Source organism: Lathyrus oleraceus, chromosome 7, assembly GCF_024323335.1.
Source record: "Lathyrus oleraceus cultivar Zhongwan6 chromosome 7, CAAS_Psat_ZW6_1.0, whole genome shotgun sequence".
Taxonomy (NCBI): Eukaryota; Viridiplantae; Streptophyta; class Magnoliopsida; order Fabales; family Fabaceae; genus Lathyrus; species Lathyrus oleraceus.
This window is the reverse complement of record NC_066585.1, coordinates 323,887,549-323,959,637: the sequence shown is the minus strand read 5'-3', so window position 1 is coordinate 323,959,637 and position 72,089 is coordinate 323,887,549. Positions and strand designations below refer to the sequence as shown.

Here is a 72,089-nt window from a genome sequence, read left to right as displayed (position 1 = left end):
TCAAAATGCAAACCAGGCAATTACATGGACTAATACATGGCAAACCCTAGGACACGCATGCAAAAATCAGAGAACCGTAGCTAATCATGAAAACCATAGCTAATTCATAGCAGGTTCGTAGCAAATCTGGAAATGCATATGATCTTCATCTTCTTCCTCGCGAAGAAGATGAACAGTACATGAAGTTCATGCACTTTTCAGAAAAAATTCCAGAAATCAAAACCAAATACATTCAAGATAAGCATGAATCGAGCATGAATCATCATAATTTAGGAGAATCGAGCAAGATAACATTCATACATGAAACTTGAATTAACCCTAACTCAAACAATAAGGCACCAAATCACACGATTCAAAGCTCAGAATTACCAGGAGAACAAGATCTACAATAATATAGCAATGAATTTCAAAATTAAAAGGTTCGAATTATGACCTCTTGAAGTGTAGAACCTTTGAAATTCCACGATCCACAGCTTGTACTGGTTCAAATCTACTCCACAATGCTTGAAATGAAGTTTGATGAAGCAATTGAAGCTTGAATGGTGCTAGATCTAGCTCAAAACAGAAATGCCATTTCCAACTTCATGAACTTCCACCACTTGATTCATGCACGAATTCACTAATTCAACACTTGATCTGCACAGAATCAAAGCTAGGCAACAAGTATATGAAGTAAAATTGCAAGGTTCTTCGGAAAATATTTGAATTAAGAATGAGAGAAAATTTTTGAGTGAGAGAGAAATTGGATCTTGAAATGTGAAAAAATGATTAACCTCCCTCAATTCTGTTAGGGTTTAGGTATTTATATGAAGCCCTAATCACTTTGTTAATCCATAATTAGCTTGGTTAATGATAATAAGGTGTTTTGACAAAAATCAAAATTTACATGGTGCATGTACCATTTACATGTGAACAGTTCCAATTGCTTCATCATTTTCACTTAAAATCATTTTTTAAACTCAATGGCAATGGTAGAAAGTCCATACAATGCACCATTTTTGAATTTTGCAATTTCCCTCCAAAAAAGCCATGGATTAACTAGTGATTATGTGATGATATAACATGTAATGTGATGCATGTTTTGGAAATTAGAGGTTAAGAGGAGAATATTGCAAAAAGAACCACTTATTTTGGAGCTTTGAATCAAAAGATATGGCCATTTGAAGTCCCATGCATACTTGGCAATGATTTGATCATATCTCCTCAACCACACATCATAAATCCATGATCTTGGACATTTTGGGAATGGGAGAGAAAGATCTACAACTTTCATGTTCAACAAAATTTCATTTGAAGCTTTTTTGATGATGTAAGATTGAGTTGAAGTTGGTCCAAAACCCTTCCATTTTTGGAAATTTCAAATTATGGGTCACTTTCTATTTTGGGAAATTTTTGACTGGACCTCAAATTCTTCAATGTGAGTATTTGAAATGTCAAGTGAGACTTGTTTGAACATGAATGAAGTATTCCCAATCACTTCCCACCTCCAAATCCACAGTTGACTTTGCAGTTGACTTTCTAGGTCTTCAGATGACCTGAAAATGTTATGATGAGATTCAAGCCTCTACCACTTGGGATTTTGGTTCAAAATGACATCATAGCTCATATGAACTCTTGATAATGATCATGGGGTCCAAATCTCAAGAATAACCACCATTTATTGCTCAATGAATGCCTTTCATTGCTTTGACCTGTTATGGCTTCATCTGCAAGACAAAGGTTAGATGACATATTTTTGTACTTTTTGGTTAGTGATTAAAAGAAAAGCAATGACATACAAATGCAAGCAATTCTTGGTGACCAAAAATCACTCTCAAAAAGACAACCCACCCACAGGGAAGGAAGCAAGGTGTCCAATGATCCTTGAGGCAATGCAATGTTATGATATGATGCCATGAGGGATCTTAGGGACAAAATTGGGGTCTTATAGATGCCCCTATTTAAGGTCATTCTAGCCGGAGAAGTGAAGGTTAAAATCTTCATCTTGACGCGGTAGAATGGGCTTAAATAACAGTAATGAGACAAATTTTGGTCCCTAAGAGACCTCATGATGCAAATGTATGCATGTAAAACAAACAAAACTTTGTGGGGAATATGGGTCCACAAAGAAAAGACGATCCATCGGAGTAATACACTCACCAGGAAGAGAGACTCTAACAAGACTCTCATGGGGATAAGAAAAAGAAAAGAATGCGTGAGCAGGACACGATTCTAAGTTAGGGGAAACAAGAACTAGCACTACGCCAAAAACTGGAATAGACAGCGCCCCTTAGAGGGCGCTTTATTACAAAAGCGCCCTCTAAAGTGAAGCGAAAAATAATGGGCAATAGACAACGCACTTTAGAGGGCACTTTTGTAACAAAGCGCCCTCTAAGGTGAAGCGAAAAAATAAGGAGGAGATAGAGGGACAACAATACATGGCGCTTTTTAGAAAGCGCCCTCTAAGGTTACCCTTAGAGGGCGCTTTTAATAAAGCGCTGTTATAAGTCCATGTGCATTTCCAGCTTATAAAGCGCTTCTGGAAAGCCTTAGAGAGCGCTTTCATTAGCGCCCTCTTAGGCCCCCTTTAGAGGGCGCTTTTTTTCCACAAGCGCCCTCTAAGGTGAAACGAAAAAATAAGGAGGAGATAGAGGGACAACAATACATGGCGCTTTTTAGAAAGCCCCCTCTAAGGTTACCCTTAGAGGGCGCTTTTAATAAAGCGCTGTTATAAGTCCACGTGTATTTCCAACTTATAAAGCGCTTCTGGAAAGCCTTAGAGAGCGCTTTCATAAGCGCCCTCTTAGGCCCCCTTTAGAGGGCACTTTTTTTTCCACAAGCGCCCTCTAATGTCCCCTTTAGTAAACATTAAAATTATAACATACTGCGCATTTTGTTATTTCACTATCTGTTATTAGCGTTCTTTTTCACGTTAGGGTTCTGAGGCGTTTTCCTTCCACCTCTGTTAGATCTACATGCGCGTTTCCTCCTTCTACCAATCAAAGGTACACGCTTTTCCCAATTACTGTTTTATGTTATTGCTTTGACTGTGCTTTGCCCAATTTCTGTTTTACCTTATTACTGCGCGTTTCCTCCTTCTACGTTTGTTTCGACCATGATAGCGGATGCAATAGGAAATTGACGGTTGGTTTTTAGTGACCATGATAGCGGATGCAATGGGTTATACGACCTATGAACATATTATTTTCTGTCAACACCAGTATCATTAGAAACCTAGGTCCGAATGTGTTTGAACTCTTCTGAAATTGTTTTTTGTTTATTCTAATTAGTCATCGATAATACATGGATGTCTTCCAATCGATTGTCGAGAGAGTACGAGAATGGGGTATCAGAATTCGTTAAGTTTGCCGTTGCGCACACCGAAGACCCCAGTAGAATGATATGTCCTTGCTTGGGTTGTTGTTATGGGAAACGGGTTGACGCAGTTCAGTTGACATCGCATCTAATGAGGCATGGAATTGATCGAAGTTATACATGTTGGAATTTGCATGGTGAGAAAAGTAACGATAATGTTGAACCGGGGGATAGTACGACCTATGCCTCAAACTATAGTGGCACAGATACATACGATTGTGATCGAGTTGAAGAGATTGCAGAAGCACTTGAAGGAGATCTTAAGGATTGTCCCGAAATGTTTGAGAGGTTGGTAAGTGATGCAGAGAAACCTTTGTATGATGGTTGCACTAAATTCACAAGATTGTCTGCGGTATTAAAGTTGTACAACTTAAAGGCGGGCAATGGGTGGTCGGATAAAAGTTTCACAGAGTTATTAGACCTTTTGAAAGATATGCTTCCTGAGGATAATGTTCTTCCCAATCGAACATATGAGACCAAAAAGATGTTGTGCTCTATTGGCATGAGCTATGATAGATACATGCATGTCCAAACGATTGCGTTTTGTTTCGAAATGAGTATGCATCGTTAAATGAGTGTCCTAAATGCGGTGTCTCGCGATATAAGAACAAGTTGTCTCCAGCAAAAGTCTTATGGTATTTTCCTGTTATTCCGAGATTTAGACGCATGTTTCGTAGTGAAACCGATTCAAGACACTTGACCTGGCATGCAGATGAAAGACTTAAAGATGGAAAGTATCGACATCCGGCAGATTCACCACAGTGGTTGAAAATTGATAATGATTATCCTAAATTTGGAGAAGAATCAAGAAACCTTCGCTTGGCATTATCTACTGATGGAATGAACCCACACGGTATCCAGAGTATCTCACACAGTACATGGCCTGTGATTATTATGATTTATAACCTACCTCCATGGCTATGTATGAAGCGTAAGTACATGATGTTGTCTATGTTGATTTCTGGACCTAAACAACCAGGGAATGACATAGACGTGTACTTGAAGCCCTTAATCGAAGATTTAAAGATTTTGTGGGAGACAAGTGTGGAGGTTTATGATGGATATAGGAAAGAAAGTTTCAACTTGAGGGCGATGTTGTTTGGCACAATTAATGATTTTCCAGCATACGGAAATCTATCAGGGTATAGCATAAAAGGTCAATGTGCGTGTCCTATTTGTGAAGATAAAACAGATTGGAAGCGCTTGGAGTTTGGTCAGAAGAATGTCTTTCTCGGTCATCGGAGATTCTTAAATTCAAATCATCACTACCGTGGATGGAGAAAGGCGTTCAATGGAGAGACAGAACAAGGCAGAGCTCCACCTATATTGACGGGTGATCAAATTTTTGAAAAGGTGAAAGATTTGGATACTCAGTTTGGCAAGCCTTTTGCCCACACACTTGTCAAAAGTGGGTGGAAGAAGAGGTCAGTTTTTTTTGAATTGCCGTATTGGAAGTCCTTGTATGTGAGACATTTTCTTGATGTTATGCATATTGAAAAAAATGTATTTGAAAGTGTTATTGGCACGTTACTCAATATACAAGGAAAGTCTAAGGATGGCCTTAAGGCATGAAAGGACTTGATAGCGATGGGAATAAGAACTGAATTAGGACCCTTGAAGAAAGGAAAACGAACATATCTACCTCCTGCTGCTTATACTCTATCTAGAAAGGAGAAAAAAACATTGTGTAAGTTTCTAAGTGAAGTTAAAGTTCCAGAAGGGTACTCTTCAGATATTAGAAGACTTGTGTCTATGAAAGACCTCAAGTTAAAGAGTTTAAAGACCCATGATTGCCATGTTATAATGGAACATTTTCTCCCAATAGGTATACGTTCTATTCTTCTAGAAAAAGTAAGAAGCTCTATAACTAAGTTGTGTTCTTTCTTCAAGTCAATTTGCAGTAAGGTGATCAATCCTGCGATCTTACCAATGTTGCAAAAAGAAATCGTTATTACTTTGTGTGAGCTTGAAATGTTTTTTCCTCCATCATTTTTTGACATAATGGTACATCTAGTTGTTCATCTTGTGAAAGAGACACAATTGTGTGGACCAGCTTATATGAGATGGATGTACCCTGTTGAACGTTATATGAAAATATTAAAAGGGTACGTGAAGAACCGAAGTCGACCAGAAGGTTGTATGGTTGAAAGATACATTGTTGAAGAAGCGATTGAGTTTTGTACTGAATATTTGTCTAATGTTCAGTCAATCGGACTCCCCAAGTCTCAGCTTGTCGAAAAGAAAGAAGGAAAAAATCTAATTGGAAATAAAATCGTGGCAGTATCAAGGGTCGAACGGGATCAAGTGCATTTGTATGTTCTGCACAATGAGAATGAGGTTGAGCCGTATGTTGAAATTCACAAGGATGTTCTCCGAGGTTTAAATTCCAATAGAAATGAAAATTGGATAGTACGAGAGCACAATCGATGTTTTATACCTTGGTTTAAGGATCATACTTATTCAAAGTATTATTCAGATCCCGCTTCAATAACAGAAAGGTTGAGATGCTTAGCATATGGTCCAAGTTTCCATGTTTTTTCTTATAGCGCATACGCGATTAATGGATACACATTTTATACCAAAGAACAAGATGATAAAAGTACCATGCAGAATAGTGGTGTCACCGTGGTAGCTGAATCAATGCACATATCAAGTGTGAAGGACTTAAACCCCAAATTTGCAAATCTGTCGTATTTTGGTGTTATCGAGCGCATTTGGGTGTTTGATTATGAGAAGTTTCAGATTCCTATATTTGGTTGCAAGTGGGTTGAAAATAATAACGGCATTCGAATGGATAAGTCAGGATTTTTGCAAGTGGATCTTAATAGGGTGGGATACAAAGATGAGTCTTTTATTCTAGCCTCTCAAGCTAGACAAGTGTTCTATGTCAATGATCCGAAAAGTACGAAATGGTCTATAGTTCTTTTTTCCAACAAAGTAATTGATGAAAACACTGGAGATCAAGGTGATATTGATGTTGAGATTGAATCGTTTACCATAAATGATCAAGATGAGAATATTATATCAAATGATTCATATATTAGAAATGATCATAATGAGGGTATTTGGATCAATCCAACCGTCCGTGTTGTTAAGAGACATGTAGAACATATTCCAACCAAGAAAAGAAAGAGAACTTAGTGAAAAAGGTACAGGTCAAATGATTTTAATTGTTTTCTTTATTACAGGTAAAATGACTTTGATGATTTTAATTGTTTTTACATTTGTCATCTGATTTTAATTGTTTTCTTTATTACAGGTAAATCAAACGAGGATTGACTGTTATGAAGTCAATCATTCGTGCAAGAGACAAGGGTGTAAAATTTGAAGTACATTGGAGTGCTGAAGACCAACTAATTGAGGGTGGGTATCTACCTAAAGTTACTTTAGTAGTGGTCCAAAAGAGACATCACACCCGTCTCTTTCCTGTCAACCCCAAAGAGACCGATAGAAGTGGAAATATTATGCCAGGTTTTTTCAATATATTTCTCAACTCAGCTGGTATATATTATCATTTGAATTGATCACTTTTTGCTGATTTTGTTGTTCTAAATTGTCAAAGGAACCGTGGTAGACACCAGCATTTGTCACCCTAGGGAATTTGATTTTTACCTTAACAGCCATGCAGGAATTTAGGTAATATTAGCTATGTCATTTAACTTTATGCCATTGTTTACTATTTGTTGCTCAATCGCCTTTTGACAGTTCTGTGTTATTTGCATTTGGACGTGTTCTTTTTGCACGGGACTACTTATGCTGCCATCTGTTGTTTTGGTTGAGCCTTATTTTGTATGGATGTGCGATAGAACTACTAGACAGCTTTTGGATATACAGAACATGTTTGCCACCATGGGTGGATGAGCGTTTTTGTTTAGTATTGGTTAGAACTACTAGACAGCTTTTGGATACAGTGGTCACTGGGTGTTGGTTGCTATGTTTTATTCTCTTAATTGTAGTACTTTGAGAATATGTTGTTGTATATTGTTGATCAAAGAATCATTTATTAATGTTGTATATATGGAGGATTAATGTTGTATATAAATGGATTCATGTTGTATATATCAATGGATTAATGGTGTATAACATTGGATTAAAGGATGAAATCAATATGAATTTTACACTTTTGCAGCACGCGAACAGGTTACCAATTAAATATATATCCACTGTTTTTCAAACAAATTTTTTTAAAATAACTAACACTTTAGAGGGCGCTTTGTCCGGAAAGCGCCCTCTAAACACTTTACATTGACAACTTTAGAGGGCGCTTTTTCCTGAAAGCGCCCTCTAAACACTTTACGTTGACAACTTTAGAGGGCGCTTTTTCCTGAAAGCGCCCTCTAAACACTTTACACTGACAACTTTAGAGGGCGCTTTTTCCAGAAAGCGCCCTCTAAACACTTTACACTGACAACTTTAGAGGGCGCTTTTTCCAGAAAGCGCCCTCTAAGGTGTCCCTTTATGGACCACTCCAAAGGGCGCTTTTTTCTTAAAGCGCACTATAATGGGGCCACTTTAGACAGCGCTTTCTCCAGGAGAACAAAGCGCTGTCTTTACCTATGCCAGCGCCAGATTAGAGGGCGCTTGAAAGCGTTGTTATAGGCCAAAATAAGCGCCCTCTTTTCCCTTATTTGGCGTAGTGTAGACACAGCGTGAGCAGGAAACTACTGGACTGGAGACCTCAATGGGGAGTAAAGGACTCAAACTGGGGAAAAAAGGATTCCAAAGAAAGACACATCAATTGGAAAGACTCAAGCTGACTCAAACTATCCACACAGGATACCTCGGATGAAAATCCGGACTCGGAATGGGGAAAAGATTCACACAGAACCTCCCTGCCGGGGAAACTGCATATATTGGGGAAAACACCAATACAGCAAAAGGGTAAAATCACAACAGAAACTTCGCCGGGGAATGTCTAACAAAAGACTCTCCTAGGGAAGCAACAAAGAATGAGGTGTTACCGGTTACTGGGTAACAAGCTCAGGAAGAATGAATATCTAAGACCGGTATAAGGGTGAGAGATATCAATCAACCAAACATCTGAGAAAGACCTGAAAAAGGTACATCAACTCAGGAATATCTGACTCCACAGGGGACCAAGGTCATAATAGGGAGCAGAAAGGAAGGAACACCAGGGATACCGGTTACTGGGTATATAATAGGTGACCGACCAAAGCGTGAATTGGTATATATGCCAAAACACTCATCATCCGAAAGGAGGGCCTGAAAAAGAAAATCGACTTACAGGATGGACATTCGACTCCGCCATGGGAAAACGAATCTTACTCAGCTGGGGAGAAAACCCAAAGAGCGCATGAGATATAATATCCATTACCGTCAGAACGTGGATAGTATACCTGCATGGAAGGAACACCAGGGATACCGGTTACTGGGTATATAATAGGTGACCGACCGAAAAGAGAGACAATCGTTACCAACAACAACAGGGTAAACGAAAGATAACTCACAAGGGATAAATTGCAAGCATCCGGCAATTATCCAAGAGACATACCACCGATTACTGGGAGATACGTTCAAAAAAACAGGAGAAATGAATATTCGATTCCACAAAAGAATACGAATCTTACTCGATTGGGGAAACACAACAGGCTTCGACTGAAGAGTGCATGAGATATATTATCCATTACCATCAAAACATGGATAACATACTCACATGGAAGATTATCCACAACCGGCTACTGGGTCAATAAAGGATAAATCAACCGAAAAGAAAGGCATCGGGATACCAAAACTAGGTATATAAAGATGACCAATCAAAGGGAGCAACAATCATTACCAATCAAACGGGTAAATGAAAGAGGACTCACTGGGGACGAATTGAAAAAAAATCAATGATCCGGGGAACAAATCACTGGCAAACGGTGAAAGGACCCGCTGAGGATAAAATTGCTAGCATACGGCAATTATCCATAAAAGACTTGCTGGGAAATACAAGTGCTTACTCAAGAGCAACTACCCAGAACAGAGGGAATATCAACATCGAATACTGGATGAAGATAACCACAAAGAGTAACCACCATCGGTTAGGATGAACAACAAGGTTAACTCTGCAAAGGGGAGAACAAAGGGTTTACGACTACCGAATACGGGGTAGAAGACCAAAGACTCTGGCTGAGGAAACAAGAGGTTTACCGCTACCGACTACTGGGTAGAAAACCAAAGACTCAGCTGAGGATAAGGTGAAAAAATTTCCGAATACTGAGCAATTATCCAACTATTCCCCAAGGAAGCACAGACTCCGCTAGGGAGACAACAACAACATAGGATTTACAACTACCGAATACTGGGTAGAAGACCGCAAAATCCTCCATCAACCAGAATGAACCACAAAGGTTACCTCTGCTAGTGGATAAAAGTAGGATTTATAACTATCGAATACATGGTAGAAAACCAACAACTCTATTGAGGAACAAAAGGTATATAACCACAAATTCCGCCAAGAGGAAAAAAGGAACATATGACTTACAACTACCGGTTACTAGGTAGAGGCCCAAACTCCGCTGGGGATAAAAAGAACTATTGCCGGTTACTGGGCAATTCATCCAATTATTCCACAGGGAAGCGCAAGAGACAGTTGAAAAATGCCAATTCAGGATCAAACTAAAAAGGCAAACTGAATCAAGACTCGTCCTAATGAGGATATAACTCAATAGGAAGATCCATCCCAATATATGTGTTGGGAGGAAAAGGAAACAACCGTCATCCACGAGGATATATCTCAGTGGGGAATTGCAGAAGGAAAGACAACCACTTTCTGCTTATGGGGCTGACTCTATATTGAGAGATTAAACACCCGACATCTGCTTTGGGAGATCTACTGGAGAGATCTATATCACCAATAGCAGGGAACAACAAACAAAAGATATATGGCAAAAAATGCAATATGAATATCTAAATGTTGAAAAATATGCATGAATATGCGTGATTTATGCTTGATGAATGCTGACAAAACAGACATTTCTAACACAAACAGGGTCCAGGAATCAAACGCCCGGTACTACACTTCTAGAGGAAAATCCAAGAAAACCAACTGGACAGCCAATCTGCTGGAGATCTGAATGCTAAAAAGCAAAGATTTGCTGGGAAAAAAATCAGAGATATCAACGAAATCACAAAATCTCCGAGTGATGGATCATCAGTCTCAACTAGGAGCAAAGGGGCTCATTGCACAGGAGAAAACTGCCACAAAAGCAACTCCAAACAAAATTCCACTGGGAGAGAAAGGATCACACAAGTAGATTCTGCTACACAAGCCACTCTACTAGGGATCAACACATCAGGAAATCACCAAGTCTAAGGATGATAGATCACCAACCAATCCAACTAGGGAACAGAAGTTCACAACAAGCAGAAACTGCCACAAAGCAACTCTGTTGATGATACCAACTCTGTTGGGGATACTGTAGGGAAATCACGAAACTTCTGCAGGGAAACATCACAGACACAATCCACCATACCACAAATCTACTGGGGAATTATCTGAGGAAGAGAAGGAGAACTGGGGATCAACCACCAAATGTTGAACCTTCCAAGAGGAAACCACCAACTGCTGAGGAGGAAATAATCACTGCTCTGCTGATCCACAGCTTGTACTGGTTCAAATCTACTCCACAATGCTTGAAATGAAGTTTGATGAAGCAATTGAAGCTTGAATGGTGCTAGATCTAGCTCAAAACAGAAATGCCATTTCCAACTTCATGAACTTCCACCACTTGATTCATGCACGAATTCACCAATTCAACACTTGATCTGCACAGAATCAAAGCTAGGCAACAAGTATATGAAGTAAAATTGCAAGGTTCTTTGGAAAAGATTTGAATTAAGAATGAGAGAAAAAATTTGAGTGAGAGAGAAATTGGATCTTGAAATGTGAAAAAATGATTAACCTCCCTCAATTCTGTTAGGGTTTAGGTATTTATATGAAGCCCTAATCACTTTGTTAATCCATAATTAGCTTGGTTAATGATAATAAGGTGTTTTGCCAAAAATCAAAATTTACATGGTGCATGTACCATTTACACGTGAACAGTACCAATTGCTTCATTATTTTCACTTAAAATCATTTTTTAAACTCAATGGCAATGGTAGAAAGTCCATACAATGCACCATTTTTGAATTTTGCAATTTCCCTCCAAAAAAGCCATGGATTAACAAGTGATTATGTGATGAGATAACATGTAATGTGATGCATGATTTGGAAATTAGAGGTCAAGAGGATAATATTGCAAAAAGAACCACTTATTTTGGTGCTTTGAATCAAAAGATATGGCCATTTGAAGTCCCATGCATACTTGGCAATGATTTGATCATATCTCCTCAACCATACATCACAAATGAGACTTGTTTGAACATGAATGAAGTATTCCCAATCACTTCCCACCTCCAAATCCACAGTTGACTTTGCAGTTGACCTTCTAGGTCTTTAGATGACCTGAAAATGTTATGATGGGATTCAAGCCTCTACCACTTGGGATTTTGCTTCAAAATGACATCATAGCTCATATGAACTCTTGATAATGATAATGGGGTCCAAATCTCAAGAATAACCACCATCTATTGCTCAATGAATGCCTTTCATTGCTTTGACCTGTTATGGCTTCATCTGCAAGACAAAGGTTAGATGACATATTTTTGTACTTTTTGGTAAGTGATTAAAAGAAAATCAATGACATACAAATGCAAGCAATGCTTGGTGACCAAGAATCACTCTCAAAAAGACAACCCACCCACAGGGAAGGAAGCAAGGTGTCCAATGATCCTTGAGGCAATGCAATGTTATGATATGATGCCATGAGGGATCTTAGGGACAAAATTGGGGTCTTACAACGGTTTCCTTATTAGTCTCTTCCTTTTCCTTAGGTTTACTTTCTTCCTCAATTGACTTTTTAGAGTTTTGGTTTTCAATTCTTGGATCTATTGGTCCTTCCACTTCCGTTCCACTTCTTAATATGATTGCATGAGCGTGGCTTTTCAGGTTAGGTTGGGGTTGTCCAAGAAATGTACCAGTTGGGGCAGCAGTAGGCGTTTGTTGTTGAGCTACTTGTGATATTTGTGTTTCCAGCATTTTGTTATGGGTAGCCAGGGCATCTACTTTACTTGCTAGTTGTTTAATTTGTTCGTTAGTGTGTACATTCTGGTTTAAGAAGTCCTTATTGGTTTGCTGTTGAGAAGTTATGAAGTTCTCCATCATGATTTCCAAGTTGGATTTCCTAGGAACGTGATTGTTAGGTGTAGATGGGGTCGGCTTTTGATATCCCGGAGGTATAGCTGGGGCTTGATTGGGAGCTTGTCCTGGTGCGTATAAAGCATTATTACTCTTATATGAAAAATTAGGATGGTTCTTCCAGTTAGAGTTATAGGTATGCGAGTAGGAATTTCCTTGAGCATAATTCACTTGTTCTGCTTGGATTCCTATTAGGAGTTGACAATCAGCAGGAGTGTGACCTTGGATTCCACAAACTTTGCAATTTTGAGTTGCGGCAACCACGATGGCTGGAGGTGATACATTTAAACTTTCAATTTTCTGGGCCAGAGCATCCACTTTTGCATTAACATGATCAAGGCTACTTATCTCGTACATGCCACTTTTCGTGTGAGGTTTCTCTACCATTGTTCGGTCGCTTCCCCACTGATAATGGTTTTGGGCCATACTTTTGATAAGTTGATAAGCATCGGCATAAGGTTTATCCATAAGTGCACCACCTACGGCGGCGTCTATTGTTAACCTTGTGTTGTACAAGAGACCATTATAGAAGGTATGAATTACTAACTAGTCCTCTAAACCATGGTGTGGACAAAGTCTCATCATGTCTTTGTATCTTTCCCATGCTTCGAAAAGAGACTCGTTATCTTTCTGTTTAAATCCATTAATCTGGGCTCTCAACATAGATGTTTTGCTTGGAGGAAAATATCGGGCAAGAAAGACTTTCTTCAACTCGTTCCCTGTGGTGACTGAGTTGGAAGGAAGAGATTGAAGCCATATTTTAACTTTATCTCTTAGCGAGAAAGGAAAAAGACGAAGTCGAATTGCCTCTGAAGTGACACCATTAGCTTTAACAGTATCAGCGTATTGGATAAATACTGATAAATGAAGGTTTGGATCCTCGGTGGGATTTCCAGAGAATTGATTTTAGTGCACTGCTTGTAGCAGCGAAGGTTTAAGTTCGAAGTTGTTTGCTTCGATTGCGGGTGGAGCAATACTCGAATGCGACACATTTTGAGGTCGGGCACTTCGATAGGAGGGAGATTGTTTGCAGCACGATATTCTCGAATTCGTCGTAAGACTCGGAGATATAGTTCAACATCGTTGATTCGTAAGTAAAATGGCTCGCCTTGTGAGCGAGTGTGTGGCATACAAATCAACGAAAGAAAAGAAAGAAAAATAAAAATTGCCTTAGTCTCTACAGCGTAACAGAAGAGTTACAATATCGACTAAATAAAAGTCCCTGGCAACGGCGCCAAAAACTTGATCACGACTTTATGAGTCGATTTGGGGTACTAACTGCAAGTGCACAGTTCTATCGCGTAGTTTTAAAAGATATCGATCCCACAGGGACTTATGAATCGATATACCGTTTTCTAAGGTTACTTCGTAAAGCTAAGGCGGATGATACTTAGATTGTTTGGGGAAAGGTAAAGCTAAAATAAGATCTAGGTTAAATATTAAATAAGCGGATATCGGTATGTAGTTCGTCTTAATTAGGGAATCAAATCTTCGTTGGTTTCTTGGTTTTAAAATAAATCTTTTCAGTAGACACTATTGATTAAAAGTCTTATCTCAAACTCTTGCTCTGTTGAATAGACCATGACTTTATATTAACGTAGCTGTCACTTATTAGTAAAGTCCAAAATCACTTTTTGAAAACAACAGAATCTATAGAAACTCTTTTTAAGAAAATACTAACCATTTAAACACCCTCGTCTCAAACTCTCGCTCTATTGACTTAGATTATATAATTAAACTTAAATGCTTAACTCTCGTCCTCACATTTAACCTTTAAAAATAATTTTTGAAAAAGATTAGAATTTAATTAACTCTAAAAATTTCTTTCGCCCTGATTTAGATATAATGTCCAATTTACACTGTCCAGTTAAAAACTCAAACTTTCGTTCTATTGATTTTAACTTATTTATGTCTTTTACTCTCGTACAAAAACTTTGGGATTAATGCTGTAAATTGAGGCCATAAAAAGAGTGACTTTATTTTTAAATAAAATTAAACCAACTTAGTTTTGATTCCTTCATTCCGCTTACTTTACATAGCGATATCTAATTTAATTAGCCGGACATGCTAAATAGGTCTAAACAATCATCATGCTTAAATAAAAACATCTCAGGCAAACAATATAAATAAATAGCAAAGCAGAGCATATATAAATTAAAACAATAAATTAAAGAACCTGAATAATTAATAGCAATCTTGAACACTCCACCACAGACCGGTTGGATTTGTTCTTGAACTCTTCAATCGGACAGGAAAATAAAAGCGAAGGAATCCAATACTATGATCTAACATAAGGTTAGATCCAGTAAAAGATACACAATAGTTTCCGGTGTAGAAACTATTGTGTGAAAAATTAATTAAGTGCTTGAAAGATTGACTGGAAAATAAAATAAAAATTGCAAATAAAAATGGAAAGCTGTAGAAAAGTAATACTGTAAAATATGCTTGCACGGCGGAAAGAGACGGAGAGCTTCAGGGTTGGCTAAAAACAACTATTTATATTAGTCTACTTTGTAACGGTTTCCAAAAATGCCTTCCGTAAGTAGTCTTCACGTTCCAAGAGTCAAGCGGAAGAAAAGGCTTCAACGTGCCTCTGTTGCGCTTCAGAAGCCAAAAATATAGGAGATGGGTGTGACGTTCTTCACACCATGTGTGACGCTCGTAACACAAGGTAGTACGGCGTGACGCTCGTCACACCTTGTGTGGCGGTCGTCACAGCTTCAGCTCTCATGGCTTGTGATTGTGGGCTGGGCTTTAGTGGAATTTGCTTCTCATTATCTTTTTGCACCCACTTTTCTTCCTTTTTCACTTATGCTTCAAATAAATTACCTGAGACAAATAGAGGGAAAAATACCAAGTAATATCGAATAAAATGGAATAAATTGAAACAAATAATAATATAATTTAATTAAATCGAGTCCAAAAATGTGATATTATTTCATGTTATCAACGATGGTCTCTCTGATCCATCCTCGCCTGCAAGGCATCCTGAGCGGTCCTCGCCTCTCGAAGGTTACCCAAAATGGAACCCTGAGTGTTTTCTATGAGTGCAATATGTTGCTGGTGGTATTGTTGCTGACGGGCTTGCGTATTTGTAATCATTTGCAGGGACTGTAAAACAGTGTCATAGGACCTGTCTGTCCTCCGCTGCGATTCTTGCATGAAGCTCATGTTATTCGCCAACTGTTGTTGGATGGTAGAGAGTAGGTCGTCACGCCTTTGCTCTCTAGCCATGTGGTCACGCCACATCTCCTCTGCAATATAAAAGCCAGGAGTGGTACCTGCAGAAGAAGAAGATGGTGCGGTGTGTAGTGGTGAAGGATGATGGGGGGACACATGAGGTACGGGAGATCTCTCTCTCCGATCATATTCATCATCAGTGTCATGTCCCGCCTCATCAAAAATGTTAGGAGGAAGAGGACCCAAAATGGGTGGAGCATCTAAAGCGTAGGTCCAGTTCCTTTCATCTCGTACATCTGTACGTCTAGTGCATGGTAAAACAACGGATGGGATAGCTACGCCATGCACCATAAGCCCATAGCCTCCTTCTCTCCTCAACCGACACTATTTCATGCCTCTCAGAAATTTTAGGTTAATTGTGCGAGGAGGTAAGGGGTCTAGGGTAGCTATCTCATTGTTCAGGTTAAGCGCCCGAGCAATATACGTAATCAATCCTCCAAAAGAAATCGGTCCCACTTTATTTAAAGTTAAAGTCATATGAGCAAGCATGAACATGACCGAATTAATTCGTCTATTTGTGAAGCTTCCTTGCAAAAATAGAAGCTCTCTAGCATTAACCTTATTTGGATTCTCCCGGCCAAAAATAGTACATGCCAACAGATATCTAAAAACTCTGATGGCCGAGTTATGGATAGTCGAGGCAAGAACTCCTTCAAAAGAGTTTATGGAAGTGTTTGATAATCGCTCCCAGAAGGAAAATACCTTGACTGACCAATCCGAATCCAAAGGTGCCTCACAAATAGCACCGTCCCCATGAGGGATTCCTAACAAGCCTGCTAGTTCGTTGGTACTGAATTCATATTCAACAGCAAACATTCTAAATCTGACAGTACCAACTGTGCTAGCAGTGTTAGGATTGACAATATAGATTAAAGAACTCAAAAATTCGATTGTCAATCTCTCATAGTGTAGTGGTGTATTCGTCGTATATGATCTATTGATTAAATCATAAGCAAAGCATACAATGAATTTGAGTCGCCACCGCACTTTTATTTATCCAAAGGACTGGCTAAAAAGCGAACAAAAGCCTAAGAAGTTTTACGCGTAGAAAACTAATAAAAAGATCAGAGAGTCTGGGTAAGGGGTAAATTACGCAATGGGAAGGTGTTAGGCACCCACTACGTCCTAGGTACTCCTAGGGAGCCCTTTTCACACTTGTTGTACTAAATTGTTATTTGTTATGACATAAGTATTGTGCAAACATGATTGGGATGATGAGAAAAGAATGTACAATTTTTATTGTTTTTGTGTTCGAACGGATGAACCCGTTGCCTACGTACCTTCCATCAAAGGTAAGGATCAAAACGCCGTAGTTCGGCTAAAAGATTTCAAAAAGTTTGTGAGTTCAATTTTAAACAATAGCACTGAGGCTTTTCATTATCAATGGAAGAAAACTCGACCAAGACCAACATCCACCATGCGAGGATAGCTTCGACGTACTAGAGGGGTTAACCCTGTTTTCAGTACGGAAGTCTTATAGTCGAATCACTAAGGATAGGGTGAGGTCTACATCAACCACAATGATAATTGAAACCTATGGCTAATGTGGGAAAACTTAGCAAGAATGGACAAAGCCACAAAACAATTGAACGGGTGAAGTTAATTGATTATGAGTATTCATGAAAGAAGGGTCAAAGTATGATTAAGATTGATTCAAAAGAAGTATTATGAAATGGAGTTTGAAAAAAGTCAAGGACTTGGGTCCAGGTTTTTAATTTGAAAGCATGAAGACGTTTGCATAATATTTATCTCAAGTTTTGAAAGTAATGTGTGAAAAGGTTTAGGACCAAATGGGATGAATGGATGAGGATGGAATGTAAAACTTCCTAGAAGGTTCACCTCTTGAAATCATATAGAAGATGACTCAAGTGTGTCCTTTGGAATAGGCAATGAGCAATAACAAAATAAGCAAACAAGTGATACCGGATGCCACTCAATGGTCTTACTCCAATCTCACAAACAAAAGCGGATACCGGATACCAATAGATGGATTTACACCAATCTTCTAAACAAAGAAACAAGGATATCGGAAGCCAATAGATGGACTTATTCCAATATCCAACATATGATCATAGGAAAACAAATGCCAACTTGCAGGGACTTACAATTGCATTCTCACATACAACAAACAAATGCATCAAGCAAAGAGAAGATGAGTGGCCAATGAGATGGTCTTATACTCACTTCCATATCATAAGAACAAATGACCAATGAATGGTCTTACAATTGTCCTCAATGGGAAAACAACAAAGATATGTCACAGAGACAAATGAAATGATCATGCACTAATGAGCAATTAATGATGATAAATGCATAAAGCATACAAGCAAACATGTGTATATGAAGTAAGCATTCAATCAATTAAAGTCATTCAGCACACACTATAACCAAGCATTAGGCTCACACAAAAGGGTTAGGCATTGAAGCCAACTGGAATAGGGTTAATGGTGCTCTTAACCTTGACATTGAGAGCCAAGGTGAAGCAAATGAAAGGATATGAGGGGTGTGCCTCATTGCTCTTATCCCTGGTCAGGGAGAGCATTTGAATATCAGAAGGTGTGGGAGTTCAGAAGGTAGGAACTCTCTCCACAGATTATTGACTCGATAGATCTTGGGCTTTTACTCACTATGCATCAACACATGTGGTGTGAGCAAGGTGAGTGACACACAGAATAGTAGGAGATAGGTTGCATATCTCTTTGGTTCTACCAATTTCCTTATTCAAAGGACTTTTCCTGCTTGGGACAAATGTAAACACACACAAACATTGCCTCTTAAGGAGGACTTCAGACAGTTGCCTGGCCAAATAACAGGCCGGGTCTTCCAGACTACATGAAGATAAGAAATTATACCTCAATGCAAATTGCTATTAAGCAAAGCAAAGCAAGTTCTTAAAGAACTAAGCAACTAATGGTACCTGAAACCAGTCAAACAGAATCAGTACACAACTAAAAGTCAAACCAAATAAGATAGGGATCAATAGTCAACACAATCAGTTAAATGTGCAATGCACGAAACTCAAAGCATGTGATCCAAGCAACCTACAAAAACAAACAAGTTAGTTTATGATAATCAATCAAGCTCAATCAATTTGTATTGATCTCTTTGAAGCATTTGTTGCTTAACCTGAAACAACAAACTTAAACATGAGCAACATGACCACTAGGACAAGCCTAGGGTCAAAAAGAGATAAGAAAATCAAAACAGCAAGTGAAATCCATCCAAAATCAAGTTCAAACAATTAAGAGACAAACTCAATTGGTTTCATGTTCATATCATTCATCATTATCATTTCATAAGCAAAATAGGTCAAAGCATGGCATATAGAAGCTCAAAGAAGTCAACAGAATGATTCAAGTCAAATCCAATCACAAACATTTCAATAAAATTCTCAAATAATTCATGATCAAACATCATCCATAATATGATAAGCATACCAAATTTCAGCTTATTTGTATCAAAGGAAGTAGGTCAATGAAAATCAGAAAGTCAAAGCAAGTTCAAGCAAGCTCAAAGAAGTCAACCAAACATGCACCAACTTCAATAAATCATAAAACAGTGACAACATATGAGAAATGAATGGGATCAAAACCATGACAAACTTTAAGATGTCTACAATTGACATGTCAAATTCCAAGTCCATCCAATTAAGCATGAGAATTTCACAAATCAAATAAGAATATGTGTCACAAAAAAGTCAACAAATGACCAAACAGGGGAAAAAATTCCAATCAAATAGGAAATGCCATCAATAATTCTAGAAAAAATCACATATAAACTAGACATCCATAAGTACATTCATGTAAACATTCAAACCAATTTGAGTTCATTAAGCATGGTAATTAAAATCATGAAGTTGGACATGAATGGTGTGACACAAATTGTCACACCCCTATTCAAAAAATCATAACTCACCAACCAGCAATGATAAATTTACAAACTCTACACCAAAATCACCATGAACATGTCTAGTTTAAGCACAAAAAATTTGGGAAGCATTGGATTAAGTATCACCATTTCACAAGCAATTTGGCAAGGCATACATAAAATGGACACATATGACAAACCCTAGCATATTTTAAAATCCACACATGCAAAAAATCTGGAAAAATCATCATAAAACACTAGAGATCAAGAGAAGCAATCCACAAAATATCCCATCAAAATTGGATTAAAATTGAAGAACTTATGATTTTTCTAAGTTGGCCATGCAAAATGAAATAAATAATGAAATAAGAAATGATTTAAATAAATATTAAACACGGCAGTGGCATTATTGTAATATCCCGGTCCCTTAAGTGAAACGATGCGTTTCACTTAAGGATGTGTCCACACCTGATTCACGCATGGCAATGGAACAGTGAATCTCATGCAAAAACAAAAATCCAGCAACCAAACACGAGTTTATCGGATCAAAACAGATTCTCGGTTTTCAGAACTAGGGTTTATATGCTACAGTGATACGTTCATCAGCATGAAGAACAAATCTCCCAGAATTTGGCAATGAACATACCATTCAAACCAGCAAATAATGTACATCAACATTCCAACAATCATTTTCACTAAATCATGCTGAAATAAAAGAATCGAGCAAAGTAAAGTTTAAACATCAAATTTCATTTCAACACAACTCTCTTAATACTCAACCATTTGCCACGATTTAAAGCTCAAAATAATCAGCATGGTAAGATCTTTCTAAAGCATAGCATGATTTTGAAAATGGTGTGATTCGAAATCTTACCTAGCTTGAAGAACAGTGATGATTTGGTGGTTCTTTGGCTGTCTATGCACGAAACAGATGTTCAATAATGCTCCAGATGATGAATGAATGAGTTTTGAAAGTTCAGTTGTCTTGATTCTAGCTCCAAATTCGAGCTGCCGTGGAAATGGTTCAATGGAACAGTAGCGGATTCCTTGCTTACAGTTGTGATATGATACTTGTTAAAGCTTCCAAAAGGATGGCATATGATGAAACAATCAACCCAAGCTCGAGCTCTTTGAAGATTTTCAGCAAAAAGTTCAAATGAAGAAATGAGTGTTTTGAGAGCAAATGAATTTTTGATCTGTTTTGCAAAGTGTGGCTAAGGTTTTCTATCAGAAAATGAACAATATATACTCTGTTTAGTGTGGCATGACCTTGGTTAGTGGAGTGGTAATCCAAATTTGGTTAATGGAGTGTTTTGGTTAATTGATGAATTTCACTTAAGTTGCATGTGCATGGAACTACAGTGCGAAATATGGGCCTAAACCATCTCCAAACTTGATTTCTGAACATTTCCAATTGGTAAAATGCATTGGCAATGGTTAATTTGAAAATCACTTTTTCCACCTCCCTCATTTTTAATTCAAGCCACTTGAAAAAGGCCATTTTGATTGGTTGATTTTTGGTGAATTGTGATGAAGGATTTGGATAGAGCACATCAAATATAACTTGTAGCAAAAAACCTCACTCAATTTGGCCAAATGGTTTGGAAGATATACCACTTTGAAGTTCAAAAATTCTTGAGAATGATTTGATCATAACTTGCCAACCATACATGAGAAATGAGTGTTCTTGGACTTTTTGGAAATGGGAGAACAAGATCTTAAACTTTCATGTTGGGAAAAAATTCATTTGAAGCTTGTATTATGATGTAATTTTGGGGAGCAAGACTTTCCATTTTTGGCAAATTCCATTTACAGGTCAACTTACTATTTTTGGAAATTTCTTGTCTGACTTCAAATTCTTCAATGATGATGTTTGACATGTTATATGAGGCTTATTTGGACATGAATGAGACCTCTCAAACCAATTCCCACCATCAAATCACTGATTAAATGCACAGTTGACCACAGTTGACTTTGCTAGGGTTTTGGTTGACTGAACCATGTTCTGATGAATTCCAAACCCTAATCACTTGAGATCTTGATTCCAAATGATGTCACAACTCATATGAACTCTTGATGAATGATCATGGTGCCCAAATTCTTCAAGAATGGCCACCATCCATTGCTCAATGAATGATTTTGACTGTTTGACTGTTGATTGCTTCAGCTGCAAGTAACAAGGTTAGATGATAATATTTTTATACTTTTGGTTAGTAAACAAATGAAAAGCAATGATATACAAATTCAATACATGCTTGGTGATCAAGAACCACACTCACAAGATAACCCACCCACTAGGAGGGAAGCAAAGGCATGCAATGATCCTTGAGGCCATGGTATGATATGATATGGGCCATGAGGGATCTTAGGGCCAAAATTGGGGTCTTACACATAGGTAGGTTCTTTGTTTGAAAAGAAATTATGCAAACCTAAATTATCTAATAAATGAAATATGCTATGATAGATACCTAAAGTGTAGAGACAGTTTTTGTCAACATACCTTGTCGGGAGGATCTCCCGATTTTGCAATCGTTCGATGATTTCCCTTTGCCTATCTCCCGGTTTCCCTCCTCGAAGAGTGAATCCATTAAACTCCATTGTGTAGCTCTGGAAACGTGACGAAGAAGATGAAATGGAATGTGAAAAGGTTGGATTTTTACGAAATCCGATGGATGAAAATGAAAATGGAAATCGGGATAATGATTTGTATGGTGTGGGATTAGAAAGGTGTGAACTTTTTGTGGGTTCAAGGACGTTTTTGTAAGGTGAAAAAAATGGGTTTGGAAGGTTGTAAGGTGTGAAAATGGTGAAGAAAGGGAGTCTGCCCCGACCTTTTACAGACGTTGTGGCGGGCGCCACAGGGTCTATGGCGGGCGCCACAAGGCAAAATCTGGTTGGGCCGGATTTTGGTCCTTTGGCTTGGGTTTCTCTTTGTCTTTTGGCTTAAGGGGTCCGGATAGCATTTGTCTTGTAATTTTCCTAGTATCATTGGCTTGCATAATTTTATAAAAGTAAAAATAAAAATAAAAATAAAAATAAAACAAAATTTAAATATTAGATATAACAAATAAATAAACAACTAAAATAAAAAAATAAAAATAAAACAAACATAAGACATATATAAATAAAAGTAGAAATATCAATGTATAGACATAATTTATATAATATTCCAAATGTGATGATATAAAATGAGTTATGTAAATACGAGAAATATAAAAAAGAGATAAAATAAGATGAAATGGTGAGATCATATAGTAGGGATGTCGTCTTCCTGAGTGGATCCACGGAGCATGGCTACCTCCTGCCTGAGCTCTGCACTCTCCTGATATAAATAGTCGACTTCAGTAGCATGGGTGAGATCAGACACTCCCATCTGTAAAGTGAGGTTAGCCACTTCCTGTCTAAGCTCTGCAATCTCTCTACGACACTCTACAATCTTGGTGCGGATGTCTGAGGTCTGCAATGATAGATTGTTAGAGAAAACAGTGATCCTTGGAGAAGGTGGTGTAGGCGTGTACTCAACAATGGGTGGTGATCTCGGCTCCTCGACGGTCTCTCCCTGGACCTCCAGAGCATAACTCCAATTCGCTGGGTCATGCACACTAGTCATCATAGGATCTGACAGTGTGAAATAATGAATAGCCTCGCTGTCGACTAGCAGTCGGAACTGACATGGGTGGAAAGAGGCTTTCCTCATCAACCCTCTGGTCAAACAGAAGTCGACGTCCATGGTAATGTACCCACAGTAGGTCCGAAGATGTAACAGCTTGCGAGATAGACCTAAAGCGACATCAATCTGTGTAATGATCTCTCCCACATGGATGACTCCTTCGGTAGATCTGGAGACACCGCTAAGACCACATAACAAAAAGTTCCCACACGCTACTGGGCGAGACTAGGATGCACAAAATAGTACGAAGATCTCCTCTTCACTCAGTAATGTCTCAGCATCCGGTCTTCCTAGGAAGGAATGTGCCAATATCATCTAGAAGTATCTAAAGGAGGGGTTATGTATAACATGAGATAGCGGCGTAGACGGATCCTAGCTTGCGCCACCTAATATATCACTACAAAACTTCTCCACCTCCTTACCCAGAAAATATCCCATAGGTGTCTCCGGGATAGCATCAGGAGTGGTCTGGAAACCCAAAAAGTCGCCGAACTCTTTCTGGATGAAAGAGTACTCAACTCCAAAGAGCCTGAAATACGCATACCCATCTGGTCCAGAGTATGGGTCATAGTCGAATGAACTCAGGAACTCCAATGTCAGGTTCCTGTAGGTGTTACTCAAGTCGTCAGCAAACTCGTCCCAGTGGAGCTGGTGGCTAAGGAATCGGATACTCGGCTCGATACCCAGTGCTTCCATACAGTGCTGATCAGGATAACGTGTGGGTGCCATAGGGCGCTGATACAGAGCGATGTAGCACTCTTTCTAAGAATTATCTCTATAGGCCACGTGCATATCATCGAAATCCTGTATCCTGTAAAAGTTAGGAAATTGATCCTGAAAATGCAAACCATTCAAATTTTTAGTCTCGGCGAAAAATAAAAATAAAATAAAATAAAATAAAATAAATGAGAAAAAGTAAAATGAAAAAAACCATGGGTTGCCTCCCACGCAGCGCTTGTTTAACGTCATTAGCTTGACGATTAGAATTTATACCCCTGTAGTAGTAGGAATTGGTGGATCAATCAGAGTGTGGCTTGAGTAGTATGCTGGAATGTCTCCTCCTTCGTAGAGCTTCAGTCTTTGTCCATTTACAACGAATGGACTACAGCTTTCGTTCTTGATTTCTACGGCTCCGGATCTCAGAATCTTGGATACTTCGAAAGGACCAGTCCATCTTGAACGTAGCTTTCCAGGTAAGAGTCGTAACCTAGAGTTGAAAAGGAGAACAGGATCGCCTATGTTGAAGTTTTTCTTTACTATTCTTTTGTCGTGATAGGCTTTTGTTCTCTCTTTGTATATTTTTGCATTCTCGTAGGCAGATTGCCTAAGTTCTTCTAGTTTATGAATGTCAAGGGTACGCTTTTCTCTAGCGGCTAGGTAGTCTAAATTCAAAGTTTTAATGGCTCAATAGGCCTTGTGCTCTAATTCGAACGGTAAGTGACAGGATTTTCCATAAACTAGTTGGTAAGGAGTTGTTCCTATAGGGGTTTTGAAAGCGGTTATATAGGACCATAATGCTTCTTGAAGCTTCTGAGACCAGTCTCTCCTAAAAATAGAAACAGTTTTCTCTAGGATTTGTTTTATCTCCCTATTAGATACTTCTACTTGGCCACTAGTTTGTGGATGGTATGGTGTTGCTACTCTATGCCTAACTCCATATTTTCTTAAAAGTTTGTCAAATATTCTCGATATAAAGTGTGATCCTCCATCGCTTATGACTAAACGTGGTGTTCCAAATCTAGGGAATATATAGTTTTTAAATAGTTCGATTACTACCCTAGTGTCGTTTGTGGGTGCAGCTATAGCTTCAATCCACTTAGACACATAGTCCACAGCTACTAAGATATACCTGTTTCCTAAGGATGGTGGGAAAGGTCCCATGAAATCTATACCCCATACGTCGAAGAGTTCTACTTCCTGAATGTTTCTTAGAGGCATTTCATCGCGCCTTGAAGTGTTTCCAGTGCGTTGGCATCTATCACATTTGACAATGCAAGCATAAGCATCACGCCACATGGTAGGCCATAATAGGCCATCTTGAAGAATCTTGGCGTATGTCTTAGAGGTGCTCGTATGTCCACCATAGGGTGCGGAATGACAATGCTCGATAATACTATTTACCTCTTCTTCCGGAATGCAACAGAGAAAAATGCCATCTTTACCCCTTTTGAAAAGGAGCGGTTCGTCCCAATAAAAGTTTCTCACATCGTGGAAGAATTTCTTCTTGTGGTGGTAGTCAAGATCAGGGGGTACTATATCAGCAGCTAGAGAATTAATGAAGTCTGCATACCAGAGTACGTTACTTATTGCTAAGGAATTTTGGAAGTGCTCATCAGGGCTTAGGTTATCATCTTCAATGGTTTCTAGTTTAGCTATCAGTCTATCATAGGCGAAATCATCATTTATTGGTACTAAATCAGGTTTTAGATGTTCTAGCCTAGAAAGATGATCGGCTACAACATTTTCAGTGCCTTTTTTATCTCTTATATCCAAATCAAACTCTTGTAGTAATAGAATACATCGGAGTAACCTGGGCTTGGCATCTTTTTTACTTAATAGGTAACGAATGGCAGCATGATCGGTGTAAACTATATTTTTTGCTCCTACTATATAAGATCTAAATTTGTCTATAGAGAAGACTACAGCGAGTAATTCTTTTTTAGTTGTTGCGTACTTAAGTTGGGCAGCATCTAGGGTCCTACTGGAATAATAAATGGCATGTAACTTTTTATCTTTCCTTTGTCCTAGAACGGCTCCAACTGCATAATCACTAGCATCGCACATTATCTCAAAAGGTTCTGACCAATCAGGTGGTTTCATGATAGGTGCGGATACTAACGCTTGCTTTAAAAGATTAAATGCGTCATTACATTTTTCATCGAAAATGAATTCAGCATCTTTCATTAAAAGTCCAGTTAAAGGTTTAGTTATTTCGGAGAAGTCCTTAATAAAACGCCGGTAGAATCTAGCGTGTCCAAGAAAGCTTCGGACTTCTCTGATGGTTTTTGGTGGTTTTAGGTTTTCTATAACTTCTATTTTAGCTCTATCTACCTCTATACCTTTTTCGGAAACTATATGTCCTAAAACTATTCCTTCGGTCACCATGAAGTGACACTTTTCCCAATTTAGCACGAGGTTCACCTCCACGCATCTCTCCAGGATTTTCTCAAGGTTAGCAAGACAATTGTGGAAATCAAATCTGCAAACCGAGAAATCATCCATAAACACTTCCATGATACCATCTAGGTAATCTGCAATGATGGACATTGTCGTTATCCGAACAATACGGTGTGCGAAAAGACAACCGGCGAGAAAGAAATGACAGAAGAGTCGCCACCGTGCGTTATTTATCCCAAAGGAGGGAAAGGAAACGCTCGAAGTAAACCTGAAGAGAGGAAAGGAAAAGACAAGGTCTCGCAACCAAATCTTGGGTTCGGGAGTCGATTATGCGAAGGGAAGGTATTAGCACCCCTACGCATCCGTAGTACTCTACGGGATCCACTCTTGTTGTTCTTGTCTAAAGGGTGTATGTTTATCTAATGTACTATTTACTAAAAGAAAGGGTCAAAGAAAATGACTCGCACAGATATCGCATCCATTGCATACGTATCTCATCTGAATATGAGAATCAGAGTCTTCGTAGCTCGGCTACCTAGGGGTTCAGGATAAGTGTGCTCGCTAAGACATCGCGTCTTAGGCCTACGTATCTCTTCGGGAATGAGAATCAGAGCAAAACGTAGTTCAAACTAACTACGGGAACAAGGGTCTCGATTGCAACTAGGGCAAGAGAAAGGGAATGTCTCGATCGCAACGAGGGCGAGAGAAAGGATCGCAACGAGGGCGAAAGCAATCAGGGATTAGTTGTTAGTTGTCAGTCAAACTCGGCAAGACATCGCATCTTGTGCCTACGTATCTCATCTGAACATGAGAATCAGAGTTGTCGTAGTTTGGCTACACGCACACCAAACAACAAACACACAAGCAGGCAAATATGGAACCCGAACGCCACTCGATGGTCTTACATCGGCTTCCGAACCAAACACACCCACACTGGAACCCAGATGCCACTCAATGGACTTACACCGGCTTCCAAGCACACAACAAGAACAAACAAACAACAAACAAATTGCTAAGGAGTCGGGAACTCGAGCCTAGCAATCGTCTGACAAACACACACAAAAAAGAAAAAAGTGCCCGGAGAGGTCTCGCACGACCACCTGCCTACGTACCTCGTCTGGAACGAGGATCAGGGCGACGTAGTTACCCTACATAGGGGTTGCCATCTGAACATGGACTTACAAAGGAGGACACCAGTTGTGTCAAAGGAGAGTGGGCGATGTGTTCACGTCCTAGCAGTAGGTGTCGCAGCTCGCTGAATCGAGTCTTAGGCAGTTACCTCTTTGCAATAGAACAGACTACATGCCACAAGATCGGAGACGCACGGAAGGTCTAAAAGTGGGGAAGCTCTGCCCTAGATTTGTCATGCAATGTGTACTTAAGTGTTTAGGATTTACAAATGGGGATATCTACCTAATGTTAGCAAGCAAAGAATATGGGAATCTCACCTATGTTATCATACAAAGGGTTCCATCAAATAGGTGCTACCTAATCGGAACAAGAATTGACGAGTGGAGCAAGGAGAAATGTTAGGGATAAAGGTTTGATTGGTTGGATGTGCTTTGAGTGATGGCAAGAACCAGGATTGGCGAGATATACATCTCGAATCCTAGCCTCAGGAGTGCATGGTATACACCATGTTCCATTTCCATCTTTATTTGCAAAAGTGTTTAATAGATAATTAAGTGTTTTGAATTTGATCGAGAAATGGTTTGGAGAAACCGCATTGACAATTTTAGGCGATGGCGAGAGTTAAGATTGGCGAGGCATACGTCTCGAATCTTAACCTCAGGAGTGCATGGTATACACCATGTTCCATTTCCACCTTTATTGAAAAAAAAGTGTTAAATAAGAGTTAGGTATTTTGAGTTTTTGTTGTGAAAATGACTTGACCTAGATCAAGTATTGATGGATGTTTGAGAAAGATTTGGATGAGTGCGAGAGCTAGGATTGGCGAGATATACATCTCGAATCCTAGTCTCAGGAGTGCGTGGTATACACCACGTTCCACTTCCATCTTTATTAAAAAAAAGTCTTGACTATGAATTAAGTTTTTTTGGATTTTTGATTATGAAAAATGGCTTGACATTGGATCAAGCATTTGATGAATGTTTGAAAGAACTGGAATAGAATAGGATAGGAGAAATGAATTGATTTGTTTATTGAGAAGACACTCGACGTTGGATCGAGTCATTATTTTTGATCTTTTGGAAATGATTGATTTTATTCTTGTGTTAGTAGCTAACTAAACAGTCAAGCAATAAAGAAATGAAAAGCAGTAAAATTATTACACATCGGGGGAGTGGGGTACATTCTGTCAAATGGGGATTCAAAGTATTGGAATGATTAAATCGGGTCCAAACAATAAATAATGCAATGTATGAGTGTAAGTGCAAAGGAACTGTCTCATTGTAAGAAGGCCCAAGAGTAAGCCATGTGAAGAAAATAACACAACAAATCATATCTACAACACACTTAAAAATTAAATCGAAAAAAAGGTAAAATCGGGATTTGTACGGATGAAAATTGAGGGACACATAAAACCTAAATAATGTGCTCAAAGCCGGTATGCGCATGTTGACAATAATTGAAATGTCATATGCGATTAACCGAAACGCGGCGAAATACTATCAATATATCGATAAAAATAATCATGGATGAACAACATGGAAATCGTTGAATCCATAGATTAAAATCGATGTTTAACATTAAAATCAACAAGTGTTTTTAAAAAAGAGAAAAAATAAAAATAAAAGGTTTAAAATAATAAAAAGTGGTAAAATGAAAAAAAATGTTGCAAACCAAGAATCGAACCCAGAACCTAATATTTACCAAAGCACCTCTTTACCAACTCAACCAGACAGACATCCTTGTTATGAAATCTCATGCGCTAATAGATAACATAAAAATGAACCAAACTCTTAAATAAAGCACAAAGTTGAAAAACAGTAGCAAGTTCTTATAAACATTTTCATCTTCATCCAGCGACATTTTCTTTCCATTTTGAAACAGCATTTTTAACAGCAAGATAACATCACAATCAAACATGGTGACGGTATTGCTAAATCAAACATGGAGTTCAAGGCATAATCGAAACATGGAAATAAAGCTCGGAAAGGATACTAACCGGTTGCGGCGAGCTCGACCGACGAATGTGAGTAAGCGTTGCCTTCAATTCTCTCCTTTTCTTTTCTGAATGGTAGCCGCCAATCCTCTCCAAAACTAGGGTTTTTCAGCTCCCCCCCCCCCTATGAACAGTGGCATCTCTTTTATAGTCACACTACAAGGGTCTTTTGAATTGGCCGCTGAGACCAAAGGGATGTCAAACTTGGAAGTGCTTTTGGTGTCGCCAGTTTGTCTACCCTGTTTTGGTGCTTATTCTGAAAAAGGTACATGTACCTTGTACTTTCCCTTGAAAATATTTTGATTCCCTTTTATTGATGCATATTTTCACTGCCGGTAAAAAGCTATTCACTGCTGCGAATTCACTTGAACATAATATGTGTTGTTTGATGCTTGCAGGAAGGAGGTGGGGAAGTATGATGAGCTTGGTCTACCCAAAAATGATGAGGATAGCTTACTAGTCCCAAGAAGCCGAAACCAATATAACACCAACCTGTAAGTTACCAGAACAAACACAAATGGTCCTACTTCGGTAGCTTACCTGCTGCCACAGCTTTCCTGATGCCATAATGTTCCTGATTGGAGCCTCCCTAATGTGTTACTCGATAGTGGCATATTTCTTGTGCATAGAAACTGTTGGCGCGACATATTTGATGCTGTCAGTCAAACTCGCCGCTTGGTTTATATCACGGGATGGTCAGCATAAAAGGTTGATAAGAGATGCAGGTTATGCAACAGATTATACACTGGGTGATCTTCTGAGACCGAAGACATCGTCCATGTACATAGCACAGAAGATCTTGAATGGTTATCCAAGTAGAAGCAAAATGTCGGCATATGCTTCTGAGTTGAATTGCCTCCATTCCTACTCGTTGGATATCTTCCTCATTCTCATCATAAAATCCTCATTTATATTGATCTTCTGTTTCATATGCTCAAAGCCATGCTGGATTCTTCAAGGGAGTAACAACAGCTTTCACATTCAAGTAGTTCTTAATACTGTATTCTCCTTTTTCTCTGCCTTGTCCACTCATCTTATATCCACCAAAAGGAATTGCAGCATCATATGTATTAAAGCAGTTTACCCAAACTGTTCCAATTTTCAGTGCTCTTGTCAAAGTATTAGCAGTGTTTAAGTTTTCTGTGAAGATCCCTGCTGCAAGACCATAGTTTGAATTATTTGCTCTTTGAATTACCTCTTCAGTGTTCTTGAATTTCAATATGGATTGTACTGGACCAAATATCTCTTCCTTTGCAATCAGCATGTCATCCTGAACATTTGAGAAGACAGTAGGCTGAACATAGAAGCCCTTGCTGCCATGCCTTTCTCCTCCAGTTTCAAGTGTAGCCCCAGTTTCAACACCAGATCTAATATTACCTCAATATTTTCTCAAATTGCTTTGCATCAATCTGAGGACCTTGTTCTATTCCTGACTTGAATGGATCTCCAACAGAACGGTACAAAGCGTGGATCTTAGCTTTCTCGACAAACTCGTCATACACACGTTCATGTACAAATGTACGAGACCCAGCACAACAACATTGTCCTTGATTGAAGAATAGGGAAAAATGTGCTAGCTCAAACAGCCTTATCTACGTCAGCATCTTCGCATACAATAAACGGAGATTTCCCACCAAGCTCCAAAGTTACTTGTTTAAGATTGCTTTGAGCTGCCAGTTGAAGGATAACCTTTCCAGTAGCAGTCGAACCAGTGAATGCAACCTTATCGACATCCATGTGACTAGCAAGAGCAGCACCTGCAGTTGGACCAAAACCAGATACTATATTCAACACACCAGGAGGAAGTCCAGCCTCATGAAATAGTCTCGTTGTATACAACGTAGACAGTGGTGTCTACTCAGCCGTTTTCAGAACGACAGTGTTACCGCATGCCAATGCCGGTCCTACCTTCCAACCAAACATGAGAAGAGGGAAGTTCCATGGAATGATCTGACCAGCAACACCAATCGGTTCATGCAAGGTCTGCACGTGATAGGAACCGTCAGCTGGAACTGTGAGACCATGAATCTTATCTGCCCAACCAGCATAATACCGAATTAGGCGAACCAACATTGGAATTTCCACTTGACGAGACTGTTCATATGGCTTCCCATTATCCTAAGTCTCAAGTGCTGCAATATCATCGTTATGCTTTTCAATCAGATCAGCAGCTCACAACATTATCTTTTGCCTTTCATAGGCTGTCATCCTAGGCCACGACCCAAAATCGAATGCTTTACGCGCAGCTGCAACAGCCCTATCAATATCTTCAGAGTGACCCTCAGCAACATGAGTAATCACTTCCCCTGTCCTTGGATCCAATGTTGGAAATGCTTTACCAGAAGCAGCAATTGGAACATCAAACTGAGAAATCTGATACCCTTTTGGAAGATTCGGGATAGAAATACTGTTTCCTATCAAACTTGGAGTTAAAAGCCAAATTGCAATTAAGAGCAAGTCCCAATTTGACAGCAAACTCAATAACCTTAGAGTTCAAAACAGGCAAAGCACCCGGCAAACCCATACAAACCGGACAAATGCTACTGTTGGGAAATGATCCATAATTGTAAGGACAATTACAAAAGGCTTTGGTAAGTGCAGAAAGCTGAACATGAGTTTCAATACCAATGACAGCTTCATAGTCTTTCGGAATTTTATCAAGTTTTTTCGATTGAGTACTAGCTGGGACTTTGGTTTGTGCAGGTTAGGCGTTGCAGCAGGTTGGTATAGCAGGATTTGTGGTGGTTTGTTGGCATAATGCCAACTGGTTTGGATACGGTGTTTCTTGATGGTTTGGACATGATTGAGCAGGACAGGATCCATTGGCGTTTGATGGAATTAGGCCATCTCCGTTGTTAACACCTTCAGAGCTACAAAGCTGACCCAGGCTGTTATTTGAGCATAGAGGATTCCCACGAAGCAAGACTGTGACATTTGGAGGAAGATCAATACTGCCCGATACGGTTGTGAATTGATTATTTTCCAACTCCAAGATAAATCTTTTTGTTCCATTTAAAGTCTTATTCTGCCAAATTGTAGAAGGAACACTGCCAATCAATGAATTGTTTGCAAGAGACAATTTCTGAAGATTTGGAAGATTAGAAAATGAGGACGGAATGGTTCCCGTAAGTCCGTTGTTTGATAAATCAATGGTTGTGATGTTTTTGTGAAAGATCGGAAGGAATTGATTCGTTCAACTGATTGGAACCAAGGTCGAGATAAAGAAGGCGTGGTATTCGGCTTAAGTCGGGAATTGGTCCTTTCAAGTTGCAATTCTTAAGGCTCAACTTCAACAATTTTGACATGTTGCTATAAGTATCTGGAATGCTATTTCCTTCGAAGTTATTATTGTCAAGTTGAAGTATAAGCAGGCTTGGAAGTTTGGACAGCTCAGGAGGAAGATATCCTGATAAATTGTTGTTGTCAAGAAGGAAGTGAACAAACTTTGGTAATCGCCAGAGTTCTGGTGGGATTTGATCAGGAATGAATCGCATTGCTGCAGGATGACTCTTGGCAGTCATAATTGAAAGTTCTCGTACTGCAGAAAGCTGTAAATCTGGATTTCCTGAAGGAGTTAATTCACCAAATAACTTAACATTGAATATATGGACATCAAATGGTCTATATGTAACCAGTATATAGTCTTGGTACACCTCCATCACAATTGGTTTCGCTAGCAATGGTTTTCGACAGAGCAATGAGCTTTGATCAAGGTGATATCTTGGGTAAAAGAGCAATTCATACATTTTGGAAGAATCAATATAGTTGCAGACAACAACAATCTTTCCCAGCCATAGCAAGCCCTTACACTGAATCTTTTGTTCCTGTGTAACATCTCCAAATACTCTCCATCTTTTCAATCGTATATCATACAATATCAAACCATGGAGACCAGCGACTGCTAAGTACATTCCATCCTGACTAGCTGCCACATGTTGAACAGGCCAGTTTTGGGAAATATAAGAAACTGGAAGCTTGAGATGCAGCATTTTAAGCTCGTCAATCTCTTCTAACTGCACAATGAGCAACCGGTCTTCCCCATAAATCACATGCCGGATGTATGCAGTTCCGGAAACACCTCTGTTAAGACAGCATTTTCCAAAAGAGAATGAAAGAATTCTCTCTGAAGATCTCTCCTCAATAACATAAAGTCTATACCCATGTTCACCCCACTGCACCAGTGAGGTACCACCTATCAATGGCTCATGCTTACAATCACAGTTTGGCTTAGCAACTGGAGAAGATACAGAACTTAAACCTATCTGTCGGATTGTTGACATCAAGCGGCACCCAGAAACTGACCAAACTGTAAGCCCCCTTAATTTCCACCCAACTGCAAAAGCAGAGTTATCAGGTGTCCATGCAATGCAACTAACAGGGCCAGTGTCATCCATTGAATATCCCCAGTCATACAAAGAAACTGTGCGTATAAGCATTAATGACTCAGCCAAATCATACAACTCCACAATTCCTCTTCTGGTACCAACAGCCAGAATATCCTGCTCAAAAGCTACTGAAGCACATACAGCGTCCCCACAAGCCAACCTCTTTTCTGCTTTAATATAGTCAACTTGCTTTAAACCTTTCTTACTAATGGAACATGAGACAAGGTGCCCATCAGAATACAAGACAAATAGTAACCTCAAAGAAAGGCAAAGCTCCAGCTGTTTGATTTCAGAATTTTTTGGAATAATGTGATTGGGCATAGGAACCTTTAGGAGGTCTTTAGGCGAAACACCATTCTCTAAAGAATGTGGAAATTGAGAATTATCAAAGCTACCAGAAGGATTTGGATCAAATTGAAAAGCTCCATAGAACTCCCCCTTCCAAGATATACTGTACAATGTTCCATCAGAAAGTCCAAGCAGCATATGTTTGCTATCACTAACAATATTTCTCAACGACAAATCCTTTGCTGCAAAAGGAACTTGCTCAGTAAGAAGAAGAGATATAGTTGCTAGGGACAAAGCAGAAGGTTGTTTCCCACCAATGTGTATTTTTGTATGGAATCAAATGTAATGAAATAAAATTGAAATGGATTAACAAAATGGTTTGAAGTTGGTTTCACAATTGGTTTATCTTATGACTTGAATGTTTGACTTTTGAAAAAAATAACTTGACTGATAATGCACATGAACAAGGCCATGAAATGAGACCATAAGGTCGGGGTTTTGACATAGTATCCATGAACCAATAACCTGACTAGCAAGTGGCTTGAAACACAAGAAGCTTGATCGTTCAGATGACCAAGACCATAGATGTATCCACAATCACAACACCATGACCTTGGATCAAAACCAATCCTCATATAAAACGAACATAAGGTTAGGCCAAGCATGCCAAACAAACATAAAAAATTCAGGACCAAAATCGGGGTATGACAGACATCATGCAGCGTTGGAAAGTGGTTGGGGCATTACAGAGGCCGAATGGCACTCGTCTGTAGGCAAAAGTTCCATAATGGCATGTGAAATTCTGGCGTAGTCAGTTTTCAGATGTTCAACTTCAAGTCATGACATCTGATCCAACATTGTAACTAATACAGCAAGACAGTTATTAAGTCCTATACTAATACGCACCCTTTCACTGATGTCACGACATCTCCTTCTATGTCACCCTAGAATGGAGGAATACCTAGTTCTGTGCATCAGGTAGAAAGACTCGGTAGAGATCAATCATAGCACTCACTTCTGTTGTTTTCCTACACAGTGATCAGCACGATGTCTCAATAGTGATTTGGACATCTTCTGTTACATTGTTCCAGTTTGTTGACCATGTACTTGTATTTCCTAACATAAAGGTTGAACAAGTCAAACTAATTTCCACTTATTAAGGAGCTAAAAAATATACTATTTGCTAGGTTCATTAATTATAGATTAGTTGTTGGTTTCCTGGATTTTAGCTCAGCTGTTGGATTCCTAAAGAATAGCCTGAGACAATTACTGAAACAGAAAAACTAAACAACCTACAATTTAGCATATGCTGTCAGGAACGAATGTCACAACATTCAGTTAGACATCCAGAACATAAACTTGATAAGCAGACTGAAATACCAACTGTGTTATGGCAAAATGATTAAAACATGCAGGAGGAAAACAAACACAGGAAATTGTTAACCCAGTTCGGTGCAACATCACCTACATCTGGGGGCTACCAAGCCAGGAAGAAGATCCACTATCAGCAGTATTAATTCAGAGTTAAACTCCCCCATTTACAACTCTTCACTTAATCCCTACCCAATGCAATCTATACCTAGGAACTCCTAGATAGAAACCTCCAATTTCCATTCCTATCACTACAAATACAATGTAATGTTAAAACTACTTGAACTTGCTTCACAGCTTCATTCAAGACCATAATCACTCTTGCCTACAGGCTTTGAGTTACAAATACTCTCAGCTTTGAACACTGAGAAACACATGGTAACCTTCCCACAGATTGGGAGGTTTACCTCACACACACCCCTAAATTTTCATTCTATGAGGCTTACAAAAACTAGGTTACAATATGCTATTTATAACCTAATCACCCAACTGGATTTGGGCCTTCAGAAATCGCAGCAGACTTATTCTTTGTTGTTACAACTTCAGCAGAAAATTTCTGCTACAAATAAGGTCTTCAAGTTCCTAAAATCTCTCCATATATATCTCCATATTTAGAGCCTATATATATTCTGATTGAGTCTTCAAGACCTCCACAAGGGAGTTAGGATATTCACCAAATATCCTCACTAATCCCAGAATATATACTGAATTAATTAATTCAGTTTTCTACACATGTGCGATGTCACAGACATGATGTCGTGACATCGTACATGACATGTTGGTCCAGATGTTGAACTTCTTCAACCCAACATATTAAAACCACAGAGATGATTACATTATTTGTTTTACAAAATTAATGCCAATCCTAAGGTATTAACAATCTCCCCCTTTGGCAAATTTTAGCTAAAACAAATAAGCCTCTGTCATTATCTCCACCACCACAAACACCAAAGTTGGTGTACATGAGGAAGTAGAGGTACAAGGCGCAGCTGCATCACAACCCTTCCCCTCAACAGGAGGGCTTCCTGAAGAATATGTAATGCTAAGTACATAGACAATGTAACTCAGATCACAAGACACAACTGTCTTCTGAACTCAGATCACAAGACACAAGTGATATATCCAGTTGGTGGCTTTTGTGCCTGAAGCCAACTTCTGTTTGCTACCACAACCACAGTTTGCTTGCTTCTGGTACATTCTCAGGACCCTATTTCTCTCCCCCTTTGTAGCTAAACATTTACAAATGAGCCCTTCACAAAACCAGATCCACGCACAGTTTGCCCAAACCTTGACATACCCCATGGTTTAGAGGGAATGGAATGTATCTCTTGAGAGAAGAGGAGTGCTGATACATCCTTTAAATAGTCCAGCCCGTGCTTAGGAATTAACGGTGGGAATAAATGCTTGGTCAAGATTCATTAATATTTGCTGAGAAACAGTCAGAGAATCACCAACAAAATCTCAGGCTATCTTTGAATACCTTTTATAGCTCTTGACTGTTTCTTTTTCGAAACAGTAGTTCCAGTGCATGGAGACTATTCCATATATGCAGTCAGACACGTTGCATTCGATGTCTTGACATTCCACACGACTTTACCCTGTATTCTGCCTGTATTCTTCCTATCATCATTTCCTAGGACCATGTTCGTACCTCCTGTAGTATCTTGACATCTGGCACCACTACAGCCAAAATCCCACACTTCAGCAGATGGTTACTCCCCCTGTACCACACAGCTGTAGCACTCAGGCTTATAGACACATCACCTCCATATTTCCAAATGAATGTAGGATTCAGAAGGAAATAATAGTATTGTCCAAAGCAATGTCATGACATCCGGTCAGACATTCTTGTGCTCACTCAGCATTGACATGCACCACACCATCCCAATTACTAACAGGTGCCATACCTTGTTATCTGAAAACACATTTACCACTAGCTTGATGATTACTTACAGCTCAAGGACAGAACTCCCCCTGTCATGAACAACCAACTCTCCTCTAGAAACTTGGTGATCACCCCTGAACTTATCCAACACCCCAAGGTTGGACCTTGACATACTTCTTGATTCAAAGAGAACTCAGACCACTTGATGAATGGAAAACATAAGACGCATCTTCATGTCTTCAAGAGCACCCCCTCTGTTCAAACCCTTTGGGCTGAACACATCCACACTCTGTGTCAGTCTCTCTTCTAACCAGAACAGAGCACCACTTAACAAAATGTTCTAACATTAGTTGGGACATCCTTCACAACATAACAAAGAACACCATCTGATAGTGTTCAGATATCACTGAGTCACCAGCTTGATCCAGAAGAACCCAACCATAAATTGGGACATATACACCCTCATCCCATTACTAGAGATAATCTTCCATAGATAGCTCAGAACTCCTACAATAAGCTCCAAAAGATGAATAGAAAACACCTCCTTTTGTCTTCAACTTACTACTTTTCTGCTCAAAAGTAATTTGTCTCAGACTTTCCTCAAGAGTAATCAGCTGCCATCTGTTGATTATCTTGATTCTTCGAACTCACTTCTGAGATGGACCAACTGTCACTGGTTGATTACCTCCTTCATGAATCCTCATATGAAAAAGTCAAATGCCACTTATTGACCTCTCCACGTTTATCAGACTTCTCACAAAGATATTCTGACCTTCCAAGTGAGACTTGAACTTCAAGCTACATGTTGAACAAAGCTTAGATTTTCTAAGACATGAACATGTAACATCCTCTCCATCCAGCAACTCCAAAGAACTGCAACGAGGACGATCTTTTTGAAGTATCCAATCTACAACTCTGTAGACCCTTCTATCTCAAGTTAATGTGCCGCTTCACCAACTAAGACTCTGATGTTGAACCAAATGTCACAACATTGTGTTTTGACATCTAGCAGTTGAATTCAGTTCCTTCTTCTGCCACTTGAAAGAACTTCCTCCCTTCACAGAACAAGAGTTCAATGCTCTCATAGACTTGATTGTGGAACCAAGTTTGAGTAAACACCCTCCATCCTGCAGCTTTGCAGTTAAGTCATCCAAGCTCACACCTTGATGAATCCCTGCTTCTTTTCCAAAGACATCAGACACTCTGATGTATGAGTCTTCAGAAGGACCAGTTGGAAACTAACCCTTCAGCTATGCCAAGGATTCCACTTCCTAAAGCAAGGCTGTTTCCATGATGTCAAGAATGCTGTCACTTGTTCTTGACTCCACAGTGTGCATTAGCCAATGCACTTCCTTACCTAGATCAGAAATAAACCGATCCAAGTAACCACCAACAAGACTATGATGTCTTCTTCTTCTTGTACACAGCAAGGCTGAACATGTTTCTTGCCAGGAATCCTTTTCACACTCTTTTGCTGCCACCAAAGAGATAGATGATAACCCAATGTACTATCCTTCCTGTGATTCTTCACAGGGTCTTGAAGAAGAGATGTTCCAACATCTTTAAGAACATCAGTTATCTGGAGCTCCAAGGATAATCAATTAAATACTTGTACTTGTCACAAGTAGACATTGATCTTCAATCCTTTCCCAATTATCCTTTCAGATACTTCCACCATAAGAATACTTTGAAAGTATTCTTCTTGTGTCAACATCTTCTGCTTGCAAGCACCTCAACAGTCTTGAGACTCTTTCTATATTAGATTCACCCTTAGGAATGAGAGAGATGAATCCTTCCTTGCAAATGTGTCACATAATAACCAGAACCCATGTGACACAGGTCAACAGCCAACCAGACCCTAGGCTGACCAAACTTGAGGAGGTTAACCAAAACCCCCCTTCAAATTAACAATCATGGAGACTCCACACCAATATCCATGCATTGTACACAAATGTCTCAACCTGACATACATCATCCCTACCAGTGGTAACTAACTCTTTGAGTTATACCTATGCATACTCCAATCTCACCAATTAGACTCCAGCTGACCATAAGTACTAGTGAGACAAACAGCACCAGTCAATAGTAGATATGCATTGCCAGAGCATACTACCTCAACCAACCTCTGAATCTTTAAATTCTCACTCCTTTAAAGAACTGCCACTTCTGAGCGAGGTGTTTGAATAACAAGACTCATGGTTCCAAACCTCTTAAATAAAATAGAAATCAGGTTACCCCATTATTGACTTCTAACATCCATAGAACTTGTCTTCCAACACACCATAGTGCTCCAGAGAACAGCTATCCAGTCCTGATCAATCTACAGGAGTAGGACAAGCAGCAGGAAATTGCACCATGTCACATCTTAGACAGCTCCACTTCTAGAGATCGAACCTCTACATGTGACCTTCTTGAGCATACACACAGTTGACTCTACCCTTGTCAACTTAGCACACACAGATGTCTCCTCTTCCAGGTCAGGAGTAGGTTCCAAACGAAAGTATCCCGTTGTTTGACACCTAAAAACATCTGCTCTTCAACCAGTAGCTGCATACTTGTTGAAACACATGTTCTAACATCACATAGAACATTAGTTCCACCTCCTTGGAACAAACTTTCCTTGAAATTCTTCAAGGTCTTCATATACATTACCCAAAAGATTAAAAGAATCAGTGATAATTTGATTCTTACCATCCTGAAGTGATAGCGTCATGATGAGTGGACTAGATGAGACTCAAGTATTTTTGACATCTTCAGCAGATTATGATGAAATCTTGAATACAACAGTCTTTCATCCACATGAGGGGAAACTACATCAGAGTTTGAGTTTTGCCAGGTATTATGCAGCGGAAATAATACAACTCAACCTATGAATACACACTTCACCAGATCAGCCTCCAAGCACATACCAAGGTTGAATATGATTCAATACTGACACAGTTGTCCCATACAAAGGCCAATTGCCAACCTCAATAGACAGATACACATAGTTCCTGTCATGAATAGTCTATCCACCTACTTCAAGGGACCATTCAGGGAAGTCAGTACTCACATAACTCCTTGCAAGATACCAGAAAGTATCACCCATGGATCTCATCCAGAAACAGAACAGGATGCCTGCTCTGATACCATTTGAAATTCTGGCGTAGTCAGTTTTCAGATGTTCTACTTCAAGTCATGACATCTGATCCAACATTGTAACTAATACAGCAAGACAATTATTAAGTCCTGTACTAATACGCACCCTTTCACTGATGTCACGGCATCTCCTTCTATGTCACCCTAGAATGGAGGAACACCTAGTTCTGTGCATCAGGTAGAAAGGTTGTTCCAGTACGATGTCTCAATAGTGATTTCCTACTCACTTCTGTTGTCTCAATAGTGATTTGGACATCTTCTGTTACATTGTTCCAGTTTGTTGACCATGTACTTGTATTTCCTAACATAAAGGTTGAACAAGTCAAACTAATTTCCAATTATTAAGGAGCTAAAAAATATACTATTTGTTAGGTTCATTAATTATAGATTAGTTGTTGGTTTCCTGGATTTTAGCTCAGCTGTTGGATTCCTGAAGAATAGCCTGAGACAATTACTGAAACAGAAAAACTAAACAACCTACAATTTAGTGTGTCACAACATTCAGTGTGACATCCAGAACATAAACTTGATAAGCAGACTGGAATACCAGTTGTGTTATGGCAGAAGGATTAAAACATGCAGGAGGAAAACAAACACAGGAAATTGTTAACCCAGTTCGGTGCAACATCACCTACATTTGGGGGCTACCAAGCCAGGAAGAAGATCCACTATCAGCAGTATTAATTCAGAGTTAAACTCCCCCATTTACAACTCTTCACTTAATCCCTACCCAATGCAATCTATACCTAGGAACTCCTAGATAGAAACCTCCAGTTTCCATTCCTATCACTACAAATACAATGTAATGTTAAAACTACTTAAACTTGCTTCACAGCTTCATTCAAGACCATAATCACTCTTGCCTACAGGCTTTGAGTTACAAATACTCTCAGCTTTGAACACTGAGAAACACATGGTAACCTTCCCACAGATTGGGAGGTTTACCTCACACACACCCCTAAATTTTCATTCTATGAGGCTTACAAAAGCTAGGTTACAATATGCTATTTATAACCTAATCACCCAACTAGATTTGGGCCTTCAGAAATCGCATCAGACTTGTTCTTTGCTGTTACAACTTCAGCAGAAAATTTCTGCTACAAATAAGGTCTTCAAGTTCCTAAAATATCTCCATATATATCTCCATATTTAGAGCCTATATATATTCTGATTGAGTCTTCAAGACCTCCACAAGGGAGTTAGGATATTCATCAAATATCCTCACTAATCCCTGAATATATACTGAATTAATTAATTCAGTTTTCTACACATGTGCGATGTCACAGACATGATGTCGTGACATCGTACATGACATGTTGGTCCAGATGTTGAACTTCTTCAATCCAACATATTAAAACAACAGAGATGATTACATTATTTGTTTTACAAAATTAATGCCAATCCTAAGGTATTAACAGCATGTAAAGGTAGTTTTTTCTTGATCTTCGGGATGGATAGGTATTTGGAAGAATCCCAAGTGTCGCATCGCGAAAAACAAACAGTGGGAAAAGACACAGAGCCGCCACCGTGCGTTATTTATCCCAAAGGAGGGAAAGGAAACGCTCGAAGTAAACCTGGAAAGGAAGGAAATGATCTTACGACCAAAGATTGCTAGGTACGTGTAGCGGTGTATTCGTCACTTTATGATTTATTGATTAAATCAAAAGCAAAGCATACAAAGAAATCGAGTCGCCACCGCACTTTTATTTATCCGAAGGAATGGCTAAAAAGCAAACAAAAGCCTAAGAAGTTTTACACATAGAAAACTAATGAAAGGTCAGAGATCTGGGTAAGGGGTTAATTACGCAATGGGAAGGTGTTAGGCACCCAAAACGTCCTAGGTACTCCTAGGGAGCCCTTTTCACACTTGTTGTACGAAATGTTATTTGTTTTTGAAATATTTATTGTGCAAACATGGATTGAAGGGATGAGAAAAGAATATACAAGTTATTATTTTTGTGTTTGAACGGATGAACCCGTTGCCTACGTACCTTTCCATGGAAGGCAAGGATTAAAACACGGTAGTTCGGCTAAAAGATTTCCAAAAAAAGTAAGTGAATTGATTTTAAAACAAAAGCCCTAAGGTCTTTCATTATCAACGGGAGAAAACTCAACCAGAACCAACAATCCACCATGCGAGGATAGCTTCAACATACTAGTGAGGGGTTAACCCTATAATAAGTATGGAAGACTTACAATCAACTCACTAAGGATACGGTGAGATTAACATCAACCACTATGATAATTGAAACCTATGGCTAATGTATAAAAACTTATCAAGAATGGACAAAGCCATAAAACAATTGAATGAGTGAAATTAATTGATTATGAGTATTCACAAAAATATGGTCAAAGTATGATTAGGATTCAATTCAAAAAGAAGTATAATCAAAAGTGAAGTTTGAAAATCAAGGGCTTAAGGCCCAGGTTTCTAATTTGAAAAGAAAGGAAGAGGTTTGCACAATATTTTCAGGTTTGAAGTCAACATGCAAATGGGAGGTTTAGAACAAAAAGGGTGTGAGGGTTAAGGGATGTAAAACTTCTTAGATGTTCACCTCTCGAGATAATATGTAGATGATCCAAGTGGTTCCTTTGGAATAGGCAACAAAGCACATAATAGATAAACAAAGCACAGGTAAAGCCAACAAAGACGGATACCGGATGCCAATCAGTGGACTTATTCCAATCTCCTAAAACAAGGAATGATACCGGATGCCAATCAATGGACTTACACCAATCTCACAAAACAAAGATGGATACCAGATACCAGTCAATGGATTTACATCAATCTCCCAAAGCAAAACAAAACATGGATATCAGATGCCAATCAATTGGATTTATACCAATCTCCAAAGAATGATCATAGGAAACAACTGCCAATAAATGGACTTACAATTGACTCCTCACATACAACAAACTAAACAAGATGCAATAAGCAAGAGGAAACAAGTTGCCAATAAATGGTCTTACACTCGACTCCAAGGAAATAGGATGCCAATAAATGGTTTTAGTCCCAACTCCTACCAAATCGTAGGAAACAATGGCCAATAAATGGACTTACAATTGACTCCTCAATGGACAAACAAAGATGTCACAAAGATATGAGTAAAGGTCATGAAATGATGAACAATTAATGATGATAAATGCACAAATGCACACATAAGCAGATATGCACACATGAATCAAGTAAGCAAACAAACAAGCCAATTAGCACACACTATATACAATCAATTAGGCTCAAGCAAGGTTAGGCTTTACAGCCAACTGGAATGGGGTATTTGAGCTCTTAACCCTAACATTGAGAGTTAGAGTGAAGCAGATGAAATGGAGATGAGGGGTGTGCCTCATAGCTCTTATCCCTGGTCAGGGAGAGCTGTAAACAATAGAAAGTGTGGGAGTTCAGAAAGTAGGAACTCTTCTCCACAAATGATTTGACTCTATAAGATCTTGGGTTAGTATTCACAATGCATCAACACATTGTGTGAGCAAGGTGAATGATACACAGACTAGCAGGAGATGGATTACACATCTCTTTTATCTGCCAATTGCCTTATAAAAGGACTTTTCCTGCTTGGCACAAAAAGTAAACAATAACAAGCATTGCCTCTTAAGGAGGACTTCAGACAGGTGCCTACCAATAACAGTAGGTCTTCCAGACTACATGAAGAAGAAGAATTATACCTAAGTGGTTAAGCAACCAAGCAAAACAAAGTTCACAATGAACTTAAGCAACTTATGTACCTGAAAACAACTAAACAAATCAGTTCAACTGTACAGACAAACAGATAAACAATCAATAAGCAACCAACAATCCCAATGTACAAAATGTGTAAGCCAAAACTCAACTCAAATGAGTTAACATCAACCTACAAAACACACAAAGATTAGTAATCAAAGGCAAACATCAATGCTCAAGTGGTGAAGCATCATTAACCATGGAACTTGGATGTTCAACCTGAACTCAAAGCTCAAAGATAAGCAACAAACCACTAGGTCAAAGCCTAGGGCCAAAGATGGAGAAAAAATTTAAAACAGAGGCTGAAATTTAACATGAATCAACTTCAAACACATCTTGAAACATTCCAAAAGGTCTCACATCAATATCATATACCAAAAGCATTTCATGATCAATTGAAGTTCAAGGCAATTTTAAAGCTCAAATGTGATCAACCAGAGTGAAAAATCTCAATTAAATCAGAAATGAGTCAAATATTTCCAACAAAAATCATGAGCAATCACAACATTCATAACATGCATCATACAAAAAATCAGGGCAATTGGAGATCATTTGGCATGGCAAACACATCATATAAGTTGTACCAGCAAAGGTGTGACACAAATTGTCACACCAACTTAACATGATCATAAGCAGAAATGACAATTGATAAAAATACCAAATCAACACCAAAATGGCAAGCAAAGTGTCTAGTTTCATCATGCAAAATTTCAGAATCATTGGATCAATGATGAGCATTTCACAAAGGTATAAGCATGGCAAGGTCAAATATGGACATGTGTTCAAACATTCTAGCACAAAAAATTATCCAGCCAAGCACAACTTGTAAAATCATGATGATAAAAAACTAGAGAGAATCAGGATCACAATGCAAAAAAACTGGTAATTTTTGGATTAATTTTCAAATAGTTATGAATTTTTTAAGATGAGAAAAATTAAAAAAATGATATGAAGCATGTAGCATGGCGAAGGAGGGAAAAGAGAAAAAAAAAGCATGGCATTTGAATCATTTGCTACAGCCAAGAATCGAACTAGGCATGAGTTCAAATATGCGCGCCAAGCATGGATGAAACGCTGCGTTTCATTTATTGACCTGGCCTGGTCAATGCTGGCGTGGCTTAGTCAAACGAACGAGGGCGAATGGAATTGCCAAGCGTGCAGTGCGTGGCAGATACATGTACCAATCAGATGTGAACCCTAGGCTAACACATGCACATGCAGAAATCTATTTCCAAATGGATCAAAAACGTGGCCTTAGGCAGGATCTTCATCTTCTTCCTCGTGAAGAAGATGAACAGTGAATGTTCATACGAGCTCAAGAACCAAATCTCCAGAAATCAAGATTAAAGACATCATCATGTAGCATTTTCATCATAGATCACAAATTAATAAACAACTAGACCTAATTCCACATGTTAAGAGAGAATCGAGCAAAGAAATTTTCATGCATGAAACATTAATCAGCCCTAACTAACTCAAAAGTGCATGGAATTTCATGATTCAAAGCTCAGAGTTACCAGCAAACCTAGATCTACAACAATATCACAATAATTTTGAGAATTAGAGAGATCGATTCATGACCTCTTGAAGTGCAGATCCGTTGAATCGTGTTATCCAGGCCTTGTGATGCTTTACAGTTTCTCTACAATGATTATTGAGGTGATTGATGATGAATTGGAAGCTCAACAACACTTGAATTCCACAGAATTTGAAATCACCATTGATGCTCCCATCTTCGAGTATGCTTCAAAGCAGCACTGTTTCTCTTGGTTCCACGTTCAATTCCACTCAAGAACACTTCAGGATTAAGAATCAAGCAATGGAAATGGCTTGGATGTGAAGAATTTTGAAGAAAGTTTGAGAGAAAAAATTTGGAGAAATTTTGATCTAGATCTGAAAGTTGTTGTTAATGCTTAAAACAGTTAGGTTTTAGTTTATACATGCAATGCTAATCATGATCTAATCAAGTTTAGCTCAAATGCAAATGAAATTAGCAAGTTATGGAGTGTAAGTGCAAATTCGGTTTTCACCTTATGCATGAAATGCATGTGTGAACAGTGCACGAATTTTCTTTATTTTCACATAAAATCCAATTTTGGAGCCAATGGTGATAGCAAAATATTCAAACAATGCACCAAATTTGAATTTTAAGATTTCCCTCCAAAAAACCAATGAATTACCAAATGATTATATGATGAAAATTCATGTAATGTGATGCATGATTTGGAAATTAGAGGTCAAGAGAAGAATGTAGCAAAAAGAACCACTCATTTTGGAGCTTTGGTTGAAAAGTTATGCTCATTTGAATCTTCATGCATACTTTACCATGTTTTGATCATATCTCCTTAACCACACATGAGAAATCCATGATTTTGGACTTTTTGGAAATGGGAGAGAAAGATCTACAACTTTCATGTTCAACAAAATTTCATTTGAAGCTTCTTTGATGATGTAAGATGAAGTTGAAGTTGGCCAAAACCTTTCCATTTTTGGAAAAATCAAATTATAGGTCACTTGCTATTTTTGGAAAGTTTTGACTGGACCTCAAATTCTTCAATGTTGATGTTTGAAATGTCAAATGAGACTTGTTTGAACATGAATGAGGTATTTCTAATCACTTCCCACCCTCAAATCCACAGTTGACTTGGCAGTTGACTTTCTAGGTCTTCAGATGACCTGAAAATGTTATGATGAAATTCAAGCCTCTACCACTTGGGATTTTGCTTCAAAATGACATCATAGCTCCTATAAGCTCTTATGAATGATCATGGGGTCCAAATCTCAAGAATGAGCACCATCTATTGCTCAAAGAATGCCTTTGACTGCCTTGACCTGTTATTGCTTCATCTGCAAGACAAAGGTTAGATGACATATTTTTGTACTTTTGGTTAGTGGTAAAAAGAAAAGCAATGATATACAAATGCAAAACAAGCTTGGTGATCAAGAATCACACTCAAAAAACAACCCACCCACAGGGAAGGAAGCAAGGTGCACAATGATCCTTGAGGCAATGCAATGATATGATATGATGCCATGAGGGATCTTAGGGACAAAATTGGGGTCTTACAGATACCCCTATTTAAGGTCATTCTAGCCGGAGAAGTGAAGTTTAGAAATCTTCATCTCGACGCGGTATAATGGGCTTAAATAACAATAATGAGACAAATTTTGGTCCCTAAGAGACCTCATGATGGTGTATGCATGCAAAACAAACAACCTATGTGGGGAATATGGGTCCACAAAGAAGAAAAGACGATCCATCAGAGTGATACACTCACCAAGAACCGAGACTCTAACAGGACTCTCATGGGGATAAGAAAAAGAATGCGTGAGCAGGACACGACTCTGAATTGAGGAAAACAAGAACTAGACACTGCTTTAGCAAGACACGACTGGACTGGAGACCTCACTGGGGAGAAAAGACTCAAACTGGGGAAAAGAAAGAATTCCAAAGGAAGACACATCCATTGGAAAGACTCAAGCTGACTCAAACTATCCACGAAGGATACCTCGGATGAAAATCCGGACTCGGACTGGGGAAAAGATTCACAAAGAACCTCCCTGCCGGGGAAAATTGCATATTTTGGGGAAAACGCCAATACAGCAAAAGATAAAATCACTACAGAAAATCCCACCGGGGAATGTCTAACAAAGACTCTCTTGGGGAAGCAACAGAGAATGAGGTGTTACCGGTATAAGGGCAACAAGCTCAAAGAGACATGTGATCTAAACACCGGTATAAGGGTGAGAGAACAACAAGCTCCGAAAGAATGAATATCTAAGACCGGTATAAAGGTGAGAGATATCAATCAACCAAACATCTGAGAAAGACCTGAAAAAGGTACATCAACTCAGGAAAATCTGACTCCACAGGGGACCGAGGTCATAATAGGGAGTAGACAGGAAGGAACACCAGGGATACCGGTTACTGGGTATATAATAGGTGACCGACCAAAGCGTGAATTGGTATATATGCCAAAACACTCATCATCCGAAAGGAGGGCTTGAAAAAGCAAATCGACTTACAGGATGGACATTCGACTCCGCAACGGGAAAACGAATCTTACTCAGTTGGGAAAAAACCAATGAGCGCATGATATATAATATCCATTACCGTCAGAACGTGGATAGTATACTCGCATGAGATATATCATCTATTACCGTCAGAACGTAGATAATATACTCGCATGGAAGGAAACACCAGGGATACCGGAACTAGGTATATAATAGGCGACCTGCCGAAAAGAGAGACATTCGTTACCAACAAAACAGGGTAAACGAAAGACAACTCACAAGGGATAAATTGCAAGCATCCGACAATTATCCAAGAAACAAACAAATATTCGATTTCGCAAAAAAGGAACACGAATCTTACTCGACTGGGGAAACACAACAGGCTTCGACTGAAGAGTGCATAAGATATATTATCCATTACCGTCAGAACATGGATAACATACTCGCATGGAAGATTATCCACAACCGGTTACTGGGTTAACAAAGGATAAATCAACCGAAAAGAAAGGCATCGGGATACCAAAACTAGGTATATAATGATGACCAATCAAAGGGAGCAACAATCATTACCAAGCAAACAGGTAAATGAAAGAGGACTCACAGGGGATACATTGATACAAAATCAATGATCCGGGGAACAAATCACTGGCATACGATGAAAGGACCCAATGGCGACTTCAAAGGGGATAAAATTGCGAGCATACGGCAATTATCCACAGAAGACTTGCTGGGAAATACAAGTGCTTACTCAAGAGCAATTACCGAGAAGAGAGGAAGGAATATCAAAATCGAATATTGGATAATGATAACCACCACGAGTAACCGTCATCGGTTAGGATGAACAACAAGGTTAACTCTGCAAAGGGGAGAACAAAGGATTTACAACTACCGAATACGGGGTAGAAGACCAAAAATTCTGGCTGAGGAAGCAAGAGGTTTACCGCTACCGACTACTGGGTAGAAAACCAAAGACTCAGTTGAGGATAAAAATACTAGCATACGGCAATTATCCACAAGAAAGCACAGACTCCGTTGGGGAGAAAAACCAACAAAATAGGATTTAGAACTACCGAATACGGGGTAGAAGACCACAAAATCCACCATCAGCCAGAATGAACCACAAAGGTTACCTCTGCAGGGGACAAAAAGAGTAGGATTTATAACTACCGAATATATGGTAGAAAACCATCAATTCTCTGCGTGGGGAGTCAAAGAATCACAACTCCGCACGGGAAACAAAATAGGGTTTATAACAAACCACCAACTGCTGAGGAGCAAGAAAGAAATAGGAGTTACGACTACCGAATACTGGGTAGAAAACCAACCAACTCCTGCTGAGGAATAAAAGGTGTATAACCACAAATTCCGTCAAGAGGGAAAAAGGAACATAGGACTTACAACTACCGGAATAAGGGTAGAGGCCTAAAAAGATTCCGCTGGGAACAAGATGAACTATTGCCGGTTACTGGGCAATTCATTCATTTATTCCACAGGGAAGCACAAGAGACAGTTGAAAAAAGGCCAATTCAGGATCAATCCAAAAAGGCAGACTGAATCAAGACTCGTCCTACTGAGGATATAACTCAATAGGAAGGTCCATCCCAATATATGTGTTGGGAGGAAACGGAAAAAACTGTCATCCACGAGGATATATCTCAGTGGGGAATTGCAGAAGGAAAGACAGACACTTTCTTCTTATGGGGCTAACTCTATATTGAAAGATTTAAACACCCGACATCTGCTTGGGGAGATCTATAAAGGAGATCCATATCACTAATAGCGGGGAAAAACAAACAAAAGATATATGGCAAAAATGCAATATGAATATCTGAATGTTTATGAGTATGCATGAATATGCGTGATTTACGTTTGATGAATGCTGACAAAACAGACATTGCTAACACAAACTGGCCCAGGAATCAAACGCCCGGTACTACATTTCCAGAGGGAAAACCAAAGAAATCCAACTGGAAAGCCAATCTGCTGGAGATCTGAATGCTAAAAAAGCAAAGATCTGCGGGGAAACAGAAGATCACAGATATCAAAGAAATCACAAAATCTCTGAGTGATGGATCAACAATCAGCCCAACTAGGGAACAAAAGTTCACAACCGGCAAGAACTGCCACAAAGACAAATCTGTTGGGGAAGGGGAGAAATCCCGATATCTCTGCAGGAGATCCTCAGTATCAACTGGGAAACAAGAGTTCAGTGCACAAGCGAGAACTGCGACGAAAGCAACTCCAAATAACTCCGCTGGGGAACAATCCACTGAGGGAGAATAGAGCACACAAGTAGAATCTAACTGCACAAGCAACTCTACTGGGGAAACTGCCAGCCACTCCATTGGGGATAAACCCACTGAGGGAAAATAGATCACACAAGTAGATTATGCCACAAGCCACTCTATTGGGGATCAAAAGCAAAAGGAAATCAACCAAATCTACGGATGATAGATCGCCACCCAACCATCTCTGCTGAGGATATCGACTCTAGCGGGGATTCTGTGGGGAAATCACGCAGATACGATCCACCATATCACAAATCTACTGGTGACTGCACTGGGAAGGAGGAGGAGAACTGGGGATCAACCACCAAATGCTGAACCTTCCAAGAGGAAACCAACAACTGCTGAGGAAGAAATAATCACTGCTCTGCTGAAGGGATAAGAGGTGAAAACCTCAACAAGCACTCTGAAGGGGAGATATAACATAAATGCAGTACATCATACCAACAACTCCGCTGGCGACTGCGCTGAGGAAACTGAGGAAGTATCGGGATGTCAACCCACCAACCACTGAATCTTCCAAAAGGAAAGCAACCATGCTGAGGAGAGACTACTGCTGGAGAAGAAAAACTGAGTCTTCAACAAGCACTCTGCTTAGGGAACAAAAATCTCCATAGAAGCTCTGCTCAGGGAACAACCCCAACAACAATCTAGAGAAAGAGGAAACAACCATGCCAGGAATATGAACAAATGTCTTACCTGTTGGAAATCATGCCACCCTTGGGAGAGCACTGAGAAATTCTTAAGTATCCTTTCATCATTGTGAATATTCACTTTGTTTAAAACAAAATTTGAAAAATTTTATTTGTTTAAAACAATGACATTTTATCAATTAAAACATGCAAAACATTTGTTGAATTGAAACAAATAAGAGTGCAAATAATTGGATAAAAGCTCAAATTCATTTGATGGAATGGTAGCCTGCAAATGGCAAGACTCCATAGATCTGTACAAATTTGAAATCAGTGATATATATTGGAAGAGGGCTACGTTGAACATAATGATCCTTTCTTGACCAATTGGAATCTCGATGTATTCGAAGCCTCAGTCGACGACGAATCAAGAATTTCTGACGAACAGACGGTTGCGGAACAGAAAGTCTCGTCAGGATGCAGTTACATGCCACATCCCTAATTTTTGCCTAGATTGCCCCAGGGTGAGGTACTCAATCTAGCGGGATGCAAATATATTTTTTTTTTCTAAGTCTCTAATTTTTGCCTGGATCGCCCTTTCGGGTTTTCCACCGAGACGCTTATTTTTGCCTAAGCCGCCCTTTCGGGTTTTCAACTTAGCGAGCTATTCTGTTTTTATTTTCATATACTTTTTTTTAGGCAAAGTATTTCTTGACTGCATCTGAATTCACAAGACGAGTGAAATCCTCCCCATCCATTGTTGTAAGCATCAAAGCACCGCCTGAAAAGGCTCTCTTAACAACATATGGACCCTCATAGTTTGGAGTCCACTTGCCCTTGGAATCGGGCACGAAAGACAAGAATTTCTTGAGCACGAGGTCACCTTCTCGGAACACACGAGGCTTGACCTTCTTATCGAATGCTTTCTTCATTCTTTGTTGATATAACTGACCATGACACATGGCAGTTAATCTCTTCTCTTCAATCAAATTCAACTGGTCGTAACGACTCTGAATCCATTCAGCATCAGTCAACTTGGCTTCCATCAAGACTCGCATTGATGGGATCTCCACCTCTACTGGGAGAACAACTTCCATGCCGTAAACAAGAGAAAAATGGGTTGCCCCTGTTGAAGTGCGTACAGATGTACGATAACCATGCAAAGCAAATGGCAGCATCTCATGCCAATCTTTGTACGTAACTGTCATCTTCTGGATAATCTTCTTGATATTCTTATTAGCAGCTTCAACAGCCCCATTCATCTTGAGTCTTTAGGGAGAAGAATTATGGTGTGCAATCTTGAACTCAGCGCACAAATCTTCCATCATCTTATTATTCAGATTAGATCCATTATCAGTAATGATATTATCTGGCACACCATAACTACAAATAAGATGATTCTTGATAAACTTCACGACCACCTGCCTGGTCACATTCGCGTACCACGCGGCTTCAACCCATTTGGTGAAGTAATCAATTGCTACGAGAATAAACCTGTGTCCGTTGGACGCTTTCGGTTCAATCATGCCGATCATGTCAATTCCCCACATAGAGAAAGGCCATGGTGATGAAATCACATTCAGAAGTGTCGGAGGAATATGAATCTTATCCGCATAAATCTGACACTTGTGGCATTTCTTCACATACTTGCAGCAGTCAGACTCCATTGTCAGCCAATAGTAGTCTGCTCTCAACATCCTTCTAGCCATGGCATGTCCATTGGAATGAGTACCAAATGAACCCTCATGGACCTCAGTCATCAACAGGTTTGCTTCGTGTCTATCCACGCATCTGAGCAAAACCATGTCAAAATTTCTCTTATACAGCACTTCACCACTGAGGTAGAAACTGCCTGACAACCTTCTCAAAGTTTTCCTGTCTTTCATAGATGCCCCAGGCGGGTAGACCTGGTTCTGGAGGAAATTCTTGATATCAAAATACCAAGGCTTGTCATCATTCACTTCTTCAACTGCAAATACGTGAGTTGATCTATACAAGCGCATCACAGTGATATTGGGGACTTCATTCCAATATTTGACTACTATCATCAAAGCAAGCGTAGCAAGCGCATCTGCCATCCGATTATCCTCTCGAGGAATATGGTGAAAGTCAACTTCTGTAAAGAACGTCGAAATCCTTCTCGCATAATCTCTGTACGGAATAAGACCAGGCTGATTCGTCTCCCATTCACCCTTGATCTGATTGACAACCAGGGCCTAATCACCATACACATCAAGATGCTTGATTCTCAAATCAATACATTCTTCTAATCCCATAATGCAAGCTTCGTACTCAGCCATATTATTCGTGCATTTGAAAGTTAGGCTTGCTGTAAATGGAATATGTGTACCATGAGGAGTAATGATTACTGCCCCAATTCCATTTCGATACTGATTCACAGCGCCATCAAACACCATCGTCCATCTGGAACCAGGTTCCGGACCTTCATCAAGTGTAGGCTCATCACAATCTTTCATTTTCAAATATAGAATCTCCTCATCTGGGTAGTCGTACTGAATAGACTGATGATCTTCAATCAGCTGGTGCGCTAAATGGTCAGCCAAGATACTACCTTTAATAGCTTTCTGAGCTCGATACTCGATATCATACTCAGATAACAATATCTGCCAACGGGCATTCCTCCTAGTTAAAGCAGGCTTCTCGAAGATATACTTGATTGGATCCATTCTGGATATCAACCAAGATGTATGATTTATCATGTACTGGCGCAAACGCTTAGCATCCCAAGCCAAAGCACAACACGTCTTCTCAAGCATTGAGTATCGAGAGTCACAATCAGTAAACTTCTTACTGAGATAGTAGATAGCAGATTCTTTCTTCCCTGATTCGTCTTGCTGACCGAGTACACAACCCATCGAGTCTTCAAGAACAGTCAAATACATGATCAGAGGTCTTCCTTCTACAGGCGGAGACAAGATCAGAGGTTCAGACAGATACTCTTTGATACTGTCAAAAGCTTTCTGGCAATCCTCGGTCCAATCATGAGACTGATCTTTCCGGAGGAGCTTGAATATCGACGCACATGTGGCAGTCATGTGGGATATAAATCTGGAAATGTAATTCAAGCGGCCAAGAAAACCTCGGACTTGCTTCTCAGTTTTGGGTGCAGGCATCTCTTGTATTTCTTTGACCTTTGCAGGATCAACCTCAATACCTCTCTCGCTGACAACAAAACCCAACAACTTGTCGGAACGGACTCCAAATGTACATTTGTTCGGATTCAGGCGAAGCCTAAACTTCCTCAAACGCTGAAAAGCTTCAACAAATGCTCAACATGTTCAACTTCCGTTCGGGACTTAGCAATCATATCATCAACATAGACCTCTATCTCCTTGTGCATCATATCATGAAACAAGGTAGTCATAGCTCGTTGATACGTGGCTCCGGCGTTCTTCAGACCGAAGGGCATCACTCGATAACAGAATGTTCCCTAAGGTGTGATGAATGTTGTCTTCTCCATATCCTCGGGTGCCATCTTGATTTGATTATATCTGGAAAATCCGTCCATAAAGAAAAAGACTTTGAATTTAGCTGTATTGTCTACCAACATATCAATGTGTGGTAGAGGGAAATCATCTTTAGGACTAGCCTTATTCAAATCTCTGTAATCAACCCACATACGGACTTTTCCGTCTTTCTTAGACACAGGCACAATATTGGCCACCCATAGAGGATATGTAGAAGTCACCAGAATCCCTGCATCAATTTGCTTCTGAACTTCCTCTTTGATCTTCACTGCCATATCAGGATGAGTTCTTCTGAGCTTCTGCTTCACAGGCACGCACTCAGGCTTCAAAGGCAGGAAATGTTGCACAATATCTGTATCTAAACCCGGCATGTCTTTATACGACCAAGCAAAGATATCGGAATATTCTCGTAGCAGACTGATCAACCCCTTCTTGACAGACTCTCCAAGGAGTGCCCCAATCTTCACCATTCGAACACAATCTTCAGACCCCAAGTTGACTATTTCCAGATCTTCGAGATGCGGCTGAATGATCTTCTTCTCGTTCTCAAGGAGACGGGTAATCTCATCAGGAATTCCTTCAACATCATCTTCCTCTGCCTCGAATACAGGGAATTCAAAATTGGGAGATGGCGTTGGATCATTATGTTCAATGGGTTTTAGAATCAACCTGCAAAATGATTTTGGATAATAAAAACTTCAGAATTTAAACAAGCAAACCATTATGCAGATGAAAAAGATTGCTTTTATTCTTGTTTTTAGGGTTTTTTGTGATCACTGATTTCATGCAAAAGCAAAAAGTGAAAACAAATGGAAAAACAAATGTTTAACAATGCATTAATTGAATGAAATATCATTGTATAAATGCTTTGCCAACAATGTCATCACTTCTCCTTTTGGCATGGGAGAAGGGTTTTGAACAAAGTGAACAAATTACGCTGACTTATGAATGACCGTAGGAACATCCACAGTGACCCAATTATGGCAGACACCACCAGGGATAACAAAGTTGCTCAAATCCTCTGTATCCTCTTCCAAGATAGCAGCAACTTCCTCGGCCTGGTCAGCATGGATGAAACCTCCACTCTTGACCAACCCTTGCTCATTGAATGCCCCAGAAGAATAGCCAGTGCCAGCCCGGGACTTATTGTCTTCAAGCTCAATCATCTTCCCCAAACCAGCAACTGCACCACATTCAATGGCCAGTTTCGTATCACGATAGGAAGCAAATGAAGGAGACTTCTTCTCAATTGGCTCAGCAATAGACAAAGCTTGGAAAGGAGTTCCAACTTCATCCTCAGCATCAATATATGAGAAAGAAGACAAATGGCTAACCGGGAGAGCCTTTTCTCCCCCTACCACAACCAGTTTCTTGTTCTTAACGAATTTCAGCTTCTGGTGTAGGGTGGATGTCACGACGCCAGCCTCGTGAATCCATGGTCTACCAAGGAGACAGCTATAAGATGGGTGGATATCCATAACCTGGAAGGTAACCTGGAAATCACTTGGTCCAATCTTGATTGGGAGATCAACTTCCCCAATCACAGTCTTACGCGACCCATCGAAAGCTTTCACAACAACACCACTCTGCCTCATGGGAGGCCCCTGATATGACAATCTCGAAAGAGTGGTCTTTGGCAGTACATTCAAAGATGACCCAGTGTCCACCAACATGTTGGACATGGCATCAGTCTTGCAATTCATAGATATATGTAAAGCCATGTTGTGGTCTCTTCCCTCCTCAAGGAGATCAGCGTCACAAAAACTCAAAGTGTTGCAAGCAGTAATGTTTGCAACAATACTATCAAACTGTTCAATAGTGACATCATGATCAACATAAGCCAGATCCAAAACTTTCTGCAGAGCCTCCCTATGGGGTTCTGAATTCAGAAGCAAAGATAGCACGGAGATCTTGGACGGCGTTTGTAGAAGCTGGTCTACAACGTTGTACTCACTCTTCTTGATGAGCCTCAGCATCTCATCACATTCTTCATTAACATTACCACTAGGGACAACAGAAGAAGCAGGAGTCTTTTGTACAGAGGAGGGTTTGGCAACAGGTGCCGGATTCGGAACATTCATCGCAGTTCCAACCGGACGCTCAGCAGAATTAGAAACAACATGAGGCTTTGGGGGTGCAGAAAACACATGACCACTACGGGTCAACCCGCTCACATCAGCAATATTAACAACAGAGGTAGAAGGCAACGACACTTCTTTCCCATCTTCAACAGCAATTGGATTATATCGGAAGGGAATTGCTCTATCCGAAGCATAAGGCACATGGCCTGCAAGCTTGATCACCAACGAAGGAGAGACCTTCAGCTTGCTACCATCATAACAGATGACAACAGGCTCGGGCAATTTGAACACAAGAGAAATCACATTTACTTCTGGTTCATCTTCATCAACATTTCTGTTATGAAGAATCTCAATGGTACCTTCATCCAACAGCTCTTTTAACTCTCTTCGCACCTGGCGGTAACCCAATCTATTGATGGAGCAGACGCGGAATTTGTCATGGTCATGCTCCATATAACTGTACTCATACAGCAGACGATGCAACTTGACCAATGACTGTCGAATATGGCTTACATATTTGACTTTGTATTTGCCAGGGCAACCCTGGACCATGTTAACCGACTTCCCATGCTCGGGCAATGGGTTCTTCGTAACATTGGGGCCTGAGTCCTCGAAGCTCAGAATACCGCACCGCATAAGGTCTTGAACCTTAGTCTTCAATGGATAGCAATTTTCAATATTATGACCGGGAGCACCGGAGTGATAAACACAATGTTGATCTGGCTTGTACCACCACTACGGGTTAGCAGGCACAGCCGGAGGCTCTCTGGGAGTAACCAGTTTCTGCTCCAATAAAGAGGGATATAGCTCAGCATATGACATAGGAATAGGATCGAAAGTGATCTTCTTCCTATCATAATTCAAATTAGCCTGATTATTGGTGCTGCCACGAGGCTGGTAAGCCTGTTGCTGTGGGCGATGTTGCTGTTGATACTGAGGTTTTTGCTGATTATGCTGCTGATGATTGTATCTGAAGACATGTGCTATATGAGCCACCTGATGCTGACTGCTGGCATGACGCACAGGCTTCCTCTTAGAAGAGGGTCTTCTTGGTTTAGCATGAGATTGCACAGCATGTGCCTCCCCCTCTTTCTTCTTAAACGCCCCATATCGTTTAGAAGAGCCTTCATCTTTAGACAGACGTCCTTCACGGATTCCTTCCTCCAATCGCATCCCCATGTTCACCATTTCGGTGAAATCAGAGGGAGCACTCGCAACCATCCACTCATAATAAAATGAACTAAGAGTTTTCAAAAAGATCTTAGTCATCTCCTTCTCTTCCAGCGGAGGAGTAATCTGAGTTGCTAACTCTCGCCACCTCTGGGCGTATTCTTTAAATGTCTCTTTATCCTTCTGAGACATGGCTCTGAGTTGATCACGGTCAGGAGCCATATCAACATTATATTTGTACTGCTTGACAAAGGCTTCGCCAAGATCATTGAAGGATCGAATGTTTGCACTATCAAGGATCATATACCAACGAAGAGCTGCACCAGACAAACTGTCCTGAAAATAATGAATCAGAAGTTGATCATTATCAGTTTGAGTAGACATTTTCCTGGCGTACATGACCAGGTGGATGAGAGGGCAGGTGTTCCCCTTATACTTCTCAAAGACAGGGACTTTGAATTTGACTGGTATCTTAACACCGGGAACCAAGCATAATTCAGCAGCAGACTTGCCGAACAGATCCTTCCCTCGGAGGGTCTTCAATTCCTTATGGAGCTCGAGGAATTGGTCGTTCATAGCTTCCATCTTTTCATTAACATCTGGGCCCTCAGACGGCTCGAAATGATAGATGGTGTCGTCTACCCTAGGAGTGGTATGCATGACAGGAGGAGGCATTGCAAGGACCGGGCTAGATGCCGGCATGGAAGAAAAAGTAGGAGCTGGAATATCTGGCATAAAACCTGGAGGCATACCCCACGGAAACCCGGCTGGCATGGCTGGCACGAAATGGGCACTGGCGGCTGGCACAGTTGACACAACCACTTCTGATATAACAGTCCTCTGGGGAGGAGTTGCAGGAGGTGGAGATGGTTGATTATGTGCAACTAGAAACTGCTCCATCAGAGCGCTCAATCTGGCGACCTCTTCCTTCAGCTCTCGGTTCTCTTGTTCCAACTGATCCATCACTCTTGCAGAATTGTCTCGAGTGTAGTACCGGTGAGTCAGCTTGTGTTCAAAATAAATGAAGAGCACAGAGTTAGGCCACAGACAAGAAGACCAGAACAACACCTGCTTATGCAAAATGATGCATGCAATGCTTGTGCATATGCTTTGTTTTTATTTTCAAGGAACCTTTAGGGTATTATTTGCAAATTTTTGAATATTTAAGCATTTTAATCGCATATGGAAAATATCTCATCAAATATATTTGAAACAAAGAATTATAGCATTGTTAATTATTACAAAAGATAAGGAAAATAAACATCCTATGGATCCCTAGAAGCTCGAGATGGTGGAAGATGAGATGCACAAAGCTTCTTGATCTCTCTCTCATAGGTCGCTTCCATATCTGCTTTCTCTTTAACAAGTCGATCGTACTTCCTCTTCCAGAACTTGGAAGACTGAGGAAGCAGAGAAGTACATGCATCATTCGGATCATCTATCACCTGGTGTTCAAGAAACTCGATCAGAGCGTCTTTCTCCTTGAGTTGTTGAAGAAACTCTTCTCTTTCACGGATCCAGGCACGTGAAAGGTCTTCTTCTCTCAACTCCTCTACGCCTTGGTTAGGGAGGGTGGAAGGCCCAACCACAACCAACGGTGTAGGTCTCGGATAATCATATGGCATAAGATACTCTGATGCTCTCTGTCTGACCCAAGAAGTATACGGCTCCAAAGCAATGCAGTTCTTTGGACCCAACTCATTTCTACCCTTCTTGTGAATATTGCGCCAAGCACGAACCATCCTGGCTTTCAGGCCTTGGGGATCTTTACCCTCCTGAAAGAACACACCTTCTAACAAAATGTTATAGGGTTTATCCTTTAGGGGGAACCCAAGCTGACGACGTGCTAATATAGGGTTGTAGCTGATCCTGCCACATGTACCAAGAAGAGGCACATTAGGGAATTTACCACAATAGTCAATGATCTGAACTATATCATACACGCGATCATACCAAGAGATATCATCATTAGTGAGAAACATAAGTCTTGTAGACCACCGTAGACATCCCTTGTTCTCCTTGAAAGCGACCGTCTGCGGCAAGTGCGAAATAAACCACTTGTACAACAGAGGCAAACAGCACACAATAACTCCTCCACCCTTCGCATTCCTCAGATGCAAAGAGAAATAGGCATCACCCAACAGAGTCGGAACGGGATTAAGAACCGAGAAGATCTTAATGGCGTTCACATCCACAAATTTGTCGATGTTGGGGAATAATACCAATCCATAGATGAGCAGCACAAATAAAGCCTCAAAGGCATCCTCACTCATGGCCTTCCCATAAACGGTAGCTTGAGCGATGAGGAACTCAGAAGGAAGACCTTGAATTCCACCTTTGGTCGTCATATGAGCTTTAATCAGGGATTCATCTATGTGCAACAAGTCTGCGATCTCTCGAGCAATCGGAATACTCTCTAAGCCACTGAACGACACCTGATCCAGAATAGGAATACCCACAAGATGAGCATACTCCTCCAAGGTAGGCAACAGCTGAAAGTCGGGGAAAGAGAAGCAGTGATACAGAGGATCATAGAACTGCGCCAGAGTATTCATCGACCCTTCATCAACTTGAGTAGTCAACAGAGGCAGAAGCTTCCCATAACGAGCTTTGAAACCCAAGGGATCTAGTACATAAGATGTCAGATTCCTTAACTCTTTCACACCGGGCTGTCTAAAGCTGTACTTCTTTGTATGCCTTTTTGGTCTTTCCATGACTGAAAATTTTGCAAATAAACCCTTTAAGTTCCTTGAAAATTTTCTGATTCTGATGACATGAATGCAGATGAATGCATGAATGCATGAATGCAGCAATCACACTCAAGGATGAAGCAAAACACACCAGACAAAGGTCATGGGAAAGCTCATAGTATCCTTAATATCAATCATCCATTTTGGTGGATTATGGTTTTCACCTTATCAACACCCAAGTTCCATTGATATTAACGATACATGAACCGGCTCAAACATCTTTAATATCAATCATCCGTTTTGGTGGATTAGGGTTTACACCTTATCAACACCCATGTTCCATTGATATTAACGTTGTCTGAACGACTCAACCATGAATCACGGGTTTGTTGAGAGTCATGAGCATGGAGTCTCGGTTAAGAACCACCCAAAGGGAGTGTACTAGGGTTTAAACCTGCCGAACATGTTCTACCAGAGGTTCCCATAATCATCGTCCCATCTTTCGAATATTATCGGAGGAACGAATACTTGTATTCCAAAAATATTCTCAAGAGAGACTCTTATGAGTGTAGTATCGCATAACAATCGCATCAGACATACATCTGAACGACCTCCGCACTACGTCCTAAAAATAGGCCAAGATGGGCTTGGTAAACTAAGGTCCTTGGCTTCTACGGCACATGATTGAAAGAATAATGCCTAACTACAAATGACTTGTGTGACATTGTTAATCCAACATGACCTCCACCAAGTGAATGGACTCGCAAGTCAACTTGCTAAGGAATACTCCACACAAGTCGACAAGACTATGCCATTCTCCTATCCTAAGATGCACTCGAGTTCGGGTATAGAACTCATCTCACAGAGATCACCAAACAAATAGCAGTTGTATATCAAGCAATTCAAACATTACAATCAATACAGTAATCCCAAATTGTACAAAAATATGTCATATAACAAATAAACAATATCACACAACAAGGGTGAAAAGTAGGCAATACCACCAAGGACAATTAAAAATTCCCCAGCAGAGTCGCCACTTTTCTGTAGCGGTGTATTCGTCACTTTATGATTTATTGATTAAATCAAAAGCAAAGCATACAAAGAAATCGAGTCGCCACCGCACTTTTATTTATCCGAAGGAATGGCTAAAAAGCGAACAAAAGCCTAAGAAGTTTTACACATAGAAAACTAATGAAAGGTCAGAGATCTGGGTAAGGGGTTAATTACGCAATGGGAAGGTGTTAGGCACTCAAAACGTCCTAGGTACTCCTAGGGAGCCCTTTTCACACTTGTTGTACGAAATGTTATTTGTTTATGAAATATTTATTGTGCAAACATGGATTGAAGGGATGAGAAAAGAATATACAAGTTATTATTTTTGTGTTTGAACGGATGAACCCGTTGCCTACGTACCTTTCCATGGAAGGCAAAGATCAAAACGCCGTAGTTCGGATAAAAGATTTCCAAAAAAGTAAGTGAATTGATTTTAAAACAAAAGCCCTAAGGTCTTTCATTATCAACGGGAGAAAACTCAACCAGAACCAACAATCCACCATGCGAGGATAGCTTCAACATACTAGTGAGGGGTTAACCCTATAATAAGTATGGAAGACTTACAATCAACTCACTAAGGATACGGTGAGATTAACATCAACCACTATGATAATTGAAACCTATGGCTAATGTATGAAAACTTATCAAGAATGGACAAAGCCACAAAACAATTGAATGAGTGAAATTAATTGATTATGAGTATTCACAAAAATATGGTCAAAGTATGATTAGGATTCAATTCAAAAAGAAGTATAATCAAAAGTGAAGTTTGAAAATCAAGGGCTTAAGGCCCAGGTTTCTAATTTGAAAAGAAAGGAAGAGGTTTTCACAATATTTTCAGGTTTGAAGTCAACATGCAAATGGGAGGTTTAGAACAAAAAGGGTGTGAGGGTTAAGGGATGTAAAACTTCTTAGATGTTCACCTCTCGAGATCATATGTAGATGATCCAAGTGGTTCCTTTGGAATAGTTGTCGCTTCCTGCGAAAAAACAACCGGCGAGCTAAAACAAAAACAACACAGAGCCGCCACTGCGCGTTATTTATCCCAAGATAGGGAAAGGAAACGCTCAGAGAAACCTGGAAAAAGCATGGCCTCGCGACCAAAGAGAAAGGGTAAGGGAGTCGGTTACGCAAGGGGAAGGTATTAGCACCCCTCACGTCCGTCGTACTCGACGGGATCCACGTTCTAAAATAAAGAATAGGTTGCTAAAACATCACACACACACACAGGGAACGCAGGTGGGGTTAAGAGAAAGGAGCTCGATAGGACATCGCATCCTATGCCTACATATCTCGTCTGGAACGAGAATCAGAGCCACTGTAGTTCGGCTTACGCACGCTAAACAACACAAGACACACAAACAATCAAGGGTGGCAAACATGGAGCCCGACAACCACTTGATGGAATTACGTCAGCATCCGAACCAAAACACACTCAAAAGGGCAAACGTGGAGCCCGACAGCCAATCACTGGGCTTACGTCAGCATCCGAACCCAAAAAACACCAAACACTGGAACCCAGATGCCACTTGATGGACTTACACCGGCCTCCAAGCACACAACAAGCACAAACAAACAAACAACACCTTGCTAAGGAGTCGGGGACTTGAGCTTAGCATTTGCCAAACAACACACACAAAAAAGAAAAAAGCGCCCGGAGAGGTCTCGCACGACCTCCTGCCTACATACCTCGTCTGGAACAAGGATCAGGGCGATGTAGTTCCCCTGAAAGGGACTGAAACTCTAACCAGAGACAAAGGGGAGACACACTACCAGGGAGTTGTACTCGAGCCTAGTGTTATCATGCATCATTGCCCTATGTTCAGGTTTCTACCTACTTGCACAAATGCAAGCTAATCCTATCCAGGAAAGAAGCAAGCATACAAGCAATTCAAGCATTTCAAACAAGCATGTCAAACAGATATTCACAAAGCACACACTATAACCAATCAAGTGGGCTCACACAATGGGTTTAACTGCCGAAGCAATTTATCTGTACATGGGTATTATTCGCTCTTAACCTTGCCATTGAGGGGCTAGGGTGAAGCAGATGCAAGGTGAAGTGAAGATTAGACTTCACAGCTCTTATCCCTGGCCAGGGAGAGCTTCAGACAAAGGAGCGTGGGTTCAGAAAGATGGAACCCTTCTACGCTCAAAGACTCTGACTCAACTGTACAAAGTACAAGATCTTGGGTTTGTGCCCCAATGCATCAACACACAGCAGTGTGAGCAGAGGGACGACTCAACAGAATAGTGGGGGATAGATTGCATATCCCTTGGCTTCCACCAATTGCCTCATAGAGGTCTTTACCTGCTTGGGCACAAAAAGTAAACAACCACAAACATTGCCTCTTAAGGAGGACTTCAGACATTTGCCCGGCCAAGTAACAGGCCCGGTCTCCCAGACTACATGAAGTCAAGAGATCCTACCTCAATTGGTTTACACAACCAAGCAGCAGCAAGCAAGTTCTTAAAGAACTATAAGCAACTAAATGTACCTGAAAACAATCAAGTATCATCAGTACTCAGACAGACAATCAATAACCAGCAAATGTTAATCAGTCAGACTATACAGATTAATGCACACAAAGGCAAGCTGTAAGGTCAAGCTCAAGCTTCACAACCTACAAAACAAATTCAAATTAGTTCAAAGCATCCAACAATATCAATTTGATTGACTTGAATCATTATCCTTAAGCTTTTTGCATTTCATCCTGAAAAGTCAATCCAAATGTGAGAAACAAGACCACTAGGCCAAGCCTAGGGTCCAAAAGGGAGAAAAAATTCTAAAAAGCAAGTGATTCTCAACCAAAATCATCTTCATGCAAATAGAAAGCAAATGCAATTGGTCCCATGCTCATATCATTTACCATTATCATTTCATGCACAATTTGGTACAAACTAGGTCAAATGGATCCTCAAATGTCCAAACAGAATAACTTCAATCAAAAGCATATCAAAACAATTCCAAAAATCCTCAAATAATTCACACCTAAACAGGACATATTCTAGGTATAGCATGTAAATTTTCAGCTCAATTGGACAAAAGGAACTAGGTCAATGAAAATCAAGAAATCCAGACACAATTATTCAAGCCAATTCAAGGCATCAACACATGCATTCACTTCAAAAATTCATAAGTCAATGAAATCAATTAAGAAATGAATGGGACCAAAACAGTGATGTCCTACAATGTGTCTATAATCAACATACCAAATTTCACATTCATCCAAAACCATATGAGAATTTCACACAAGATATACAAACATGTGTCATACAAGCTTGCACAATGAGCTAACAGAGAAGAAAAATATCAATCAAATTGAAAATGCCATAGAAAATCCAGAAAAAATTCACATAACATCTCAACATATCAATAATCATCCATGCAAAATTTCAATCCATTCCAACAATCATAAGCCAGGCAAAAGAATTCATGAAGTTAACCTAGCTAGGTGTGACACAAATTGTCACACCTAGATTCAAAATATCATAACTCAATCATCAGGTATCCAAAAATCACAAACTTTATATGTAAATCACCATCAACATGTCTTGAATGAGCTCAAAAAATTTCATGAATTTTATTTAATGTATGAGCATTTCACAATGAAAATGGCAACATGTATACAATTGTGTCACAAGTCAAAGATCCATAGGCCAGGTCAACATTTCACCATGCACAACTTTTGAAACCATGCCTATAAAAAACTAGAGAGAATTTGGGAGCTATCAAAAAAATCCTCATAATTTTTGGACTTGTAAATATTTTTTTATGAATTTTCTAAGATTAAATGAATTGTTAAATAATTATTTAAGTGTGTTATTTTAATTAAAATGTTTTATTAAGCTTCAGTGGCATTTTCGTTATTTATCCTAGCCTGTCCCAAATTCATTAATGCGTTGTCACCTTCCGGTTGGTCTAAACCGGCGCCAAACAACATTTGAAAATGGCATCGCGTTTCAGTGGATCAAATGCAACTTTTCTCCAAAAATTCATCATCTTCAACGCTGTTCTTCGCGCTTCCAATGTCCAGAATTCGACATGAAATTTTCTTCACCAAAACGCATAAACCTTACATCATTCTCTTCATCTCTCAATGCACATCCAAGATATGCTAATGGTTTTTATTAATTTCTACTGTACATCACGAATCAAGCGCTTAAAGGAATGAACACAAAACTACAATTCGACATATCTCTCACCTCACTCAATCATTTTGCAAACCACGAGTTTCACGCTAACCTATGATGAACGATCTACACAATGCATATAACAATTTAAAGAATCATGAGATTCGAATTTCAAGTACCTTGCAATGGCAGTAGTGATTCTTGTGATATTTGCGCGTGTTTCCTCAAAATAGATCAAGCTTGATGATAAGGAAGGTGAATGTAGTGCTTAGCTTGGCTTGGATTTGCTTCTAGTGCAAGAAATCTTCAAATGCCATGGTTGAGCATTACTTGGACAGTCGAGATTGGTGAGGCTTTTGATGATGCTTTCCCAAAACAGTTGAAGAAGGAGATGAATGAAGAAGGAAGCAAAAAGAATTTCACAAATTGATGAAGAAATAAAGAAGTTCCAATGAATCTTGTTCTTGAAGCTTCTTGAGAAATCTTGAGAATTGGAGGGAAAATTGGTTGCAATTTCTTGTGAAATGTGATTCTCATCAAGAGTTAGTTACAATTAGGATTATATACTTCCATCTAATCAAGCTCTAATCATCCAATTAACCAAATGTAATGTGATTAGCAAAATGCAATTTTCTTAAGCAAGGGCAATTATGTCTTTTCACTATGGGGCTCATGACAGCTGTATGACAGCTCACACATTCTCTAAATATCAGTTATGATGTGTTGCAACTTGTCCCATGGTCATTGGTTGTGTAATTTTGATTTTCACTATGCCATACCATGAAATGCATTTTTCAAGTGAAGTTCAAAAGTGACTTGGTCAAATATTGCACCTTGGATGTTTATGACCATTCAAACCATCTCTAATTTGCATTTGTGAGGTGTTACAAAAATCCCCATTCCAAAATTCTCATTATTTCTCAACTTGGACCATTTTGCCCCTGGATTTTTAACTATACACTTGAAAATTGACTTTTTCCATTGACCATTTTTGATGAATTCCAATTATGCACCATGAAAGTACATGTCAAATGGAGTTTGCACATAAAAAGATCACTCAATTTGGACACTCCATGTGGAAGTTATGCCACTTTGATTATGGGTCATTTTTGAAATTGAATGGACCATAACTTGCCAACCATACATGGGATTTTCATGTTCTTGGACTTTTTGGAAAGGTGAGAACAAGATCTACAACTTTCATGTTGAACAAATTTTCATTTGAAGCTTCCTTGGACATGTAATTTTGAGGTCAAAAACTTTCCATTTTTGGAAACTTCCATTACAAGTCACTTTCTATTTTTGGCAATTTTTGTCCTGACTTGATTTTCTTCATTCTTAAGCTTTGAAATGTCAAATAACACTTGTTCCAACATGAATGAAGTGTATCCAACTCATTTCTACCTCCAAATCCATTAAATCATGCACAGTTGACCACAGTTGACTTTTTCAACTAATAGATGAATTTGGCAATGCATAGATCAATCTGAGCTCCAATCTTCTGATGAAATGGCCCAAGGGTGAAACCCTAGCCTCAATAATATCCATATAATCATGAAATGATCCTCATCTCCATGGTAGACCCCATCTCCTGATCATGCCCTGATTGGCCCAATGCAACTGATCAGGGTTGACCAGTGGTCAAAACCCTAATCTCAAGGAATATGCTCCCACACTTGATGAAATCAAACCATGATGATGATGATGAATCATTGTAATCAAGATGAAGACCAATATCCTTTGAGAATCATGAAACCCTAATTTGGACCTCCACATCCTCAGATGATTAATGACCAGTCCAATAAAACCCTAGCTTGCACTTTGACTTCCTCATCTTCTGACCAAGACTTGGGAGGATGACTTGCACAATGTAACCACACGATATGCAATATGCAATGCCTAATGACCTAAAAATGAAATGTAATATGTTAATGCTAGTCCCAAGAGAGGAGGGCAAATTTTGAGGTGTTACAGCTGCCCCTATTCAATCCACTGTGAACCTGTCGATATGAACAGCCTCGGCTTTCAGATGATCATGGTGAAGAGTGATTGAATACCAAGAACAGACGAACAATTTGCACTCTGATGGGAAAATAATTAACAACGTCTGTTTGAATCGGCGAAGAAACAATCTCGAAACAAAAATCCGTCTGGTACGGAGAAAGTCGGCCTGATCACCGAAATGAACAACGTCTACCAGGATACCAAAATAAATGGTAACACAGGGATAACCATGGTCTGAACACCACACTTCCATTGGGGATTATCATTTTTTCCCTTTTTTCTTTCTTTTTTTCTTTTTTCTCTTGAACCCCGGAACTTTCCTTTTCTTGGTCTGAAAACCACTTCGGTCTGAACACCGGAAACTTGGCCTGAATGCTACATCGGTCTGAACCCCGGAAACTTGGCCTGAATGCCACATCGGTCTGAATACCGGAAACTTGGCCTGACTGCCACAAGCTGCATCGATCTAAATGTCGGAAGCTTCTTCGATCTGAAAATCGGAACATTGGCCTGAACGCCACTTCGGTCTGCTTACCGCCTCGGTCTGAACACCGGAAAAAGTACTTCAACCTGATCGTCGGAAACTTCTTCGATCTGGAAATCGGAAATTTGGCCTGAACGCCACATCGGCCTGAATACCGGAAAATTTTTGGATTATCGTTCCCATCTTCGCTCGACAGAAACTTTGATGCAACATCACCTCCCAAACGGTCACCACAGCTTGAGACTAGCTTGTGCTTGCAATATGATGCATGATTAATTTTTCTGCGTAATGCTCCATAGTTATGGAAATGCTACGTGATTATTTATTTTTCTATGCAATATGCCATGCTATCTCTACATGATGAATGCATAAAAAACATCATCCCCCTCAAGGGACTCTTCTGGGGAACTCGAGATGCTCTGTTGAGGAACTCGTCACTGCTCCGATTCCCACCCTGCTGGGGAATAGCACCGCTGTTGGGAAAATGCAACCCTGGTTGGGGACGAGCCTCCTTTGCACCCAATCTACTCGAGAAACTGCTGGGGATAAACACCACCAACGCTTTGTGGGGATACAATAGCCTTTGACTTGCTGGGGATATCAATCCTGACTCTGCTTCGGGAAACCCTCACAGATACCTGACGACTTCACTGGGGAAATGCTCACAGATACTCCGCTGGGGAAATAGCAATCTCCAGGCCCATTGACTGGGGAAACCTCAATCTATCACTTGCTGGGGATAACCATCCTGACCCTGCTAGGGAAACGAATGCCACTCCGCCGGGGACAACCCATGCAATCCATAGGTAGAGTCAACTCAGCTGGGGATGCAAAAATCCGTCCGCTACGGGAACTTGTCCAATCCACTGGTAGGATGAACACTGCTGGAGATATATTTCATTGAAACCCGCTCCACTCGGGGAATAGCAACCTTCTGGCCTGGCTGCTGAGGAAACACCATTGTAAACCTGCCGGGATAACCATCTTGACTCGGCTGGAGAAGTCAACAGACCTTGGATCTGCTGGGGAATTAGTCCTCATAACTCTGCTCGGGGACCTAGCTGGGAAATTAGAAAAGTAGGCACAGAACACCCGTCGACTCGTCGAACCACAGTATCCACCTCCCAGTCTCATATCAGCTTCCCACTTTTGAGAATTCCCAGACTCGTCTGGACCTTTTCTGCTCCATCATCTTGTATTCCCAATCGCTCGGCGCTCGACGAGAAACGTAATCCTGGGATTTATACAGAAATTTCAATTTTCCGACTTTGAAGAGTCTTCTTGATTAATTTCAAAGGTCGTCGGACGTCCCTCGTCGTCTCTCCATCATCCATCCGTCTCTGGTCAGACTCTGCGGGGAATTTCTACAAACTTTCAAATCCTCTGATTTTGAAGAGTCTTCTTGATTACCATCAAGGATCGTCGTACGTCTCAACGTCTTCGTCATTCTTTCATTCATTCATTCCTGAGCGAACTCTCTGGGGATCTATTTCTTGTCAAAGCTTCCACATCACAACCCGCAAATGAGTGAAAATATCTAACAGTTCTTGCAAAACAGATCGTTAGATAAACCCGTGCCCCAGGCGTGTCAAGATTTCAACACTTGGGTCACTCAACCTTCCAAATAAGATTCCAAGTTTTCAATCTTATAAACATGCATTGGAAGGAACCTGTATGTATTAAAATGCAAGATTCTTTATCAAAAATATCTGGATATTTTTGCAATCAAAGCGGTAATGAAAACAAAAACAAAATTATTTGACTGAATATGCATTTTATTGATTGAAAAGTGTGGCTCAAATTGAGCAATACAAAAGGAAGCAATTCCTGAGAAGAGGTAATTGCACTCAAAAGGAAAAATCTATCCTAATGGCAATGTGAAACCCGTGTTCTCATCGAGTTCCAACTCGGTTACACCCCATATGTCCTCAGACTCTCCGTGCTTTCTGCCTTCTGAACAAGACGATTCCAACTAATCCCTACCGGGTATTATCCATGATGCTTTAACCAAAGCGCAAACGATCATGCCAGACGCAGTTATTCGTTTCAATCCCTCTTTTGCCTGGACCGCCCTTTCGGATTTTCAGTCCACCGGGATACCCTTTCTTGCCCAAGTCGCCTTTTTCAGGTTTTCGACTTGCCGGGTGTACAATTTGTCATTTTATCCCTAATTTTTGCCCGAACCTTTCTTCTGTTTTTGGTTCGCCGGGATGCCCATTTTTGCCTGGACTGTTTTATTCTTTTCGTCCAGCGGGTCAATTATACGAAGTATTTTTTAACTGCGTCCGCATTCACAGGGGATGGAAAATCTTCGCCATCCATGGTCGTTAACAACAAGGCTCCGCTAGAGAAAACCTTCTTGACCACGAATGGACCTTCATAATTCGGCGTCCATTTGCCCCTTCGATCGTTCTGAGGAGGAAGGATCCTTTTCAGCACCATATCACCTACGTGATACACCCGAGGTCGTACCCTCTTGTCAAAAGCATGCTTCATCCGTTGCTGGTATAACTGCCCATGACAGATGGCTGCTAGCCTCTTTTCCTCGATCAGGCTCAACTCTTCATACCGGGTCCTTACCCATTCAGCCTCTTGCAACTTCACGTCCATCAGGACTCTCAAAGAGGGAATCTGAACTTCAACAGGTAACACAGCCTCCATTCCATATACCAATGAGAAAGGAGTCGCCCCAGTAGATGTACGTACCGACGTTCGATACCCATGCAATGCAAACGGCAACATCTCATGCCAGTCTTTGTAAGTTACCACCATTTTCTGCACAATCTTCTTTATATTCTTGTTGGCCGCCTCAACCGCCCCATTCATCTTCGGACGATAGGGAGAAGAATTGTGATGCTCAATCTTGAATTCCCGGCACAGCTCTGCCATCATCTTATTGTTCAAATTAGATCCATTATCAGTAATGATTCTCTCGGGAACCCCATATCTGCAAATGATGTCTCTCTTGAGAAATCTGGCTACGACCTGCTTCGTCACATTCGTATAAGAGGCTGCTTCCACCCACTTGGTGAAGTAATCAATAGCCACCAATATGAGCCGATGCCCATTCGAAGCTGTAGGCTCAATCTATCCGATCATATCAATGCCCCACATAGCAAACGGCCATGGAGACGACATTAAACTCAACGGATTCGGAGGCACGTGCACCTTGTCAGCATAAATCTGGCATTTATGACACTTCCGCACGAAATTAAAACATTGAGCCTCCATTGTCATCCAGTAATAACCTGTTATCAGCAGCTTCTTTACCATTGCATTCCCACTGGCATGGGTACCGAACGATCCCTCGTGAACCTCTTTCATCAATTGGCTTGCTTCTTTATCATCAACACATCTGAGAAAAACCCAATCAAAATTCCTCTTGTACAGAACCCCATCCTTATTCAGGTAAAACACCATGGCTAACCTCCGCAGAGTCTTTCGATCCTTCTTCGATGCTCCCTCAGGATATTCCTGCGTCTCAAGATAGCGTTTGATATCGAAATACCACGGCTTCTCATCATCAAGCGCTGTATCGACAGCAAACACATAAGCCGGTCTATCCAGACGTCCAACCTCCACACTGGGGAACTGATTCCACCTCTGCACTTTAATCAAGGCAACCAGAGTAG

General features: G+C 40.0%; 1 protein-coding gene, 1 non-coding gene and 1 pseudogene across 2 annotated transcripts; 1 reads left to right on the top strand and 2 right to left on the bottom strand.

Annotated features, from left to right (window-relative positions):
- Window positions 1-13,154: 13,154 nt before the first annotated feature.
- On the top strand, window positions 13,155-13,261 carry LOC127109931 (small nucleolar RNA R71). Its single transcript, XR_007797175.1, has one exon. It is a non-coding gene; the product is annotated as a small nucleolar RNA R71 (small nucleolar RNA).
- Window positions 13,262-30,496: 17,235 nt separating this feature from the next.
- On the bottom strand, window positions 30,497-31,960 carry LOC127105334 (benzaldehyde dehydrogenase, mitochondrial-like; annotated as a pseudogene).
- A 456-nt stretch (window positions 31,961-32,416) lies between these two features.
- Window positions 32,417-34,616, bottom strand: LOC127103631 (uncharacterized; the record flags this gene model as incomplete). Its single annotated transcript, XM_051040878.1, has 1 exon — window positions 32,417-34,616. A coding segment is annotated over one exon (1,854 nt), but the record flags the coding sequence as incomplete, so codon positions are not given.
- Window positions 34,617-72,089: the final 37,473 nt, after the last annotated feature.